Source organism: Diceros bicornis, chromosome 21 (assembly GCF_020826845.1).
Source record: "Diceros bicornis minor isolate mBicDic1 chromosome 21, mDicBic1.mat.cur, whole genome shotgun sequence".
Taxonomy (NCBI): domain Eukaryota; kingdom Metazoa; phylum Chordata; class Mammalia; order Perissodactyla; family Rhinocerotidae; genus Diceros; species Diceros bicornis.
In genome coordinates, this window is record NC_080760.1 from 39297249 (window position 1) to 39369337 (window position 72089).

Here is a 72089-nt window from a genome sequence, read left to right on the forward strand (position 1 = left end):
TTCCTCAGACAACCGACTCCAGTGCCTGACAGCGGCTGCTCTTGGGCTTGCGGGGTTCACATTTTGGGGAAACTAGGTCATCCAACAACGGCAACGCAGACCCAAGCGATTATCTTAATTCACCCAGAAACTGAAAGCAGGAGCCGAAGCACACGGGCAGCGCGGCGGGTACCCAAGCCCCTTCTCTGCACCACCTCGTAGCCCCGCCCCACAACGTATAGGGGGCGGGGCCCCAGGCTAGCGCGGCGACCCGCCCCTCCGGCCTCGCGCCAGCGGGCGGAAGTGACGCATGGCCAAAGCCATTTCCGGCGGGCAGAAACTAGGAAGAAACTTGCGGCAGCTGAGGCGCGCCTGCAGCCCGTCTCCGCTGCTCCTGTGCCCCGTGGCCCGGGCCGCGCCGAGCTGTCGGGAGCCCTGGCCATGGGGCAGCCCGGGCCTTCCGCGGTGTGAGGCGCGGGGCCTCCCGCGGGCTCCCCTGACGGGCCGAGCGCGGGCAGGCGGGAGGCGTCGTTCCAGCCGCGGTCGGGCCGCCGCCGCCCGGCAGGGCCGCCGGCGTCATGAACATAGACGTGGAGTTCCACATCCGGCACAACTACCCTTGGAGCAAGTTGCCGGCCAACGTGAGGCAGGTACGGCCGGGCCCGCCCCGCCTTCACCTGCTGGCCTCGCCCGCGGGGCCGGGGCTGTCTGCTTTCGGCTGACTCCCGCCCTACCGCGCGCCAGGGGCCCGAGAAACCCGACCGCAGCCCGGGGGTGGGGAGGGGACGGCTCTGGGGCCGCAGGGGCAGGATGGGGTCGTTGCTGAAAGGGATGGAATGGTGTCCACTGGACTCACCTGGCGCCTTTGCCCGCAGCCTCCGTTCAACAAGGCACTGGGTTAGGCGCCTGCGAAACAGATTTGAAGCACGGCCCTTGACCTCCAGATTTTCACGATGATGGGAAAGGGACCAGAAAGGAATGAATGAAGACGTTACAGGGTGGTAGCAGCGCATACGTGCCTCCGTTATAGTATATGTGGGCTCACAGAGGAGGGAGTAAGAAATTGTCCAGGGAGTGACTGGAGGCTGTGTAGAGGAGGCATTTTAATTGCGCCTTCAAGGCGAGTAAGAGTTAGACAGATAAGAGGGAATAGAGATTTCTAGGGAGAGGGAAAGTCATTTTAAAAAGCTTGGACGAGTGAAACGTGTTTTGAGACTAGCAAGCGACTTAATATCCCCGGAGTTTGGGGGTGTAGATATATTGATGCATTTGGAGGTGGAGTTTTGTGAGTGCGTGGGGATTGGTAGCAGAGGAGGCTGGAAAATCAGTCAGGGCCAGATTTTGAAGGGGCTTTCCTACTTTGCTTTGTTGGATTTTATCCTTTAGACAAGATGGGTTTATTAGAGATGTTTCAGTAAGCGAGTGACATGACGTTTTGTCTGAGTTAATTCTTGAATGCTTGGGTCATTTTTACTCAGTTTAACAAGTATTTATTGAACACTGCATGCTATGCCTTGTTCTAGGTGCAGGTAATTTGCAGCAGTCAACAAGACAAAGACCCTCCCTTCATGGAGCGTACATTTTAGTAAAGAAAGATAGACAATAAACACATAAATGAATAAAATCTTAACATGGCAGGTGGTGTTAGATCTTGTGAAGGTAGTGATACGTGCTACATCTACATATAAGTTCTCTGGTCATAGATTGACCTCCCATTCTACTTGCTTGAGAGTGAAATTCGGTTTTCTGTTGGTGCTGGGCAATTATATTTGGAAAGTTTGGGATGGTGGTGGTGATGGTATGAGGATTATTACTTTGCCTCCTCTCCCAGCTTGGGGGCTCAGTTCTAGGAAATGAATAATTTAAGCTTCTGGAAATGCATCATGTGGCAGAGAAAATGCTTTCACTTTAAGATACCAAAAAACCAGAAAGTAGATAAATTTAGGGAACTGAGATTTCTTGGTTGTCAGTGGCTGCCCATGTGGCGTTTGTCTTGACCTGGAATAACAAAGCTCTAAACCTGAAGGAGGAAGTTGCTCATATTAAGCTTGAGGGAGGGCTTTGGTGGACACTTTTGTTCTTTAGGGTTTTGTGGCATATCCAAAGACAATAGGGAGAACTGACAATCCTTTTCTTTGTTTCCGTTTTTTCTCTACTCTTCCTTTCACAAAAATAAATGTAGCGTAATGGAAGAAAGATGGATGATTCGATTATGTCCAATATGAATAATTGATCTTAATTAGTATTGGCAAAAACATTTCTAAACCTTAGTCATGACTATTAAAAATAATCACAGAACAGTGTTATAATTAGGTACAAACGTGACATTAAATTTAAAATTTTTTTCTAAGATTACTTAAAGGGATAGCTGTTTTACCTTAGGATACGCTTCCACTTGTAGGTGTTGCAAAACCCATCTTTGCGAGTTGCTTCCATGGACTTTCTCTGGCCTTGCCACTGTTTCCCTAGGTCAAGCTCCACCTTGGATTATTAACTACATCAGCTTTTTATCTGTTCTCTTGCCCTCAGAACAGGACTATCCCATCCATTCTTCACACTACACTGGGGTCAGGTTTCTCAAATGTAAACCCAAAATTCTCTCGTTGTCTGTCTTCTATAGATTACTTGTAGCTTCTTTTTGAATCGCAGGTATGAACTCTTCCGGGAAGGTTTCCCTGACCTTCTAAGTCTGGATCCATTGACCCTCAGATGTGTTGCCACAGCCCCATATTTCTCACTTATGGCACTATGTGCATTTTCTGGTTCCATTACTTTTTGCTTTTTTATTTTGAGCACCTATCTCCTAGCTGACTTTTAGTAAATATGTTTGAAGTGAACGAGTGATGGTATCCGTCTGAGATTTTTTTCCAGGAGCTAAAGCTCAGTCAGTTTAAGAGTGGAGAATATTCTATGTAGGAAAAGAATTTGTTTTTGGCGTTATAGATACTAAGTACTGTGATAGAATTTCCACTAAGTTTTGATGAGTTCAATTTGGAAATGACTCATACTTCCCAGTTCTGAAAGCTGGGGGAAGTGATTTAGTTAAAAAAAAGAAAAAACGGATTTCAAGCCAATAGTTTTTTATGGATGAGATGAAATATTTTTATGTGATGTGGGCTATACTAGATTTAAAAAAATACATTAAAAAGTTGTGGAGAGGGCCATTATTTCAGGATTTTTCTGTAGTTTACCAGTATCTTGTATTCATTGTTCAAAAACAGTTCATAGTTATTTTATTTTAATGGAAATCTTATGATGAGGTTGTATATAATCCAAGAAGGGTCAATTAAAAAAAATTCGGTGTTTGTTTTTTTGGAGGAAGGGGGTGCATATTGAGATTGGCATTTGTAGGAGCAAAAGCTTTAGGAAAAATTCTTGATGCTTGTAGCATAATCTGATGCGTAATTGGTATTTTACGGCCAGTACCTATGTGGCTCCTTTGTCTCTTAGAGTTCCTTTTATATGCAGCCCAACTTCATTTGTCAGACCTGGTCAGTATTTCTGCAGGGTCAGCACTGTCTCAGAGTAAAATGACCTTTCTTTAGTTGCCTTCTGTAGTGGCAAGTGTGTTAAAATGTGAATGGTGGGAAATTGGGGTGGAAGTGGGAGAGAAGGCAAAGATCTTTGTGAACAAAGCAGTTATAGTTGATGTATGTGGGTCGTGAAGCAGAAAATCAACTTTTAATATAGTTTTCAGTTATTTGTGTGCACACGTGTGTATTGAGCAGGACCAGTCTTAATGCCTATTGCAAAGACTTAGATGTTTAACAGATACTGTGTTCTCTAATTAGCTCACAAATAACAGACCTTTACATTTTGTGTGACTGGCTTGATTTACACTTTTCTTTGTGTGAGGAAGATTAGCCCTGAGCTAACATCTGTTGCCAATCCTCCTCTTTTTGCTGAGGAAGATTGACCCTGGGCTAACATCCGTGCCCATCTTCCTCTGCTTTATATGGGATACCGCCACAGCATGGTTTGACAAGCAGTGCATAGGTCTGCGCCCTGGATCCGAACCCGCGAACCCCAGGCTGCCAAAGCGGAGCGTCCGAACTTGACTGCTACACCACTGGGCTGGCCCTTGATTTACACTTTTTATCCTGGAGTTACCAGGAATGGAGTTTGAAAGGGAGAAAATGGTTGTAAGTTACGATAAATTAAGGAACTTATTTTGAAACAGAAGAGCAAATCCTCAAATTTGGAAGTTGCTAAGATTTTAGCAAATTGTTTACTGTGCGAGTGTCTTAGTTTGTGTATGTGTTCTGTGTTCCTTGAGAAAGACACTTTTATTTGGCATTAGCTGGAGGAAACCCTTTAAAAGTTTTACAGAGAGCCTAGTATGTTGAATCCTGTAAATATCTTTAATACTGACCCTGGCTTTGGGGCCATTGAGGATGGTAGACTAGTTTCTCTAAAACTAAACTAAAGTGAGCTTTACTCCTAGTTACGTGTAATGTTAGAATGGATGAAAATAATATAAGCACATACATTGCGGCAGTAGTGTGAGTTATGGTTTAAACCTATGCTTTAAACTTACTAATCTAGATGCAAGAAGAAAGATTTTTAGTTTTCTCGCATCATGTCCCTTTTTTCTTAAAATCCTGCTCACTGGGGTTCCAGTTACGGGCCAGTTTATTTAGATGTGAGTTTCATCTGTCTTGTGAAGATTGCCTTCAGTGAAAGTGTATGTATGGATATTTATCTTGACTTTCAAAACCTCTAAGAAGTATAATAACTGAATCCTCTGATCTTTCTATCATTAGTCTCCTTAGATTCTGATTTTATTTTATAGCATGTTGGAAAGATCACAGCTAGTAATTAGAAGGAGGATAGCAGTCATATATTAAATTAAGTTTCTGGGCACACATTAAATATAATGTTGAATATAATCAGGCAGACTTACTCTTTGCTTTCCTGAGAAACCAGCTTTGAAATTAAAACGCTAAATGAGCAGCTAGAAAGTGTTCTGCCCATTAAAAACTATTTCGGAATGCTAAAGTTATCTAAATGTTTTCTAATGAAGTCATAAAGAGATGACGTTTTTAAGAAGTAATCTTATCACTTAGAGGTACATTTGAAGTGTGCATTCTCCAGAAATCTTCATTTTTTTTTTTTGTTTTGGTGAGGAGGATTGGCCCTGACTAACATCTGTGCCCATCTTCCTCCACTTTGTATGTGGAACACCACCACAGCATGGCTTGATGAGTGGTGTGTAGGTCTGTGCCCAGGATCTGAACCTGAAAACGCCAGGCTGCCAAAGCGGAGTGCGAGAGCTTAACCACTGTGCCACCGGGCTGGCCCCTGAAATCTTAATTTTTAATAATTGGAGCCCTTAGCTATAAATAATTATCAGACAGGGATCTGTCTTTAGTTGCCCTTCTTAGATTTAATACAAGAAACAATCCATCCATCCGACACACACAAATTGGGGACAGTCAGGAAGGAAACCTTTATAAGTAGAACTTAGTTTTTTGTTAACTTAAGTGAAGTTATGCCCTCAAACTACTCTTTTATTTGGTGTTAAATCCTTTAGATGATCTCAATAAATCCTTTTAGAAAGGCAGATTGAATATAAACACACTGAATTTTTGCTCTAATATTATAGAAGGAAAGTTAGTGTAATAAAATTCAAGAAAATCTTCTTTATTCAGTTCTGGAAATTAGAGATTCCAGGATAAAATTAGGTGGTATGGTTTTGAAATTTTATGGGGAAAAATACTTTAGTTTAGAAGCTATTGTAAATCTATTTGAAAAATTTTTTTTAGAGTCTTGGAAATTCACAGAGGGAGTATGAAAAGCAGGTTGTCCTGTACAGTATCCGCAATCAGTTACGGTACAGAAATAACTTAGGTAAGTAGAGACCTTTTTACATTGAGGTGGAGATGACTGTTGCTGAATTACCATTTTCGTAAATCTATCTTCTCAATACGTATTTTGTAGTACTGAAGTTATTCCATGTACAGACTTTAAGAAACTGTACACTAACCCATCCTACCTAACAACAATTTGCGTTAGCAAGTAGATTTTTCTTTCTAATTCTGATGAAAATTATTTTTTAGAGTATTGTTTATAGATTCGTTTTACCTGTAGAATATTAATCTTGATTCCGATGTCCTCTTTTTACTGTGGGCCAGAAAATATACCAGAAAAGAAGTGCATTAGTTCTTAATAATTTTTGACTTGTCTCCATAAATTTTCCAAATAATATAACTTGAATGAAAATTCTTTCTGTAATAATTGGAACAGATTTTAAACATAGTTGGTTCTATGTTTTTTTAGACTACCACCTGCCCCCCATTTTTTTTTTTTTATTGTGAGTCAGATTAGCCCTGAGCTATCATCTGTTGCCAATCCTCCTCTTTTTGCTGAGGAAGATTGGCCCTGGGCTAACATCCGTGCCCATTTTCCTCTACTTTATATGTGGGACATCTGCCACAGCATGGGTTGTTAAGTGGTGTGTAGGTCCCCACCCGGGATCTGAACCTGCGAACCCCGGGCTGCCAAAGCAGAGTGCGTGAACTTAACCACTATGCCACCAGGCCGGCCCCTTAACTCCTTTTTTTAATGTTTGCTTTTTATTTGTCAGATTCCTTTGATTAGTCTGTTCTGTTCTCCTGCTAGTCTTTCCTCCCATGTATTACTTTTAAGCATAATATTTCAGAGATTAGTTTTCTATTTAAATGTATTCCGTGAAAGTCAGAGGTCTTTTTACATTTAAAACACAAAAACCAGCAAGTGATTTTTAAAAATAGACTTGATTTCGTAGAAAACTACCATTCAGGTTGGCTCTCTTGTAAAGTAACATAGTAAGGGACTGGATGAATTATAGCTTATGTTTTGTTCCTTTTTGGAAGACATTCCATGCTTGCTTTCTTTGCTTTTTGATTTGGTAAGAATTGTTTCTCTACTTAGCTATCCTATTATACATTTTACATATATTCTCTGAAGTCTATTGCTTATAGTATAATTGTTTCTGTGTTCCAACTTCACTTATTTTATTCGTTATCTTTCAACTTATATACTTTTCTTTTTAATTAATACTGGTTTAATAAAGTATTTCTCATTGCGTTTACAATTATATGTAAGTATAAGATACCTGAAAAAAACTGGAGAATTTCCCTCTTTCCCCCAGTTAAACATGTCAAGAAAGATGAACGCAAATACTATGAGGAACTACTCAAGTACAGTCGAGATCATCTCATGCTGTACCCTTACCACTTATCGGATATTATGGTAAAGGGCCTGAGGATAACACCATTTTCATACTATAGTGGGATTATGGAGGTGAGTTTACAGTGTATGTGAACCATTAGGATGGGATGGGACCACATGTCAAGGACGCTTTGCAGATGATGACCAGCTCTGCAGCTGTCAGCCACAGTGGACGCTGTTTCTGAGTTTACAGCGTAAAAGGGACTATTGGTTACAAGTTAACGATTTTAGCCACACTTGTACAAGTAGTTGTCATTATCAGTGTTTTCAGAGTGGAAGGTATTTTTATTCTTGAAGGAGTTGTTGACACTTTGTGCTATTGTAGCATTAATCCGTCATTTATGTTAGAGTTTGTATAAAATCTATTGCTTTTACTACATGATTAAGGTTGAAAATGTGGGTGACAGAATTGAACAGCAATCTCAGAGAAACTTAATATATTTAGCTATTCACTAACTGTAGAAAGAATAAATGATGATATAGACCCAGCAGTATATAATACCTGTGTCAGAAAAGGAGAAATGTTTTAGTAGCCCTGGCTGCTCATCTTTCTGTAATTGTTAACTTGTACATGTTAGCCTTTTTCCAAAGGCAGTCGTTAGGCCTCTGTTGAATAACTTTAAATACCAGTTATATACTATTTTTAAGTGAACTTTATGTAAAGATTGGCAGTGTTTTTCTAGTATTCATTGGCTACTTAATTATATGTGAGTGCTACTCATTGGGGCTCAATAGCCACTTTAAGAGCAGAGAGGAGCCTAGAGCTGAAGAGCTGGGAGCCTGTACTAACAGTGAGTTTAGCTCCCTTTGTGATGTGGCTGCCCTTACAAGAGCTCTCTTGGCTTATCTCCTTAAGCCCCTTCTTCATGGGCACGTTTACAGTCCTCTGTCTCCTATGTCCCTGTTTTGGAGGAAATACAAAGTAAAGCTCGAGGCCTAACAGCCCAGGTTTCTGTCAGTCTCTTTCCCTAGAACCAGAGTAGCATAATGAAGGTGGCCGCTAATCAGAAAGTAGAATAGTTGTTGTTGTCTCCATGATTAAATTTCTGCTGTGGTCCACAGATTTAGGGGCGATAGCAGAGGGAGGTTTTGTCCCATTTACCGGCTTTCAGTTACATCCCTGTGTTTGGGGCTCTCTGGTTTCTTTTCTTACACCATTGGGTATAGTTTATGTGTTGAAAATGGGTCTTATCTCCACAGTAAACAGTTGGTCTATTATTGGAGGAACAGATGGAGGTGGAAGAAGCTGGATACTGAGTTTAACTCTGCTACTGATTGGGACTCCTAGGATCACAGATGACTAAGTGGTTAAAATCTTTGTTGGTAGTGCGTGTCTTAGATGCGTGTTGATGTGGCTGTGACACATTATTTAGCCTTTGCTCAAGGTAGGAGTCTAGGATCAGATATGAAGTGTGGAGAGGCTGGAACCCTGAGCTCTGATAGAGGTATTCCTTGAATAGCTTCCACAGGGCAGAGGTTACAGGGCAACTGTCTGGGATTCATAGAGTGCTATGAAAAACCCAGACCTGAAAGTCTGATCTTCAGTTACTAGGTTGAGACCATGTAGTAAGTGCCACAATGTGGCCTGCATGCTTTAGGTTGCCAAACTCTGATCTCAGTGCTTCATGTAATAATTATTGTTATTCTGTTTGGCTGTAGTAGTGTATATTTATATACATGTTTTTATCTAAGAACATTTTGCATTCAAAATTTTTAATTTTTTTCTTTTTAAAAGGACATTATGAACAGTGAGAAAAGTTATGATTCATTGCCCAATTTTACTGCTGCTGACTGTAAGTATTTAATTATGCTGACGGAGGTGACGTTTAGAGTGTTCTTTGTGCATGCATGCTATTGTGTCAGTGTTGTAACGTGTGTTTTTAACCTGAAACACTTGAAAGATGAGAACAGCAAGCAATATTATTGATGGGAATTTTATCAGGTGATACAAGTCAAGTGTGAGATTTAGTCTAACTGTCTAAGAGGAATATTTTGGAGTGGTAGAATCAGAAAACTGGGACTAGTCTATATATTCCAGAGAAGGAAGTACTTTCTGATGCTTGGGCTGTGTTGTATACTAAACGAGGGAAGAAAACTTGTGTACAGTATTTTTGCAGCATGATACACAGTTGTTACTAAAGTGATTTGCTGGCGTTTTATTATGCTTATTTTCATGAAGCATATATTTAAAACGTTACACAGTTCTGTTGTGTAAGAAGAAACTTTCGCTGAGAGGTGCACTTTGACTTCCTGAAATTGGAAGGACTTCTGCCTTTTTAAGATATCCTCATTTAGCATTGTCGAAAGTTGTCAGCTTGAATTCATCTCTCCCAGTTTTGTTTTCTTTTATATTTTGTCTGAAGAATTCCTTTTAATTTGATATCGATTGCAAACCAGTAATCAAAAGATGAACAAAAGCCAAGGGTTTTTTCCTGAAAGACTTGTAAGTGTACTGACATTACAATGTATTAAATGTTTTTAAAGGAAAGGCTCTTTCTTTCAGGTCTAAGGCTTCTTGGCATAGGAAGAAACCAGTACATTGATCTGATGAATCAGTGTAGGTCATCAAAAGTGAGTTACTCGTTTCTCTTTTTTTCTCGTTTCTTGCTGTCCTTATAACACAGTCTGATTAATTTTTTTTCAAGTGGCAGGAATAATGAATTGTAATTTCTTTGATGAAATAAAATATGCTTAATACAGAAACAATACAAAAACAACAAGTCACTATTCTCTAGGTTATAGCTTAAGTGATTATTGAATTTAAAATATTTAAGGCATAAAACATTTAGTTGGTTTTTAAGGATTAATTTTGCTCTGCTGGTCTTTTTACTTGCTCATCTACTCCCAGGATTCACCTCACAGGTGAAATGAGTATACATTTTCCAAATTTGCATTTTCACCTCCTGGGTTTCATTTTAGGTTCTGGATTGGGATCCACATTTAATGATTAGTGTTTTGAGGTAATTTATTTTGAAATAATTTGAGAATGACTTTCTCCATTCGATATATTTAGAATACTTCAGATTTTAAAACATGAAAATTTAAAAGATATTTAGCCTGTTAGAAACAGTCTTATTATATGATCAGTAAAAAAGAAATTAATAATTTTAGTTTGATGGCAAATTCTCAAATGTTTGTACCATTGCAGAAATTTTTTAGAAGGAAAACAGCCCGTGATCTTCTACCAGTGAAGCCGGTGGAAATTGCCATCGAGGCGTGGTGGGTGGTGCAGGCGGGATATATCACAGAAGATGACATAAAGGTAGATATCTTTAAAAGTTAAAATGATTTTAAAAATAAAAATCTTGTGTTTATAATTTTTAATTATAGTTCTATAATTTTTTAAAAAAAGTAACGGTTTTTCTGAGGAAAATTAAACTTAAATTCAAAATTTAAAATTATTTTTGTAAGCTAGAATGTTGGTGGGTTTCCAAGATACTCTTTAGTAATGAGGGAGACTTGACTTGCTTCATGGACGATAATCTGGGGATTTTAATTAAACAGAAGTTTCATGTAAAGTGATGTGATGCTGCAGCTGCCGACAATATTGGCTAACACTTTCTGAGCACGTGCTGTGTGCTAGTTGTGTCAGGCGCTATTCCAGGCACTTTTTATATTGTCTCATTTGATTCTCATAGCAACCCCAGAAGTGTGTATTATTTGTACCCCATTTCACATATGAGGAAAGTTAGTACTGAGAAATGAAGTAATAGCTTAAGTCCTAGTGGTAGTAAGGGCCCAGGATTTTAACCTGGGCAGTTTGCTATGGAACCTGTGCTCTTAATCAGTGCGCTGAACTGCTGTACTGACGTGGTAGGACAATGGTGTCAAGATGAAGGGAAATGATATACGCAGCGGTCAGACCACATTTGATATAAGCTGTATACATTTTAGAAGAGATGTTGATTTAAAGGAAATGGGTGGGGTGGTGGATGCAGGGGCCTAGACACCAGGTCATATCTCTGTGTGGTTGAAGGAATGGAAGTGAGTGTGTGGACTTTTTTTTGGTTTGTGTTTTATTTTACTCCAGAGCACAGATTAAATCTAATGAGTGGAAGGCTTAGAAATTTTGCTTTAGTATAAGTACTTCCTAACAGAGCTGTCAGACTGTCCTAAGGTAGTGAACTTATCACTGAAAATACTATTGCATGGAGTTTGAATAAACTTCTGATTTGAGAGATTCAGGAAGCAAGTGGATCAGATTCCAATTCAAAGAAGATGAGTAAATATTGGTGTTTATTAATGAACACTTATGATTTATCAACAAGTATTGGTATTTATAGTTATTGTTCTCTGAGTTTTGTTGGTGGCATATTTTGGCACCCTAATTGATGGTTATGTGCATAGCTTTTTTGTTTGAATTCTAGAGTGATAAATTAAAAAATATGTAGTTCATTCAACCAATGACATATAATCATTGGTTTAAACATGAGTAGGTTTGAGGAGACTTATGAATTCGTTAATTTGGACAGAACTTAATTGAAAATATTTTGATTTTCTTAGATATGCACTTTACCTGAGAAATGCGCTGTTGATAAGATCATCGATGCAGGCCCTCAGCTCTCTGGATCACTAGATTACAATGTAGTACATAGTAAGTGGTTAGTAGAAATGGTCTTTTGTCAACATAAAAACTTGTTTTAAGCCATCAACAATTAATAGCAATTTATCAATTAGGTAAGAATAGTAATACTTCCTAAAGGCATGTTATTATTTGAAATGGGACCTTAGTCCATTGTTTTCCAGTGTGGCTATAATTAGTCACATACACTAGAAATTTATACAAATGAATCATAAGAAAAATTTTGTAGTTCTGAACATATGAGGGAAACAGATTTGAAAACTTTAATAGAATTCTTATGTTTTACTTTTTTCATATAGCATTCAGTTGTAAGAATCTTTACAGAACATCAGGAATCACTTTTTTTTAAATTACTAATGTTTAGTATTCCATCTAAAGCAAAATACTTTTGCTTCTCTAGGTTTATATAACAAAGGATTTATTTACCTGGATGTACCAATATCTGATGATAGTTGTATAGCAGGTAAGTATGTGCTAATATTTTTCAATGTTTTTTGCATGGCTGCCAGGTGCTAGGCACTGCATATCACCCTGATAAGTTAGATGCAAGTCATTCTAGGATCTTCAGTGTTAGACAAAGAAAAACATTTCTTTTCATTACTTGTAAACACATTGTGGTAGTTTTACTTAAATTCCTTATTTTCATTTTTATGTTATTTTGGTGGATACACTATATTAAAATAATAGAAATCTGAGATAAATTTCTCATAATCCTAAAATCAGTGTTTTTATAAATTTATATCACCTTTTAATCCTTGTTCAGTGCATAACAGTTTTTACATATATTTAATAATATCATAGAATTGTATATTCTCCGTTTTCACTTAGCATATCTGTGTCTTATTTTTTCACACCACTACTGTCTTTTTCCTCTTTATCTCCTCCCTTCCTCCTTCACCCACTTCCCCAAGTTAAACCAATACTAAGACGCTTGTGTATTTCCTTCTACACTTATGGATGCGTCAGTTTATTAAACTCTTCTCCTATTGCTGGTTATTTAGATTATTTCCAGTGTTTTGCTGTAGTAGTGATGTGGTTAACATCCTTGAACACAGAGTGGAGCTTTTTTTCCTAGTTAGATTTCTTACCAATTTGTAGAAGCACTTGTTATATTTAGGTTATGGGTTACAATTATATTTTCCAGCCTGTCTTTTAGCTGTTGTTCTTGTTTGTGATATCTTTTACCATACTAAGATATTTTATATTTGTATAATCAAATAGACAGTGTCAAAAAATTCCAGGGAATGACCTTACTAGTAACAATTGAGAGATGATGGGGCTTATTACAAAAACACTCCCTCATATCAGTGTTGAATCTTGACAGGCTTTCCTGCTCTAATGTGTCCTGACCTTTATTTGTGTTAGCATGTTTATGTTTCTCTGATAATGCATTTTGATCCATGTCCAGATGTGAATTCTGTTTTAAGCTTGGAAAGACAGCTAAAAAAGTAAATGAAATACTAATTCTGGTTTGTATAGTGGCTGCTAAAACAAATAAAATACTAGTCTTAAAATTTGAAAGGTTTTGACAAGGAAGTGGTTTCTGGAAGACAGAGGTGGTAGTGGTTTTCTGTCACCATTGGAAAATGTGAAAGCCTTACTCTAGTCCCTGCTCTTATCTGATAAACTGACATTGAGTCATTTGAGATGCACCTAAGAAGATTGGTCTTTGGTTAGTTCTTTTCAGTCCAGTTTGATTGACAGTTTGAGCATTGACTCACACGAGCACTAAGTTTGAAAGAAGCAGCCAGAGAAGGGCTGAATGGATGGCATCTCTGTTATGGTGTCGTGTTCTGCCATGCCTCCCTTAGTATCTGGCAATTTTTGGTGGTATAGACAGACCAGTGGTATTATAACTGCTGAATTTATCCTCCTAGTCACCATGTTTCCTTTGGTTGTTCCCCAAATTGGGATAACCCATGAAAGGAAAGCAATTCGATAACACGGAAGCTGGCAAATTCAGCCCAAAGACACCTATAGGTGATTTCAAAGGAAGCATCTCAGATGTGTTTCAGCAAAAAACAAGCATTGTGGGTAGTGGAACAAATAAATGTGGAGGAGAAAAATACTTTGAAGGGAATAATTATGAAAGGGTCTGTTGCTAAATAAAATACATTTATTCTCTCATTTGTCAAACTTTATACTTCATTTCATGTCTACTCTTTCCTTTATTGCTTCTAGATTTCTGTTATGCTTGAATGGAATACTTCTGGGATATATAAATATCTAAAAATGCTTAAACTTTTGTCATATATATTCAAACCTGTAGTCTAGAACTTATTTTCATATTTGATGTGAAATAAGGGTCTAACTTGGTTTCCTTCTATTTGGATAACTGATAACATTTGGATAAATGCTAGCACTGTTTTTTCAATAACTCGTTACTCCTGAGGTAAGCTTAACTTTTGTCATACATTAAACTCTCCTATATTGGATCTAATTCTGATACAGTAGTCCCCCTCTTATCCACGGGGGATACGTTCCAAGACCTTCAGTGGATGCCTAAAATGGCAGATAGTCCCGAACCTTATATATACTGTGTTTCTCCCTATACATACATACCTCCGAAAAAGTTTAATTAGTAAATTATGCACAGTAAGAGATTAACAACAATAGATGATAATAAAATAGAACAATTATAACAATATACTGTAATAAAAGTTATGTGAGTGAGGTCTTGCAGAGCATCTTATTGTACTGTACTGACACTTCTTATGATGATGTGAGATGATAGAAGGCCTACATGATGAGATGAAGTGAGGTGAATGACATAGTGAATTGTTCATTTAATATTTTTGGACCATGGTTGACAGCAGGTAACTGAAACTGCAGAAAGCAAAACTGCGGATGAGAGGGAGACTACTGTTTCCTTTTTTTCCACTGGTTTCTTTTTATTCTTATACCATATTGTTGTGATTACAGTGACTTAGAGTAACTTTTAATATTGATTGTGGCCAGGCCTTCCTTGTGAGTCTTTTTTTAATCACTTATTTGACTATTCCTAGGTGTTTTTTCTTTATATTTTTATTAACATTTTTTGAGTAGGCAATAATGATATAAAATTCTAAATTTACAAGAGTATGAAAATGTCTGCCTCCCACCCCTGTCCCTAGCCACCCAATTTCTCTCTCAGCAGCCACTGTTAAGTTTCTTGTGTATTCTTCCAAAAGTATACTGTATGTGTATATCCGTTTTTGTGTGGTTTTGTTTTTACACAGATGGTGTACTCTAGTTCATACTTTATTTTTTTAACTTAATGTGTATTAGAGACTATTCCGTATATCTTCATGTAGAGTTGCCTCATTCTTTTTGCCTAGATGTAAATTGTGTAGTATTTCTAACCTCTTAGTACCTTGATTTCTTCATCTCTAAAGTAGGGGTATAGTGTTGAACAACTCATGGAGTTAAGAGGATTAAATGAAATTGTATATGTAAAGTACCTGTCAGTACTCTGGCACTTAGTAAGCATTCAGTAAATGTTTGCTATTATTATTCACATGGATGATAGTGTAGGAGAAGAATTAATGATGTCAAATATGGGATTTCTAAAAAGGAAGCTTTGATCCTTAAAAGTACTTGCATGAGGGGCTGGCCTGGTGGTGCAGCGGTTAAGTGCACGTGCTCTGCTTCAGAGTACCAGGGTTCGTGGGTTCAGATCCCGGGTGCGCACTGATGCACCGCTTGTCAAGTCATGCTGTGGCAGCATCCCATATAAAGCAGAGGAAGATGGACATGGATGTTAGCCCAGGGTCAATCTTCCTCACCAAAAAAAAAAAAAAAAAAGTACTTGCATGAGTAGAAATATGGATGGCACTAAATTAGAAAATGACATGAGTCAGGTCTGTAAAGTGAATAACCTATCCTAAATGTCCATTGTGGTTTTTCACACTGTCTTCGTTTTGACCACTTGGATTTTGTCTTACTTCTCTCTGTTGGGAGTAATTTAGGTTTTGGGTGCAATTAGATGGAATTAGGGCCAGAGGACACAAGGATACCCAAATCCTGCTGTGGCCTAGGCAGTCCTCCTTCCTGGGGTATTTTCAAGGGAAATGTGCACAGGGGAGAATGGCAAAGGAAAGCGTAGTGCCTCTTGATGATCATCTCAGCAGAGCTCTGTGTCTAGGAAATTGGCTTAGAGCGTCTGGATCAGAGAGATGGAATGAAGTGAGTAGGAATGAACTTTCAGGTGAAGAGCAGTGATTGGGCTGCCTCCTGTGCTAAAGAAGGTCTTGGCCTCTTCGCACTAAGGAGGATACAGAATAGATAGCTCCAAACAGCAAATTATACCAGTGACTGCTGGTCACGCAGATGAATTTCCTGTCTTCTCAGGATGGAGCGGGGATGATGGGAGAAAGGCAGAGAGCCAGTCCTTTCTGTCCACCTGGTTTTCCTATAGCATGGCAACTCGCAGTCCTTTGCTTTTCTGCTGTAGACCAGTCACCCCTGCTACCTGCAAGGCATCAAAACCACACCCTTTGAAGGCTTCTCCATTCTGAAGTCCCCCGGTCCCCTTGCCTTTCTATCAAGTCCATGTCTTCCATCACTTCCTCTGCCTCAGTAGTGCTGAGAGGACCATGGTGACTAAATTACTCCTTGTAGGATTTATGCTCTGCCATCAGATTCCTCTGTGTAGACAAGGCTGTATATGGCCCTAGGGAGTTTTAGAAAACTTGCTATGGAGTGAATAAAATAAACCAGAAGCTGAATTCTGTCCCTAAGTTAGAGATTTCTCTTTTTGAATAGATATTTGAATTATACTTTCTAGTTTTATAAAATTGTATCACTAAGAAAAATCTGTTTTGTTTATTTTAGTTCCTCCTCTTGAAGGTTTTGTAATGAATCGAGTGCAAGGTGATTATTTTGAAACTCTACTCTATAAGATATTTGTTTCCATAGATGAGCATACTAATGTTGCAGAGGTAAGTGTGGCAACATTTTATGAAAGAATTTAACCTCAAGATTATAAAATAAGTTTGTGTAAAGTAGGTAAAATTATTTAATGATATGGTTAAAATGTTTTCAAAATCTATATATATGGGTAGATCATAGGCCATTAATATACTTAAGTCACTATTCTTAAGTATCCTGCTTATGCATATTAATTTTTTTTAGTTAATAGCTTATAATTTGGTTAAATAACTTTTTATATGACTTCATAGTAAAAGGATTATAGACTACTGATTGATCTAGAAATTTTCTGTTTTTAAATGAGACAAAATTAGAGAGTAAGGAATCTTAAGTTGTTATGGTCACTACCTGGATTCATACTACTCTGCACATCTTAGAGATATGGAAAGAATGAGGTTCTGATTTCAGAATTTATTTAATCTTTCACATATTCATAATTTAAATTATGGTTAAATTGTCTGTTACAACTGTGTAATATGCTGATAATTCTAAGAATGTGAAATAATTTTTTATTTTATTTTCCAGCTTGCAAATGTCCTTGAGATAGACTTATCCCTGGTTAAGGTATATAATTTTTATACTTTTTACTTATAATGTAAATACTGAATGGATTTTATTGTAGATTTTTGTCTTGGTAAGTTACTGAGAAACAGAAGCTGTGAGATTGTTATTAGCTGTCAGAGGGAGTGTGCACAGTAAAGTGGTGATTGTTATTAGCTGTCAGAGGGAGTGTGCACAGTAAAGTGGTGCTTACAGAGATAGAAAAGGGCAAGATAAGGGCCCTGGATTGGTATTCCACCCCACGGAGTGAAAGCCAGCACCCAGGTGTCTGTGCACAGCAGGAAGCAGCCTGATCAGTGTCTTGTAATAGGGTCAGCTAAAGCGGCAACTCTTGCTTCCCTGGGGGTGGGTCTAGGGAGGGCTGGGGCAGGGAATCAGAAGCATTCCCTCTTCTACAGGTGCGAAGACTTTAGAGGAAGAATAGGCCTACTGAAAATTGTTTTTTCTAGTTAGGGCATAAAAGTGTCAGAGAATCACTATAAGCATAGTCTATGACAGTTTTTTTATCTCTACAAATACTTTGATGTCTAATTTATTTTAAATGCTCATTTCCTTTATATTCCTTTCAGAATGCTGTTTCAATGTATTGCCGATTGGGCTTTGCCCATAAGAAGGGACAAGTAATAAATTTGGATCAACTTCACTCATCGTGGAGGAATGTTCCATCTGTAAACAGATTAAAGTAATTCGTTTATTCAGTATGAGATATTAGAGTTTCCTTTTGAAAAAAACGTTCAGTTTTGCATACAAAAATTTTACTTGTTCAACCTGTTACCTGATGTAAACCATATATATTAGTGGTTTTTAATCTTTTGTGTGTGATGAATCTTTTTTAGAATCTAATGAAAACTGAGAACTGTTTCCCCAGGGAAAAGCACATACAATATTTTACATGTAATTTTAAAGGGTTCTCAAGTTCCCTAAAGCCTATCCATGGGTCTTTGTTAAGAACCCTCACTGTATATGGGCAGAGCATTTTTGGGCTACATCTCCCCCGTTTTGGGCTTGAATATAAGACTAGATTTAGATGAGTGTTCATAATTTAAGTACTGACTTCAGTGGCTATTTTTATATAAGATCATTTATATGATTTTTAAAAAGTCAATGTATTCTTCATTAATAGGAGTACTTTAGATCCACAAAAGATGCTCCTATCATGGGATGGCGGGGAAAGTAGGAGTCCTGTGCAAGAAGCTTCTTCGGCTACTGACACTGATACAAATAGTCAAGAAGACCCAGGTTAGCAGTAACTCAGTTTACTTTAGAGTTGTCTATAGGTATGGCATGTGTCTGCACATACACTCACAGAGTGAACTGTCTAGGCTTACATTCTTTTATAGTTTTGTTTTAGATTTCACTCATTCAATATGCAGTGTTTGAGTACTTACCCGTATATTGGGCACTGTGCTAGGTCTTAAGGGTGTAAAATTGACAAGAGTATAGTACCCTTCCTCCTAAGAATTAAGTCTAGGCAGAGAGAACGCAGCGTAACCACAAAAACCACAAAAATGTGAGAAGTGTTTCAGTGCTTGTGGGGAGCAAAGAGGAAGAGCCCCTTTACTGCCTGGAGAGGTTGGGGAAGCGTTCATGGAGAAGATGATATTTAGGCCAAGAATGAATGAGAGCTTGCCAGCTGGTGAGTGAAGAAAGGCCATAGCATGGGCTATGCACAAAGGCTGGTTGCACGTGACTTTATGTTGAGGGGGGCAAGGAGCCCGGCATGGGCTCCCCTTCCTATCCCAGGTAGCTCTGTTACCTTAGCCAGGTGACTTCTCTGGAGAGGTTAGGCTGGTTAGTCTTACTGATCTGAAAGTTATCAAGTCTTGGTTTATTATTGATTGTCAAAAAATTTACTACAAAAGTGAGTGTCTTTAAAAAAACTTTTCTTTAACTTTCTATGTTGGAGATAGGACTGGGACCTCTTATGATGACAATATTATATTTAATTATATACTTTCCAGTTATTAAATAAAACTGAAATGAAATACTTTCTCATTCCAAATAAGCAAAGAATAATTTTCATTTACTTGGTTTTAAATTATGATTTTTTTTCAGCTGACACAGCCAGTGTAAGCAGCTTGAGTTTGTCCACAGGATATACAAAGCGTATTGCATTCCTATTTGACTCAACTCTTACTGCCTTCTTAATGATGGGAAATCTTTCACCAGTAAGTCAAATTCATGTTTAAATATGAAAATGTTTAAAAAAAAGATTATATACAAAATAATTCAGTACTTTTATATCTTTTTTTAGTACTAGTTTTATTCCTGAAAACACAACTGCCTCTGTTTTACATTCCTTAGAGGAGCGTAATAACTTTTTAATGAGGGCTACTTTCGTAATTGGAAGAATCAGCCCCTCACCTCACCCACCCTTAAGTTTAAATATATTGGAAAGCAAAATGTAAATATGGGATGTTATGCTTAGCATAAAAAGGGACAAGCAAAACTTATTAATAATAGACTTGTATAAGGTACTAAGGTACATTTTGGTTTTTTTGTTTTCGTTACTTTATTGCAGAACTTGAAAAGCCACGCAGTCACGATGTTTGAAGTTGGCAAACTCTCAGATGAGTCTCTGGACAGCTTTCTTATAGAACTAGAAAAGGTAAATCTAGATTGCTTATTATGGGATATCGGGGCATACGGAACCTTTTCTTGCTTGATAAAACATTAGTGATTGATTATGTAGATTTCTTTGTATATTCTTGCTCATTCCTACGTCATTCCCCACCTTAATACTGTGGCGATCATTTAGACTTAAAAGTATTGAGTAGATGAATGAATTTTGTGATCTTAAAAGTGATTTGTCTGCCTCTTCTAACTCTTAGCATAATTTGATGTAACAAAGAAATGGGGTATAGAAATCTTAGACTATGTGTAATTTTTTAAATTGCATATTTATTCTAAAATAGCCTTTAAATTTTTTATGTTTTTGGTATGATTCTCTAAGGTCTCCTCTTAAGCAGTTTTATTTGATGTTTTTGTTCCAGTTCCTTTAGATCTGGAACAGTGTTTCTGGGTGTCATGTTTATGTCCGCTCTCACTGTCCCTTTCAGCCTCTTGAAGACTCCAGCCATATTTGCTCTTAACCACCTTTTTCCCCGTGAGGACAGCTCACGTTTTCCTTAGCTCTCGATCTTGGTGGCGCTTCTGGTGTTTCTCATTCCCTGGATATTTTATTCTGTCCTCTGCTCTTCTTGATGCAAACAGTTGGTGTGCTGGATCTGTTCCTTGACTAACTTTGGAACCTTTTGTGCTTTAGTGATGAACTCTGTATATTAAATGTGCTGTGTAGAGAATTTTTGATGATTCTGTAATCCCTTTATATCTTAAAAATAAACTTACAATAACATTTTTTCCCTGCTCCTTCCTCATAGGATTTTTACTTTGCTAGTGCAGAAATGTATTTGACGTAATCCTTGTTATTAATTGCTCTCTTTTACTTTTATCTTTGTATTTCCACTATTCCCTCAATACTTGCAGCATCTTGTTAACTCCATTTCTTATTGTGTATCATCTTTTCCAATAAATTTTTTATTATATTCTAGCACATTTTAGGTTCTGTTTTCCTGATTTTTATTTTTCTTACCTCAATTAGTCTTTTATCAAGTGTAGCAAATTGGAAGATCACTTTTACTCTTCGTACATTTATATTCTTTTTTATCACATAGTTGTTCTTGAGAAAGCTTTTTAATCTGAAGTTTAGTTTTAAAATATAGTTTCTTAGCTGTTTGTTAAGAAGCCTCATCCTGACTAAACTTAATTGGTTGATCTTACTAATTTAATGCAAATATAATTTAGTTATTTCCTCCTGTAGACCTGTCCTTCCATTTTCTGTGTTGTTTCTGGGATATATGTGTTTTTACATATTAAAAAGGTGACAGGCTCAGTGTAAGAAGAGCATGCATTAAAATGTAAACCCAGTGACGGCAGGGGTTTTGTCCACTACTCTATCTTACATCTTAGACAGGTCATAGCACATAATAGGGACTCAGTGAATCCTTGTTGAATGAATTTAAGCTGTAGATTCAGCTATGTTGAATCATATACTCCATTGTCCCTTGCAACCAGTGATACAGAATTGTGAACAGGGTGATGAGAATCAGAGGCATAATTGGTGACAACTGACTAGAGTTCTTTTCTGGATGAAGCAGAATATATAGATCTTAGAGTTTTTTAAGCACCCTATTTGAATCATATATGGGACATATAATTTATATAATGATATAATTTAGCATTATTTGGTTGCTAAAATTGTTAGTTTTATATATTGTAGTAATTTCTGTCACCTTCAAAGATGTAATCAAATGGAAACTCAGCCAAGATTGAGGTTAATATTTGTTTCAGTGTTGCCTGGCAAATTTTTGATTTACTGATTTTTAATAATGTCTTAGTATCTTTACTATACGGTTGTATATTAGAATGAATGGCATGGTATTCATTTGAGTTGTATTTGCTGCAAAATTTATTTTCTCTTGGTTTAGGTTCAGAGCACTGGTGAAGGAGAAGCACAGAGATATTTTGATCATGCACTTACTCTGAGAAACACAATACTGTTTCTGCGGCATAATAAAGATCTAGTCGCACAAACTGCACAGCCAGACCAACCCAATTATGGTATGATAAATATACTTGATTTTGAAGACATGATCCTATGGAACTTCTTTCTAAGAATTTAAACAGGTCATGCTCACTTATTTAATCATCACTTATTTAGTATATTTTGTGTAGACAGCATATTGAATTTATAACTAGAGGCTTGTTTTGTGAATTTCTTTGCCTGTGAACTGTGTCTTAACCTTATTTTACTTTTTCTCCTCTCATGTGCCACTGACATTTGTAGTATTGAAATCTGTTTAGTGCCTACAAAAAGGGTTACAGTGTTAATTTGTTTAAGTAGCTCGATGGAATTTAGAACAGGCATCAGTTCTGAGGGGTGAACAAATGCCAAAATTTAGTTAATTTAGGATGCATAAAATTTCAAGAATGAAAAATTCCATTGTATAAAAATAATAAACAGGAGCTTCCTGTTCAAATGCTGCTGTAATATTTACTAAAGTGTTTTACTTTAAAAAATAAGAAAGGGAATAGAGAACCTCTTTTTAAAGAGTAAAAGAAAGAAGTAGTAGCAATTTTGATCTATTAGTGAACTCTAATGTGGCTGCTGACCACGTGTGCACTCCCAGTTTTGTCATAGGCAGGGGATTCCCAAACTTTAGTTGAACTGATGGTCTCAGAATCTCTGATTCAGTAGGTCCTGAGTTGTGGAATGGCACCCAGGAATGTGTGTTTTTAAAAAGGTACAGTGGCTTGGGCACCAGTGTAAGAGCATTTTGGCTCAAGTCCTTGGACATTCACAAGAGTTGCATCTTGGGACTTTGTGAATTCTTAGCACAACTGTAACATTTAATTTCACTCATTCTTTCATTCATCTAAAAGTTCTATTTTCTGGCCAAGGAACCAACAGTTTCATAGTCATATCCATTTTCATTCCATTTCTTTCACCGGTATCGGGCTTTCTTTTCAGCTCAATTTAAAACATTAAGGACAAAAAAAATTAAGGATGGAATCAGTTGTCACTTCACAAGAGTTGTTGCATAGGTGAGGACAGAGATGCTGGGTGAGGCTAGACATGCTCAATATCTAGAGACTCCCTTCTCAGCTTTAGCCTGTCTGCTTCCGAGTTATGCTGTAGCAGAATTATAAATGATTCCGTGCTGGGGCTCTTTTTAAGATTATTCATAAATAGTTGAAACTGAGAATATTAAATCACCAAATGCTGATAGTCTAAAGCACTTGCTGATAAACATTTGGTGATAGTAACCATTATTTGGCTATCAAATATTAGATCATGTGATCTAACAGTGTGAGTGGCACAGTCTTGAAGGTGTCTTGGAACGTAAAAGTCCTGGAATTTCTGGGACTTTTTAGTGACTTATGGAGGTATTATGGGTTAGAATATTGGAAATACTCTGTTATAGCCATCTTGAAAGATATTGTCCTTTCCTGCCCATCAGAATCTGAGACTATTAGCGCTAGTGACCAGCCAAGTTGAACTGATTTTAAGATAAAGAAATTAAAGCTTATCTTGGTTCAATCTCCTGCCCATTTAATCATTACAGCCCATATGATTAGTAAATGGAAGAGCTGGGACTTGAATCTGTCTCTTGAATTTTTTCCTTTGCTCTGTCCCTTATATTATCTTCTCTAACACTGAGCTTTTTATTGATTTATTCATAAATTATCTGTTGCTTAGTAGTCTGGACTGAACTTTGTTTTTACCATGAATAGTCTGTGTACCATCAAGTAAGTTAAATGCTAAACCTAAGCCTATTCTGTATGAAAGTAGTTAAATATAATTCTAACCTTTAAGGTAGGTTTAATAGTTGGCTGTTTCTGGCACCACTTGGATCTTTAATTGCTTAGAATAAGTGATGTGGCTCCAGAGTTAAATTGTGATCAACTCCTTCCTCCCCATAAGACCAGATCTGCGATTATTTATGACATTTCATTCTTTTAACCAGCCTTCCTTGACTGGGGCTCCTCATTGGAACCACAGAACACGGAAAATGATTTAAGTGACTATTTTTCAGTTTTTCTAATAATAGTGCATAGCTAGTACCATTCTAGATGCATAGAAAAGAAGGCATTCATTCATTCCGTACAAAGAATCACTTAGGGCATTCGGGCTTATACTCTCCATGTCAAGGAAGGTTGCTTTCTGTAGGTGCTGGATGTGATAACTTAATCTTTCTTGTTTTTAAAAAGAAATTTTGTAGTATTAGTGTTTTAAGCATCCTTTTTTTTTTTTTTATAGTTTTATTTATTTATTTTCCCCCAAAGCCTCAGTAGATAGTTGTATGTCATAGCTGCCAAAGCCTCAGTAGATAGTTGTATGTTATAGCTGCACATCCTTCTAGTTGCTGTATGTGGAACGTGGCCTCAGCATGGCCGGAGAAGCGGTGCGTCGGTGCGCGCCCGGGATCCGAACCCAGGCCGCCAGCAGCGGAGTGCACGCACCTAACCACTAAGCCACGGGGCCGGCCCTTAAGCATCTTTTTTGAGTAGAAAGAATCTTTTTATGTCACTAATAATTTGTAGTTTGACAGTATCATGTTGTCCTTGGTATTCACTGTAAAGCAGAAGCCCTGTGATACTGTTATGGATGCAAACTTGGATATATGTGAGAAGGACTAGTTTCTTAGTAATCTCTTGGTTTCAGGTAGCATGCAGCACTGCTTAAAAAATAAAAGCAATGCGTGGTCTAATTTTTTTCGTTTTGTAAGTGGGATTTTTTTTCAGATTTTTTTGTCTTTAAAAAGACATCTTTCCACTAGGATCTGTACAAGTCAGACATAAAAGCCGCTGTTTGTAATTTGGCAGTCTAGTACTGTGGAAATGTTTAGAAATCAAACCACGTTTGTAGAAAAGCAATCACAGTTGTAAAAATCTTGTTCTAATCACCCACCGTCAACCCTTTTGAGTTCCTTCCTTCCTTATCCTAGTATTCATTAAATATTTTCTCTACCTGCCGTTGACAATGTTGAGTTTTACCTGGAGGTTAAGAAATCTCACACTCTTGTGTTTCCGAAAAGGGCTCACTGCAAGGACCCACCCTTTCCCCATGTAACTTAGGATTCACGGTGTGCCCCTTGTTTACCTCTGAGAGGCCAGACACAGACCTTCCCAATTCCCTTTGCCTCATAAGTAGTAAGCTGAACTGCTTGTCCCCACTGATCAAGCAGAACAAAATGCTTGCTAACTAAACTTTGGTTAAGCTTCTCTTCTTGTGATGTTAATTTTGATCACCCGGTTAATGTGTTTTCTGGTTTCTCCATTGTATAGTTAACTATTCCCCCCCCCCCCACAACTAATAAGAGTCTGTGAGGAGACACTTTAAGAGCATGCAAATATCCTACTCCTCATCAGTGCTTTCTCCTAGATTTAGCGTCCATTGATGATTCTTGCCTGAACCATTCTTTACTCTGATAGTTGCAAATTGATCAGTTTTTTTCTAACTCCAGCACTTCTTCCTCATTTAACAGTTGGGACTAGGCATTCTCATATTATCAGTGTGGATTTATGAGTTCCTTTTTTCTCAGTGGTTTGTAATTAGTCATTACTGTCTCTTAATTATTTTTGTGCTACACTTGTCTCAGATTTTGCCAATGGGTTCCTCTCCCCTTGTCCCATGCCTCCATCTTTTTTTTTTTTTTGTCTCTATGTGTTTGTTTATTGTTGTTATTATCTGCTACTTAATGAAGGAAATCATACGGTATTTGACCTTCTCCCTCTGACTTATTTCACTTTGCATTATACCCTCAGTGTCCATCCACGTTGTCACAAATGGCTGGATTTCATCGTTTCTTATGGCTGAGTAGTATTCCATTGTATATATATACCACATCTTCTTTATCCATTCGTCCCTTGATGGGCACTTAAGTTGCTTCCAAGTCTTGGCTATTGTGAATAACGCTGCAGTGAACACAGGGATGCATGTATCTTTATGCCTTGGTGTTTTTAAGTTCTTTGGATAAATACCCAGCAGTGGAATAGCTGGATCATATGGTAGTTCTATCCTTGATTTTTTGAGGAATCTCCATACTGTTTTCCATAGTGGCTGCACCAGTTTGCACTCCCACCAGCAGTGTATGAGAGTTCCCTTCTCTCCACATCCTCTCCAACACATGTTGTTTCCTGTCTTGTTAATTATAGCCATTCTGACAGGCGTGAGGTGATATCTCATTGTAGTTTTGATTTGCATTTCCCTGATAGTTAATGATTTTGAACATCTTTTCATGTGTCTGTTGGCCATTTGTATATCTTCTTTGGAGAAATGTCTGTTCAGGTCTTTTGCCCATTTTTTAATTGGGTTGTTAGTTTTTTTGTTGTTGAGATGCATGAGTTCTTTATATATTTTGGAGATTAACCCCTTATTAGATGTATGGTTTGAAAATATCTTTTCCCAATTGTTAGGTTGTCTTTTCATTTTGTTGATGGTTTCCTTTGCTGTGCAGAAGCTTTTTAGTTTGATGTAGTCCCATTTGTTTATTTTTTCTATTGTTTCTCTTGCCTGGTCAGACACGGTGCTTGAAAATATGTTGCTAAGACTGATGTCGAAGAGCGTACTGCCTATGTTTTCTTCTGGAAATTTCATAGTTTCAGGTCTTACATTCAAGTCTTTAATCCATTTGGAGTTAATTTTTGTGTATGGTGTAAGGTAAGGGTCTACTTTCATTTTTTTACATGCGGCTATCCAGTTTTCCCAACACCGTTTGTTGAAGAGACTTTCTTTTCTCCATTGTATGTTCTTGGCTCCTTTGTCAAAGATTAGCTGTCCATAGATGTGTGGGTTTATTTCTGGGCTTTCGATTCTATTCCATTGATCTGTGTGTCTGTTTTTGTGCCAGTACCATGCTGTTCTGGTTACTATAGCTTTGTAGTATATTTTGAAATCAGGGAGTGTGATACCTCCAGCTTTGTTCTTTTTTCTCAGGATTCCTTTAGCTATTCGGGGTCTTCTGTTGTTCCATATAAATTTTAGGATTCTTTGTTCTATTTCTGTGAAAAATGTTGTTGGAACACCTCCATCTTTTTAAAAACGTTTTTTGGGGGGAGTAATTCCTTATTTTCTGTCAAAACTATCTCATCTTAACTAATCTCATCTTATCTCATTTTGTCTCATATTATCTTAAACTTACGCTCCAGCCCTGGAATCAGTCTTTTCTCTTAGGAGCTTGGTTTCTTTTACTAGTGAATAGTATTAAAGACCAAGATCCTGGCACCAGTTGTGCTCCATGCTTCTAGGCCCTTTCAGCAGGCCATATATTTTTTTAGATTCTTTTCTTTTCTTTCTTTCTTTTTTTTTTTTTTTTGGTGAGGAAGATTGGCCCTGAGCTAACATCTGTGCCAATGTTCCTCTATTTTTTTGTATCTGGGACGCTGCCACAGCATGGCTTGATGAGTGGTATGTAGGTTCGTGCCTGTGATCTGAACCTGCGAGCCCCGGGCCGCTGAAGCGGAGCGTGCGGACTTAACCACTATGCCGCCGGGCTGGCCCCTTTTAGATTCATTCTAGCTTAAAGGGGGAGAGGGGCTCACTTGATATTCTGAAGTTTCAAGTATCTCTTTTTTTAGAGAATAATAGGGTTGATATTTTCCAAAAGGATTAAGAATGGGAACACTTAAGGTCTGTTGCATGCTGAGTGAGTTCATGCTTTATGGACCCCCAGTCTAGGGCACATATTTCTGCATGAGGAATTCTTGCCCCTGTGGTAAATTCAGAACCTGGCTGTGAAGTTCTCTGTAGAGATTGGAAATTGGGGGAGGGAAGGACACAGCTTTCCCGTGCCACCTCGGCTTTCATAATATGCTGCTGCCTTTGTCGTGGCTGGGGAGGGAGAGGAAGTGGGTAAAGCAAACATTCTTAAAGGCAAATGTAGCCTGGAGAAGCACCAGGAGACAGTTATCTTTTTAGACCAGAGAGTAAAAACTTTTAGCTTTAAATCTTAAACTGTGTTAGTGGTTTCCTAGGAAATTTGACACTTTTTAATAGAGATCTTTTACCTTATAAAAACATTTTTACTCTCAAGGCAGTTATCAGTATTTCATCTTAGATATTTTTATTTCACATTGTCAGTCTTTCATTCTATGTGTATGGTTGATCATAATTCAGGTTTTCCTCTGGATCTCTTACGCTGTGAAAGCCTTCTTGGTTTGGACCCTGCAACTTGCAGCAGAGTTCTAAACAAAAATTATACACTACTTGTTTCCATGGCTCCTCTCACCAACGAAATCCGGCCTGTGAGCAGCTGCACCCCTCAGGTAAAGACCCACTTGGAGACCGCTAGAGCTGTCATTTCATTCTTCCTCATGGCGACTGGAAGAGGAGGTTTAACAGTTTAATTGTGTTAATTCTCAATCTGCAGATGCCAAATATTGAAATCATTGACTCAGAAAGCAGTTTTGTGTTTTATGCTGTTGTAAGATGTTACGTTCAATTTGTGAGGTATAATTGGTACATTTTATTTCTCTATCATCTAGTGACTTGATGCATTAGATTAAAATTTTCTTCATGAATGCAGGATATTAAAGAGAACATTTTTGGATGCTCTAAGAAGGAAGCCTCGATTGCCTTGAGGGAGAAGATAAATTTAATTAGGAAGAATGAAATGTTTTAGAAGTGGGGCTGTGACGCTAAATAAGCTGAAAAGAAAATAATGCTTGAAGGCTAGAACTCTAGTTATCTTTAAAATTTACTTGTGAAAATGACTTCTGGTCTTTTACTTTTTAAAACTGAATCAGTTGCATTTATTTGTATACTTAGCAAGGACGCTGTGGCCTCTGCAATTTTCAAAGAGTGGGGATTGTGTTGGTATTCTTCAGTGCTACGTCCTGCCTGGTTTCCTAGCCTGGTTTTCTAGATGTGCGAGGTTTATTGGTGTGGAAGAGAGGAAGGGATTCTTGTACAAGGTTGATTCTGTTGCCTGTGCTGACCTTGCTGCCTCAGTGAGCACACCCTTCCCCACGCCACCCCAATTTCATCCTCTGTTCAACAGGAGTGGTTATAGATTTGCATTTACCAACTTTTTAAAAATAATTCTTTGTGTGCCCACTCTGCCCTTCCTCCTGTTCTTTAACACAACCTCTAGGCATAGTAGGAATCCATGAACTGTCTAAGTGAATGGTAAGATGGATGGAAGGTTAGATAGTCCCTTTTTGTGAAAAATTGCATGTGAATAATGATAACAACCAACACTTTGATATGGAGCTTACTATATGCCAAGTACTGTTTTAAACCCTTTGAGCAACCTTAACAATATCCTTCTGAGATACGTGTTTTGTTGCCATATTATAAATGAGCAAAATGAGGCACAAGAGAGCTTAAGTAACCTTAAGATGTGATGTAGCTGAGGGGATGAAGCTGAGATTCAAACCTCGGTGGACTACTCCAGAGACCATTCTTGTAACTGCAGTGATAAGATGTGCTTTCTCAATGCCAGTGTAAAACTGAAACTTATTTGAATGGAGTATTTAAAATTTATCTTCTTAAGGATAATAGCCGTGAACATTTATATGAGGCATTAGCTGTTTATAAGACTAGACTTGGTCACTTGTGAAATTTGGCTTCTTTAGCTAAGTATTATAACCTTATCTTACCTGTTTTATGATTATAGCATATTGGACCAGCTATCCCAGAAGTCAGTTCTGTCTGGTTTAAACTGTACATTTACCATATCACCAGGCAAGGACCACCATCTCTTTTACTGTCCAAAGGTACAAGACTTCGGAAACTGCCAGATATATTCCAGGTATGTTGTGTGAGGTTTTTTGGTTTTTTAAAAATTATTTTTGAGGAGGGTAGAAATTGGTAAGCAGTATTATACATAACTTTCTTAATTTTTTTTCTTATTTCTAAATGCCGTGTTGTCTTTTATTCATTTCTTTTCCTAGGGTTATGATCGATTACTAATAACATCTTGGGGTCATGATCCTGGGGTAGTTCCTACATCAAATGTACTCACGATGTTGAATGATGCTTTAACACATTCGGCGGTTTTGATTCAGGTAGTTACCTTATTTGAAACAATGTGTTGGATTTTTATTTTAAAGATAATAATTTGTCTAGCTTTCTGTTGAGTTGCAATCAGACGTCAGTAATTTGAAATTTGTCAAGCTGCAATGTAAGGAATCAGAGATCTGGGTTGTCATCCTGACCTTTGTCTGGCAGTGTGGGAGTGGTAGAAACAATATAGACTTTAAAGTTAGACCTAGCTTGAATTCCAGCCTCACCTTTTGTTACCTGTGTGATCCTATTTTATTTTTCATAATAGCTTTATTGAGTTATAATTCACTTACCATACATACACCATACTATTTAAGTTGTATAATTCAGTGGTTTTTATCACCACACTCAATTTTATATCATTTTCCTGTACCTTTACTTCTAACTCTGCTTTCCACTGTTCACCCCCTTTCCCCAGCCCTAACAATGCTAATCCACTTTCTGTCTCTCTAGAATGCCTATTCTGGGCATTTCACATACGTGGAATCATGTAATGCGTAGTCTTTTGTGACTGGCTTCTTTCACTTAGCAGAATGTTTTCAAGGTTGATCATACAGCATGTATCAGTACTACATTCCATTTTATGGCCAAATAATATTCCCTTGTATGAATATAGCACATTTTGTTTATCCATTCATCAGTTGATGGATATTTGGATTGCTTCTACCTTTTGGCTATTATAAATAGTAATAATCACTGTTATAAACAGTAATGTACAAGTTTTTTTGTGGACATGTTTTCATTTCTTTTGGGTATATGCCGAGGGTCATGGAAATGCTGGGTCATATAGTAACTCTATGTTTAAACTGTTTAAGGAACTGCCACGCTGTTTTCCCAAGGGGCTGTACCATTTTACATTCCCACCAGCACTTGGTATTATCTGATTTTTTAATTATAACCACCCTAGCAAATGTGAAGTGGTGTGTGACATTTTGAAGATACTCCTCTTATACCTAGTTTCCTATCTGTAAAATGGAGTTGTAGTACCTATAGTATAACAACAACAAAATAATAATAGTAACAGCTAATGGTGAGGTATGCCGTTTATAGTCGTAGGATTGTTGAGAGAATGACACGATAAGGTGTGTGTGAGGTGTGCTGCACACTGTCTGGACGTAATAAGTTCTCAATAGAGATTTCATTGATTCATTCAGCTAACAATTGTATGTGCCCTATTCTGTGCTGATTAATGTGGATATACAAATAAGACATGATCCCTGTCTTCAAGGAACTTAAGTCTGGCGGGCGAGGTTGCTTAAGCAGTCAGTTTCAGTTTTTTGCTAAGTGCTGAGTAGAATTATATACAGTGGAAGCATTAAAGAGAAGTACCCAATCCAGCCTTGGGGCAAGGCGAAGGGCTTAGGGGAAGCTCCTTAGAGAAAATGAGACCTGGGCTGAGTATAACAGGATAATTTAGAAGACAGCGAGGTCAGGAGAGGGGTCAGCATGAATAACTCTATAGGCAGAGATTTTTTTTCTTTTTCTTCATGCCTATTTCCCTGGTGCCTAGAACAGTGCCTGGCTCAGAGTAGCTAGCTCCTTAGTGAGTGTTTGTTGAATAAGTGAATAGGAATATGAAGTGGTGGCATGTGTTGGGCCTATAAGCTGCTAGATGTTTTTGAGGGGTGAGTTGCAGTGTGATGGGCTGGTGGTCAGAGATGAGTCTGGAGAATTAGGCAGTGCTTCGAGTGTGGTGCACCTTAACTGTCCTGCTGTAGTGCTTCAACTTTCCCCTGTAGATGGATGGCAGCCAGTAAAGGGTGCTGAGCAGAGGATTAACATGGTCAGCTGTGTTTTGGGAAGATCACTCTGGACACTGTTGAGAATGGTTAGGTGCGGGGAGATACCCGAAGCAAGAAAACCAATTAGGAGTCAGTGTAGGAGTCCGGATGAGAGATGAGGACAGCCTAGATCAGGGAATGGTCATAAGAATGGAAAGGAAGAAATGGATTTCAGAATTATTACAGATATAAAATTAATAGAATTGATTTAATGTCTGAGAAGGCTGTGAGAAGAGGAAGAGAATGATTCCTAGGGTATTTGACTTGTGAAGGTGGAAGAATGGTGTTAGCACTGCTTGAGAGAATAAGGAAGGAGAGCCAGTTTATGGGGGCAGACGATGTGTTGTGTTTTGGGCATGTTGAATATAAGGTACCTGTGGGACATTTGGGTGGCAGAGATATCTAGTAGGTAACTGAAAATCCTCTGAAATTCAAATGAGAGGTCGAACAGGAGAGATTGACTTGAGTGTCAGCATCAGCACATAGATGGGAGTTGAAACCGAGAGAGAGGATGCATTAGCCAGGGAAAACATGCTGTAGGGGTGGAGGTGGGAGATAACATAATAGAATGGGTCAGACATGTTCTCGAGTCAGACTGCCTAAATTCAGGTCTCGATCCACCACTTATAGTAATCTTGGGCAAGTTAAATATCCTCCGCGAACTTCAGGGATTTCTGCAAACTGGAGATAAAAAAATTCCTGTCTTGAAGGGGTTATTGAAAAGAATGACTGAGATGATAATCTACATAAAATACGTAGTCCTCTGCTTAGCACACAGGAAGATCTCAAAAATGCTAGCTGTGGTGGTAGTGCTAGTAGAAGTAGAGTGAGAGGAGTCTTAAAGTGTTAAGGAGTTTTGCTTTTGCTAAAAAAAAAATGCCTCCTTTATTACATTTTATGGAAAAAATTCACCTTGCTGGAACGTAAGACATAACAAAATTAAGATTTTGATTAAAATCATGCTTTTATTATAACCGTTTTATTTAGGGTTTAAATCATAAATGTATCAATGGAATGGAAGTGAGCTGTCAGAAATATATTCAAGTTTTCATGTGAACCAATTAAATGAGTGTGATTTTTCTCTGAAATTATTTTTTTCTTTTGTATCATTGTATCTTGAATTTGAATAGTGTATGAGTTTCTTTTAAAGGGAAAAAATGTATAGATCCCGGTGTTAATTTAAATTTTCTATTATAATGGTACTAAATACACATAAACATAAAATTAAATTCTTCATGCTTATTATTCTTACACAACTATAAAACCAAAGCAAATTTAGGGATTAAATACAAAAAGCTTTAAAACTAACAAAATTCAGATGTGAACAACATTAATTGAATGTGATGGATGAAACTAAATTATTATTTGTACGTGGGAGTGGGGTGGTTAAAGTCATAGATATTTTTTTATTTAATTTTTAAATTGATAGTACCTTCACATGATTCAAAATAAAACACCTAGTAAAAGAGGCACAGAGAAAAGTATCACTGCCCTTCTAACACTATCTACCCAGTTCCCACTCCCCATCTTTCCTCCAAATCAGATAACCACATTTGTTAGTTTCTGCTGTACCTTCTAGAGTGTCTTTATGCATATGCAAGCAGTTACACACTGATATGCCCCATGCTTTTTTCGCTTAGCAGTTGGAGATCATTCCATTTCAGTTTGCAGAGAGCTTCCTCTTTCCTTTTTTGCAGCTGCTTTGAAAATACACATATTTATTTGACCTATTGACAGACATTTTGGTTGTTTATAATTGTATATAATTGTATATAATTATAATGTTACAGCAAGTAATTTTGAATATATGTCATTTGGTGCAGGTTTTTGAGTTTTGCATTCCTGGTCTGTGATATGCCAGGTGATAATGGGGATCCTTTCACTACTTTTCTATCAGAACTATAGCTAACGCTTGTGCAAGCACACTTGATCTCATTCACGCTTCGCTTGGCTAACACCTGATTTACCTGTTCAGTCAGCCTTCTTTTGTTTTCGTTAGTCCATACACTCAATTTGAAATACATTGCCTTATATGTATTTATAAGATTGTCTTTGCTTGCTGGAGAAAAATAGAAAATTGTTGAAACCATTTTGGTGAAGTATTAATGTAAACTCTACCGTCACATGGCACAGTATTATTTATTGTTTGAATATTTATTATTGGAAATATAGGTTTCTCATATACCTCTCAACCTATGTTTCTTCATGTTTAGGGACATGGTTTGCATGGGATAGGAGAAACTGTCCACATACCATTTCCATTTGATGAAACAGAACTACAAGGAGGTACCATACTTTTGAATTGTATGCGTTTGACTTCTTTGTCATTAATCTTTGTCAATAGTTTGGTGGAAACATAGCAGGAAATGAATTCTTAAAATTTTTAGGTTCTAGGGTCTTACCATTCTGCTTTTAAAGAGTAATGGCAAAAGGTAGTTTTCTGTCATGAACCTTTTCCTGCAAAGAACTGATAGAATAGGACTCATTTAGGTTGTGTGAAGAAATAGTCTGTCTTGGAGATGAAAAGAGTAAGCAGATATCTGCCTAGATGGAGGATGGGGTTTCTGTATGTTTAGCGTTTTAGTTTCCTTTTTATTTTTTGTTTATTTGGAGGTTGGAGGAGAAGGCAAGTCATAGGGAAGATTTTGTGCTTAGAAAGTTGATTTTTTCCCTAATGTTACATGTTGTCTTTTTTCCAGGGGATTTTTTAGGTAATTTAGAAATGGATGCTAATGAGCGTTTGTATACCACTTTACGTTTACAGAGCATTTGCATGTATTGCCTGTTGCAGCATTTGTTTTTGCTGTTAAATGTTATTTTTGCTATTAGAGAGGATTTGAGTGGATTGAAGAGTTGAAGCTAAATTAAGCTAGTTAGAATCAAGGGGGAAAGCCCTGTTTAATCTTCTCTTTTTCTAGAATTGGATGTGAGCTACAGTACAGCTGATGAAAGATGATTAGAGAATTTCTGTAAAAGCAAATTCATTCTTCCTTTTGTTTAATATAGAAGATACCTTCTCTCTGTTAAATATTAAGAAAGTATATATATTCAAAAGAAAAACTCTATCTAATTAAAACTTGCATATATTTATATAGCACTTGTGTTTCCTGCACCATGTAAAACTGCTGTTCTATAATCTTATTTTTCTGGTTCTTAGGGCCATATTGCATGGATTTTTAGAAAGCAGTTAAGGGTTCAAGTAATTTAACTTAGGTTAATTCATATAAGAACTTACTGTTCTTCCAAAATGTTAGTCACCACTGTTCTCCCCTCCCCCAAAGTGGGGAAAAGGAAGAATATTTTTATAAATATCTTTTTGCTTTTCACGTGACTTAGACTGCAAAAGCCTCGTGTTTGAAATTAAGTGCTCTTTTGACTGTTGTGAATATATGTGTACAAAATTTGGAGAAGAGAGTTTTCTCTTCCAAAAAATAGCCCCTATTCAGAAATAAGTACTTCTCTGCAACTAAACTTTGCTGTTTAATCATCTGATACTCGATACGTTCTATGGAAAAAATAATTGTTCACCAAAGATATAGGATAATGACAATAGGATCTTAAAATTTATAAAATCTCAAGAACTGATTACTAGATCTCTTGCCTTGGGAGGTTATTGTGTGAATTATAAAAAGGAGGAGTCTTCATATTTGGGTATAGAGCATCTTTCTCTTTTATAAGATCACATATTTATGAGAACTTGAGCTAATGTTTAAATAATTTATTAGGGATATAATTTCAAGTACATTGTTAGCTTTAGTTTCAATAAGAATAATTTGACTTTTCTTAAATTTTTAAAAACTGTAGTGTGTATTTAATGCATTTCCTGGTAGAAGCCCACCAACTAAGCATTTGAGGCAGAATAGAACAACGAACAGAAGGCAAGAGAATTTGCCACTGACTGGCTCTATTTGCTTACTCAGCAGGTAATTCGTTCTGATACAACACATGCCTCCTAAATTAGGCTGTAAATATGTTAGGTGTGTGCAACATCCTTTCACATTCACAGATATTTCTTCACTAGAATCAATCTTCATAGATAAAAGTATAAAAGTAGTTCTGAGAATTGTTTAATAAAAGTATATTTAAGTTTTTGGTGTTATGTTATAAAGCTATTTACTTATAATGTGATGTCATCTCTTTGTTCTTAGAGTTTACTCGTGTCAATATGGGTGTTCATAAGGCATTGCAAATATTAAGGAACAAAGTGGATTTGCAGCATTTTTGTGGATATATCACCATGTTGAATGCTTCTAGCCAACTTGCAAACAGAAAACTCAGTGATGCTTCTGATGAGAGAGGTTAGCCAATAGTTGAGTTCTTTGAATCAAGATAATTGGTATTGAGTTTATCACAATCTTAATATTTAAAAAGCAGGGAGACCTTTGGGGAGATGTTGAATAATTTAATACTTAATGTTTTTTCAGTGGAAGATGAGAAAATATTCTGTGACATCATTTGAACAAATAGCAATTGTTCAAATGGAGAAAATACTGAGTGCCTAACTAAAGTGTTGACCTGGGGTTGGAACACAGAATAGTTATTGGGTTTAGCCCTTCCCTGTTGTATCTCTGTTTATAGGCTTAAAGTTAAGTTCCTTTATGGGGTGATGGTTGTAAAAATGTTTCCAAAATAGAATTAACAGTTTTTCCCTTTTAGACTCTCTCTTTCTGTCAAAGGCCCCATTGTCTCAGTTACCCAGGCCTAAAATCATGTCTTTGTCTCGTCCTTCTCCTTTTCCCTCCTCCAAGTTCTGTGAATTAGTCTTTAGAAATGTCTCTCATATCCATTTCTTCCCTTCTCTCTTCTTTTTAAATTCCCTGTAACTACCATTCTAGTCTGAATCTTAATACTTTATTATTTTTTTTAAAGATTTTATTTATTCATTTATTTTTCCCCCCAAAACCCCAGTAGATAGTTGTATGTCATAGCTGCACATCCTTCTAGTTGCTGTATGTGGGACGTGGCCTCGGCATGGCCGGAGAAGTGGTGCGTCAGTGCACGGTGGGGATCCGAACCCAGGCCGCCAGCAGCGGAGCGCGCGCACTTAACCACTAAGCCATGGGGCCGGCCCTGAATCTTAATACTTTAAACGTGTATTATTACAGCCATTTCCTGCCTAGCCTTCCTGGCCTCATTCTCCTTCTTTTTATCTCCAACATATCCCACTTATTGACAACAGCTAATTTTCCTTAGATGCTTTTTTCAATCTTTTTAATTTAAAAATTCATTTTCAGATCACTTTCTCATGCTTACAAATTGTTTCCGCTCTGGCATAATTTTGGCTTGTATATGCCTTTGGTTGCCATGGTGCCAGCTCTTGTCCATGACTCCAGGAAACCTTTCAATTCAAGTGATTGACTTCAATTCATTGATTGACTATATTCCTTCTGCCTCTTAGCTTGAAATCCTGAGACAGTATGATTGATTACTAGCCATCCAGTGGATTGGATTGGCTCCCTTTGAGTTAGGTATCTACTCCTGATCCATTTACCTTTGGCCAGAGAGTTGGGTAACTTTCAACAGTTGACTGCCAAGTATCATGAGCATTTTCCAGAGAAGAGGAGTATAGGTTAGACAGTGATTTCTAAGCATGTCTACTGCAGCTGTCATGTTTTATTTCATTCATTCCACAAACATTTATGGAATACCTGCTTAGGTGCTGGAGATATTTAAATTAGTAAGACCTAAGGAATAAAACCCTAGAAAGGGAGACAAGCAAGTGAATCAGCCTAGTGTGTAGTGTTAAAAGACTGCAGTAGGGTCTACTTCAGTTTAAAGTGCTAAAGTAGGACAGAGAAGGCATATCTCAGCCCAGTTGAGCTATCAGAGAAGGCTTCTTAGAAAGGTAAAGTTTGAACTGAATTTTGAAAAATGAGGAGTTAACTACACTAGCGATGATTGTTGTTTATTTGGAGGGTAGCAGCCTTTCTAGCAGAGGGAAGCAGGCAGTAGAGAAGCTCCTCTTGGCCCAAAGAAAGGATTTGTTGGGCAGTAGTAGAAGATGAGAGTAGAGAAGTCGGTAAGATCTAGAAGATCTTGGAGGATCTTATATGCTGAAAGATGTGGGAAGTCAAAACAGAATTTTGCAGAGGAATGATGTAATCAGACTGCGTATGTCCATGAGGATAGAAACGGCTTTGGCAATGCTCTGAGTAAAAGTCTCAACTTGTGTTCTGACTTTGAATCCTTGTTTCTTTAGGCCAGGGTTTCACAACTTCAGCACTGTTTACATTCTGAGCTGGGTAATTCTTTGGTGTAAGGGCTGTCCTGTGCATTGTAGGATGTTTAGCATCCCTAGATATCCCCATTCATGACAACCAAACGTGTCTCCAAACGTTGCCAATGTCCCTTGAAGGGTCAAAATTATCCCCCAGTTGAGAACCAGTGCTTTAGGTAAAGACTGTTCATTGTTTTCCATTGTCATTTCTGTTGCCTGAAGTCTTCTTTTATGTTAGGAGTGATTTATTGACAACTTATGCCAGCTACTAGAATCCTAATATTGTGTATGTCCTTTAATTATAAGGAGAACCTGATTTGGCTTCTGGCTCAGATGTAAATGGGAGTACAGAGTCGTTTGAAATGGTCATTGAGGAAGCAACTATAGATTCAGCAACAAAGCAAAACTCTGGTAAAGTTGTAGAAATTTAGATTTGCAGTCTTAGACTAATTTCTGAGGTTTATTTCTTTTGTTAAGTCATTTGGATGTCATTTGTCTGCTCTTATTGTCCATAATGGACCTTTTAATAAGTATTTTCTAGGAAACATTTTTATGTATTTAGAATAATAATTAAAGTATTGTAAAAATATTACCTGAGAATAATCACTTGTTTCATTTTTCGTGTGTTAAATACTTTGGTTACATGATTCTCTCATCTTGTAGCTGTCTTGCAATACCTTTTTTTGGATAAAAGACCACTTTGAGCATCTGATGAAAGCTATGTACCTTCTCCCCAGAAGCATGTACATACTCAAAAATCGTTCTTCCCTGTTTTGGAGATTGACTGACCCCCTCTGAGTTCTCCGCTGCTAAGCCTACTGGTGGATGTCAGTGGGAGTGGGAGGAATCTATGAAAATCTCTGGACCACGGTTAAGAAACCCTGGTCAGTCATAATATATATGAATATATGTAATTAATAACTTTATATATCCTTTTGTAGTTGCCACAACAGAAGCAGATTGGGTTCCTCTTGACCTCTGCTTTGGAATTCCACTGTTTAGTTCTGAATTAAACCGGAAAGTTTGTAGAAAAATTGCTACACATGGCCTTTGCAGAAAAGAGAGGTGAGGGTTTATATTCATTGTTATTTTTTCATCTACGAGACTTTTAAGCTGTCAATAATAGTTGCTATATCTTACTTTCTTTTATTCCACACATGAACATAGTAATTGCCTTGTGTATATTTGTTGATTGAATGATTATTGCTAGTTTAAGGGTTTTGCTATATTTTTCAAAATTAAGCTTCAGTACCTTAGAAATTAGTCACATGCAAATATTTTGGGCATGTTTTAGTTAAGTATAATTATATTTACTTAGTTACCCAGATTTGGCGAGAGTATGGTAAAATGGGCATGCTTATATGAGAGTGTTTGTTTTTTTAATATGTAAATGTATATAGAAAATTTCTCTTGTGCACTTCTCTCTTAACATACACACACTGAATTATGTTCTGTTAATAGTGATGATCTCTTGTGGTAGAATTATGGCTGACTTTCTAAATTTTCTTCAATTTCCACATTTTCTAAAATGAGCATGTGTTACTTATCAGAGATTGTATGTAGGTTTATCTCATATGCCAACTCTGAACCATTGGGAGCAGCTGCTGAGAGGCAGTGTTGTAAATGTTCTGAGACTAGTGGTTAGAAAAGAATATCATTGAATGTGACTGTCATGGTGGGTGGCTTGGAGAGGTGATATTCACAGATCTTCCTGACTTCTTTAGGAGAACGAAGTTGGATAATAAGTAATTCGTTTCATTGGCTTAATGTAAATTTATCAGAAGATTAAAAGTACTCAATTGACAATTTTAACAACTATCCTCTGAAAATAACATGTGAATAAAAAAGTAAAAATGCTATATAGCTTTAAAAATTGTGATCTTTACCAGTATGATTGTTACCAATTTACATATTTGAAAAATATTTAATTTAGGTGGGTTGATGTATGTTAAATCTGTCAGACTTCTTATCAGGATGTATTTTAAAATTAATTTGGTTATTTAAAGTTTGTATTATAATTGCCATCCCTCAGAGTGCCCAAATTTTCATTTTACAAGTTTTCCTTCATTTAACACTTATATTTGTTAATAGTTTAAACTTTTTTTAACAATAACTTTTCGATTTTGGTTATATATAATATTTTATTTCAAAATGGTTTTTTTATGCACTATTAGTCCCTATTATTAAAACAGGCAGAAATTTCATTGACGAGAACGTTGAAATTGTTTTTTAAAGTTTTTATGTGATTAATCAGGATGTATATACATATATAAATGCATTTAAATTGCCAAAATTAAACTCTTGTGAGATATCAGTTCTTGTCATTATATTTGTTTTAAACTTTTCCTTCCTTTTTTTCAGCCTTCAAAACCTCTTACATTCCAGTAGAAAACTCTCTCTACAAGTCCTTAACTTTGTTCACTCATTCCAGGTAACAAAAACCGAAAAATCCATATTGTATTTCTACAGAGCTTTATAGTACACAAAACACTTCCATATTTGTTTTGAGTCTCCAGAGCAGTAAGACATGAAATAAGCATTAATTTTAATTCATAAATGAAGATGCTGAGATTCAGGAAGTTAATTAACTTGCACATGATTTCACTGGCTAGGTCTTCAGGGTCTAGAGCTTGGACTCTGTTCTGTGCCAGGGCTTCATTCAACGGGAATGTGTTAAGCATCTCCTACTGGCTATGCACCATGCTGGGTGCTGGTTCTTTGTCTGATATGCTTCCCTTAATAACTGCAGTGCTTCTCCAGTGCTGAGAGGGGGTTGTTGGTTGTGGTAGTGAAAGCCAGTGCTCTGGACCTTTTGTCTTGCCCCCCGAGGAAGGAAAGTATACTCTAGACTTGATTTGTAGATAAACTTTTAGAATGGAATATTTCTGTTGAGAATATCTGATTGAACATTATGAAATCAATATTTTAGAGTTTTGTTTCATTCATGCTTTCAATAAATACTTGAGTCTACTCTATGCCAAACCCTTTACCAGGTCCTGGGGAGACAATGATGTCAAAGACACTAATGGAGCTTAGTGTTGTATGAGATGATAGTCAAGTAAACAGTAAAATATGTAAGAAATTACAGATTTCAGTAAGTGGTTTGAAGGAGCTGAACTCCTTCAAATCTGATGGCATCCAAAGATAGACCTAATTTGAGTAGGTAGAGATGATCTATAAGCTGAAACCTAAAGGATGGAAAAGAGTATTCCAGGCAGAGCTTAGTAGGTGCAGAAGTCCTGTCAGGAGAGCACTCACTGTCCAAGGAAACAGAAGGCCAGTGTAGCTGAAGCCTCATGAGAGGGGCAGTGGCAAGAGGGGAGGTTGAAGAGGAGGGCGGGACAGGGCATATTAAAATATATTGAAGAATTTGTATTTTATGCTCACTGCAAAGAGAAACTATAAACACTTTTAAATAGGGGAATGACATTACTTCTGATTGTTTTACAAGATGAGTTACTGTTTAAGGAGTAGATTGAAAAGACAGAAGCATAGAAGCAAGATCACTTTGGAGGCTATTATAATAGCCCAAGTGAGAGAAGTTGGTAGCTGAACACCCTTTTTCATTACAAAAAAAAAATTGCGTGTATTCGTAATAAAGGTTTGTTTATTACAGGTGTATACTGTTAGACCAATAAATTATGTGTATTATAAAACATAGCCCAAAATAGAAATTTTATAAGGATGCAATAAGTAAGTATAGGACTTCTAAAATTTTCACAGTACTGTACCCCACGTTGGAGTGAGTACCCCACTTTGGAGACCACTGGCCTAGACTGTAGTGGCTATGGTGAATGAATAAAGTCAGCTGATTTGGGTGTTGGAGGTACTTGGTAGATCTTGGTGGTAAATTAAATGTGAAGAAAAGATTGAGGGTGTGGTGAGGAAGGGAAGAATCAAGAATGATTCTCCTGTTTCTTGACTAGCTTGATGTGTGGAGTGGAGAAGGGGGCTGGGGAGGAGCAGGTGGGGGACAGTTCGGGAGTTCTGTTGTGGACATGGTAAGTGTGGAGTGAATGGTGAGACCCCTAAGAGCAGAGGTCAGATAGGTGGATGTTTGAGCCTGGGGTTGTGGGGAGAGGTCTGTGCTGAATATGTGAATCTGAGAGTCTTGGGAGTGGATGGATTGTTCTGGTGCTTAATGTCGTGTGCGAGTTTTTAGAGATTATCTAAAAATTAACTTTTTCTTATCCCGTGGTCTCAGAGCCTATTATTTCTGTTTATTTCAACGCACTTATCATAGTCTGATTTGTGTTAGTCACATTTGCATCAGTTAATAATCTGTCGTTGATTATTTTGGATTTGTGAGGTAGGTCTTTGCCATCTCCCATAGTGCTCTGCATTCTGTAAACATTTCTCCGTCCAGGTCTGTATTTCTCATTAACTGTATTAAGTGGTTTGGTAAAGTGTTGAATGTAGAATTTTTCTCTTGTTTCTTGATCTTTTAGGAAGGTGCTTCAACTCTGGATGTTCCCACAGAGGCCAGTTTTTCAAGTTTGCTTTCACAGTCATCCTATGCCGATGTGGGAGTCCCACTTCCTGCCAAAAACTTAATATTTAAAGATGGCATCTTAGCAGAGTGGAGTGGACGGTCGCCTTCCTCACTTCTTGTTGCTAATCTCCATTTGCAATAATTTGATTACACCATTTGTTGCTCACACTTTCTGCCTTTTTTCTTTCGTAACGTTAGCTTTATAGTGCCAGCCACTAAAAAGCGTCCTGCTGCTGCAGTGCAATTCATGCTTAACTGATGTTAACAGTGGGGGAACATGTTCATGTTTTCTGAAGTTTTCCTCATTATTGCACCTCCTAATGCAACAAAGAGCTTTTTAGCAGCCTGCACTGTATTTTTTACCTTGAGACAATCTGCATTTCTTTTATAAAACTGAGGGTAGACTTTATAGGCTTTATGATGACTGTTATGTTTATAAGCAGTCACTATGAATATTGCAATGGTAATTTTATATGTTAGTTTATCAAACATAAATCTTGTTTAATTTTATATTTTGTTACCTACTCTTTAGGGGATCATGGGAAGAGGTGGAACTCTTCCTCTGAAAAGGCTTCTTGATACTTAAAGTAGCAAAACTATAAAACAATAAACATCCAGTGTTGAGAGATGCTATGATGGGGCATTAAGCATTCCTGTGGATGTCTGTAAATTATGTATATCAGTTGAACGTTGTTGAAGATATGTAAATCAGCATAGTTATGTATAACTTAACCTTGATTTATAAGGTCTTGACTCAGCCTATGACGATCCATTGACATCTCATCAGAAGCTTTGGGAAACATTCTATTTTTAAACAACATTTCTATGTGGACTTCTGTTGTCACTCACTTTGGGCTTTATATTTTCATAGAGTCTTTATGGAAAAATAGATTTATTTTCCACTCTCGTAGCTGTGGCTGCTGCACGTTTTGTTTAGTAGCTTTACCAATGAATTGTTACGAAATTAAATTTGATATTTTCAAACCAAGGATTGTGATTTTAGGTTGAGTTACATATTAGAGGCATTAAGGCTGTGTCTTCTGATCAAAACACTTCAGTGATAAAACTCCTTTGAAGACATATTCTTAGGCAATCTGGATCTTAAATATATGTGAATAGTTTTGGAGGAACTGATTAAGAAAAATTGAGTAATTTCAAAATGTTTCTTGAGTCATTGATTATTTTAGTATCTCAAATGTTAATTAAAATAATTGGAATCACTTTTTAGAATTTGCAAGTTACCTTTCCTGGAAAGTTTGTGCAGTGTTATAGGTTAGTTTAGCTCTTCTCATAGGATAATGGTTTGCTAGTTTAAAACTATAACCAAACTAACTGATCAGACAACATGTATCTAAAACACTTAAAGCATTAGAAAATTTGGGAATATTATAACCTAAACATTTTTGCTGATAATTTTTGTTATTTATAGAACTGATATTTGTGTATTTAACATACTTCTGGGAATATATGCCTTTCTTAAAACTGTTAACCTAACCATGCATTCAATACCATGGCCTCCCTATAGAATTGAATATTTTGGAGCAGGTCACCTGTGGCACAGTCAGTGCTGTGTTTGGGGTAAATGCAGTAATGTTTAATTTTCTACTTTGTCTTATATGAAGTAGAAACCAAGTGTATGTTATAAATGTTTGTCTATAAAAGGAAAAATATATACTAATATTAAAATAATTTCTTATGACTGTGAATCACTCATTTATTTTTCCAATAATTGATATTGTACATTCCTAGTGCTATTACATATGTGTGTAACTTTCAGTTTTTCAACCACAAGTTGTAAGTATTTCATTTGATCAGAGCTCTTTAATCTCATTTCCGTTTCCTTTGTTTGAATTAACTGTAGTTATTTTATTTATTCTTGTCTTAACAATCTAAGCTTCCTGTAATGACATGTACACTAATAAAGAATCAAATATTTGTAGTTGTGGGTGGTGAACCCAGTTGTTGGTGAATTTTAAACTTAAAATATGGGAGTGATTTGCTGTATTTCCTTTGAGAGATAGTGGAGGAAGCAGTAGAACATAATAATGATCATGAATTTTAGGGAAAGTACTGAAAAAACATACGGTCAACTGTGGTTTCTCACACGAATGAGGAAAGATTTCTGATTCCCAGCTGAAGACCTCTCATACTTTTAAGGAGGGAGATCTGCATTTTTAGAGCTGTTAGCAAAATGTGAAAGCTGCTTTTGTGCTTTGCTTTATGAATTTGGCTTTGTTTCAGTTGTACATTAACTCATGTAAAGATGCATCTCTTAAATCTTACAAGTGTTGATCCAATTCAACAAAAAGGTAAATTTAAAACATAGATTTTATTAATTGCCAAAGATTTATTTATAAAAGAATTTTTATCCAATTTTTTTGCAAATGTTTAATTTCATTTGGCTTTGTGCTACCTCTCCTTTCTTTTTACCCCCTTAATGTAACTTAAACCATGGCAAACATTCTTTAGAAACCAAGAGAAAAAAGAAATATCAAAAAGGACACAAAATTTAGCATGGTACAATTTCACTCTCAATTGGATCTAAAGAAATGCAGCTTTATGTTGCTAAAAACAGTATGATCATCTGATTTCCTTGATTTCTTTTGTTCTTTTTAAGTATGTAATAGATGATTTTGTATTTTTAGGGGGGAATATCAGTTTCTTTTACTTGATGTTTTCAATTTTCTCTGCCATTCATGTTTCTCTGTTATGTTTAGTGTTTCAACTAGTTTGTATTTAAAGATTTTAAAGTACCAAAACTGTAACTGAGTACAGTGGATTGTTTTCTGATATGATGTTAATATTATACAATGAAATGTATAAAGTGTTGTCAATTTGATTATTGACACATATAATATGTTTACAAATAAACTGTGGTGTTGATCAAGTTACTGCGAAAATGTATATAATCTTCTGTAAGTCCCTTTCTTAACTTTAAATACAGCCATGCTTTCAGTGCTGTGGCTTTGCTATATGTTTTTTCAAAACCTTTTTATTTTATTATAATTTTAGATTTATAAAAAAGTTGTAAAGATAGTCTAGAGATATTCCCTATACCCTTCCCCGAGCTTCCCCTAATGTTAATACCTTGCGTAAACTCTGGTATATTAGTCAAAACTTAGAAATTAACGTGGGTACAAACTATTTACGAAACTACAGACTTTATTTGGTTTTTCCAGGATCCAGTCTAGGATACCACATTGCATTTATCTAGTCATTAATGCCTCCTTAGTCTCCTCCAATCTCTGACAGTTTCTGTCTTTCATGACCTTGACACTATGAGGAGTACTGGTTGCTTATTTTGTAGGATATCCCTCAGTGTGGGTTTGTCTGATGTTTTCTCGTGATTAGATTTGAGGTTATGCTTTAGCAGGAAGGGTAGCACAGAGGCCTGTGCCCTTCCACTCTGTATCATGTCACGGGATAGGTGATGTCAATAGACGTTACTGGTGTGATATTCCTTTATTGGTTAAGGTATTGTCTGCTAGGTTTTTCCACTGTCAAGTTACCATTTTTCCACTTTCCATACTCTTTTTTTTTTTCTTTGGAAGTGAATCACTAAGTCTAGCCCACACTCAAGGGGAGGGGGCAGTATCTATATATATTATTTAGAATTTTTCTTGAAGATTTGTTCCTTTCTCCTATTTATTTGATCATTTATTTATATTAGTATGTGATCATGGCTACTTATTTTATACTTTGAGTTAAAATCTCAAAATTAACAACAGTTAAAATACTGTTGTTATTTATTTTGTTGTGCAAGTTGTCTCAGCTTTGGCTATTGGGAGCTCTTTGAGATTGACTCCTAAATCCTTTTGACGTGCCCTCATCTTTTTTTTTTTTAGGACAGTATTCTTACTTTCTAGCACTGCAACTGTTGTCTGGATGCCAGCCCTAGAATTAGCTCAAGGAGCTGTGGTTCCTTTTATTGGAGAATAGTATTTAGAAACCAAGATGTGAATGTTGGGTGTGCTTGCTGCTGCTGCTTCTGCACCTTTTCGCTGAAACAAGATAAGAGATATAAATATGTATACTAGCCAATATATAGGTACACATCTCTGTAATTACTTCTAGATCTATCTTTATGTATATTAAGTTAAACACTAAGTTAAACTGACTCTCATCCAGCACCACAAGGTTCATTCAAGTTTTGCCTGTTTGCTTATTTGTAACTTCTTTCTCTGAGAGTGAGAAGCCTGGCTAGCTCCTTTTATCTACAATTTATTTGCTTATTTGTTTAACCCTAGAACACTTACAGAGTGGCTTCAGAGTTATTATTAAGTTGTACTCCTGTGAGAAACAAATTGACCAACTAGAGTATAGTGTTTAAGTACTTTTTTTGTCTTCAGCCTTATAGTATCCACTCAAATTACCATTTTCCAAAGTAACTTAGTTCAGCTCCTTTTATTCCCCACTCCCTTCATTGAGGTTATGTCATACATTTGTAAAAGAGATTCATTTGTCACACTCTACATTGCATCTGGTATCTCTTGACATCCCAGTTCATTTTTTTTTTTTTGGCTGATTCACCCTGAGCTAACATCTGTTGCCAATCTTCCTCTTTTTTTTTTTGCTTGAGGGAGATTGTACCTGAGCTAACATCTGTGCCAGTCTTCCTCTATTTTGTATGTGGATCACTGCCACAGCATGGCTGACGAGTGGTGTAGGTCCACACCTGGGATCCAAACCCGCAAATCCGGGCTGCTGAAGCGGAGTGTGCCAAACTCAACCACTATGCCACGGGGCCGGCCCCCCAGTTGATTTTTTTCATATAGTAAAATTTGCTCTGTATGGGCTTTACAAAAGCATAGTCATGTGTCCACCATCTCAGTACCATACAGAACAGTTCCATCACCCAGAACATTCCCCTTTGTGCTCAACCCCCACCCCTCAAAACCACTTATCTGTTTTCCATTCCTATAATTTTGCTTTTACCATAATGTCATGTAAGTAGTGAAATTGTAGAGTTTGTAGCCTTTTGAGTTTGTCCTCTTTTGCATAGCAAAATGCATTTTAAATTCATCCATGTTGTGTGTATTGATAGCTCATTCCTTTCTATTGTTGATTACTTCATTGTATGGATGTATCAAGGTTTATTTACTATTTAACATTCATGAACAGGTTTTTAATATAAACAAAATTCATTTTGCTTGGGTAAATACCTAGGAGTGGGATTGCTGAGTTATTTGGTAAGTGTATATTACACTGTATAAGAAACTGCCAAGGGCCAGCCCCGTGGCTTAGCGGTTAAGTGTGCGTGCTCCGCTGCTGGCGGCCCGGGTTCGGATCCCTGCCGCGCCCTGACGCACCACTTCTCCGGCCACGCTGAGGCCGCGTCCCACATACAGCAACTAGAAGGATGTGCAACTATGACATACAACTATCTCCTGGGGCTTTGGGGGGAAAAAATAAATAAAAATTATAAAAAAAAAAAAAAACTGCCAAACTGTCTTCCAAAGGTACTGTGCCATTTTGCGTTCCCACCAGCAATGAAGGAGAGTTCTTCTTGCAGTGGTATCTCATTGTGGTTGAAATATTGGTTTCCCTAATGAAAAATGATGTTGAGCATTTTGCATATGCTTATTGGCCATCCATGTATCTTCTTTGGTGAATTATTTTTTCAGATCTGATCTATTTTAAAAATTGGGTTTTATTGTTGCATTTTAAGAGTTTAGTATATCTTCTGAATACAAGTCTTTTATCAGATATGTGTTTTGCAAATATTTTCTCCCAGTCTGGCTTGTCTTTTCATTCTCTTAATAGTATCTTAAGGAACAAAAGTTCTTAATTTTGGTAGTCTAGTTTATTAGTTTTTTTTCTTTAATGGATTGTGGTTTTGATGCTGTTATCTAAAAGTTCATCACCAAACCCAAGGTCTTGCAGATTTTTCCTGTTTTCTTCTGAAAGTTTTATAGTTTTGTTTTTAGGTCTTTGACCCATTTTGAACTAATTTTAATATGTGGTGTGAGATGAGTGTTGAAGTTTATTTTTGCATATGGACATGCAGTTGATAAAGCACCATTTCTTGAAAAGACTTTTCCTTCATTGAATTGCCATTACACTGTTATCACAAATCAGTTGATGAATCTATACAGACAAAGTAGATTGGTGGCTGCCTGGAGTGGAAATGGGGAGTGTCTGCAAATGGGCATAAATAAAGCATCTTTTTAGAGGGCTGGAAATGTTCTAAAATTGGATTGTGGTGATGGTTGTACAACTCTTAAGGCTACCAAAAAAGTCACTGCATTGTACACTTAAGTGAATTTTATCATATGTAAAATTATACTTCAATAAAGCTGTTTTAAAAAATCAGTTGACATTATTTGTGGGGTCTGTTTCTGGGCTCTCTATTCTGTCCCATTGCTCAGTGTGTCTGTCATTTTAATACCACACTGAAATTGCGTAGTGAGAGTCCCCCACCTTTTTTTATTTTAATTGATTTTGGCTGTTTTAGTTCTGTTGCCTTTCCATATAAGTTTTAGTATCAGCTTGTTGATATCTACACACAAGCTTGCAGGAATTTTAATCAAAATTATACTGAATCTATAGATCAAGCAGAGGAGAATTGACATCCTAACAAATATCTCTCCATTTATTTATAACTTTTGATTTTGTTTTTAGTCACTGTTCTGTAGGTTTTAGCATACATATCTGGTACATATTTTGTTAGATTTCTACTTAAGTATTTCATTTTTTTGGTCTATTGGAATTTTGATTTCAAATTGAAATTGTTTATTGCTTGTATATAGAAATATGATTGACATTTGTATGTTTTGGTTTTGCTAAGCTCACTTAGTAAATTTTTTAGTAGATTCTTTGAGATTTTCTACATAGATGATCATGTTGTCTGTGAATAAAGACATTTTATTCTTCTTTTCCTATCTGTATGCCTTTTATTTCTTTTTCTTGCATTATTTCACTGGCTGGGACACTAATGTGATATTGATTAGGAGTTGTGAGAGCAGACTTCCTAGCTTGTTCCCCCACTTAGAGAGAAAGCATTCAGTCTCTAGCTGTTAAGTATGATGTTAGCTGTATATTTTTTAATAGATGACTTTTAGGTTGAAGAAGTTCCCTTCTGTTCCTACTTTGCTGAGAGTTATTCTTTTTTTAATCATGAATGGATGTTGGATTTTGTCAAACGCTTTTACTGTATCCAATCAGATGATCATGTGGGTTTTTTAAAATTTAAACAATATGTTGAATTACATGGATTAAATTTTGAATCTAATCAGCCTTGCATTTTTGGTATGAATCCATCTTGTTCATGATGGATTATCCTTTTTACATAGTGATTTGCTAATATTGAAAATTTTTATGTCAGTATTCCTGAGGGATATTGGTCTGTAGTTTTTTTGTAATGTCTTTATCTGATTTTGATAGAATTTCTAGTGAAACTGTCTGGGCCTAAAGTTTTCTTTTTTGAAAGGTTTTGAATTACCAATTAAATTTGTTTGATAGATATATTCAGATTAGCTGTTTCTTCTTGAGTGGGTGAGTTTTGGTAGTTTGTGTCTTTCAAGGAATTTTTCATTTCATCTAAATTATTGAGATTATGGGCACTTCTTGTTCATAGTATTCCCTTACTGTCCTTTTAGTCTGTGGGATGAGAGTAAGAAAATAAAAAGATGAAGTGAGGCAAATTCCAAAGAGAAAATGGTGAGAATTGTCTAGAACAGATGAATCCAGAGAGATAGGAATCCAGTGTACATCAGTAGTGAATTCAGAAAACAGTTCAGTTACATCATCAAAGTACTTAGGGAAAATGGTGATCTATGGTTGTGAATCCAGCAAAACTATCTTTCAACAGCAAGGGTGAAAAAAGACATTTTCAAAGATAAAATAACTGAATTTATCATTAGACCCACCTCAAAACAAATTCAAATAAAGGAAATTATTCCAGAAGGAATGTTTGTGATATGAGAAGGAATGCGGAGCAAAGACATTGATTAAAATGTTGATCTTAAACGTTTTTTTCCAAATAAAAATAATAATGACGTTTAATTTGAGAGAGTAAAAAAACAGGACTAAAATCCTAAAAAAAAAAATGGCATGTGAGTCAAGGTTATGAAGAGTTAAAGCACTTTAAGCTCACTGTTTTGTTCAGAGGGTGAATAATCTTTCTTTTGGACATTCAGCACTTCTTGTACATTTACTAAGTGCAAACATGGTACTGGTTTCTAGGGATGGAACAGTGGATGGGTGGGACACATTCTGGTCGTCATGGAGCTTACATTCTAGTTAGTGGGGACAGACAGTAAGCAAAATAAGTAAATTGTGTGGCATGTTAGAAGGTAATAATTGCTATGAAAAAAAAAGTCATGGTGAGAAAGATGGGAAACACTAGGGACTGGGATTACAATTTATTAGTAACTTGTCAGAGAAGACTTCAATGAGAGGGTGACGTCTAAGCAAAGACAATGAGAATGTGGGCCATGTAGACATCTGAGGAAGAGTGTTCCAGGGAGAGGAAATAGCCCATGTGAAGGGTCTCAGAAGTGTGCCTGGCACATCCAAGGAACTTCAAGGAATTTGATGAGACTGGGGTAAAGGGAGCTATGGTGAGAGTTGGATAGATCCCGTGGTGGGGGTGGAGGGCGGATGGTATGGGATCTTATTGGCCATTGTAAGCACTTGGACTCAGGTGTGAAATCACTGAAAGGTCTTGAGCAGAAGAGCACAATATGACAATCTATTTGGTCTCTGGCTAGTGTGTTGAGGATAAACGAGAGGGGTAAGTATGGAATTTGAGATCAGTTAGGAGTATATGACAATAATCTGTGTGAGGTATTGATCTCTTAGGTGAAAATTGTTCATGGAAGTAGCTAGAAATAATTTGGATTATGCATGATAGAATATAGGAGTACCACTAAAAGAATAGAGTTTATAACTTCCAAACCAGTAGAAGGGAAAAATGGAATAAGAAAACAAGGAAAAAAGCGGAGGAGTGGGGCTGGGGGGCAGCAGGACAAACAGAAAGCAAAAACTAATATGTTGAAACAGCCCAAATTGATAAATCACAGTACACAGAAATTGACTAAACTTGCAAACTTCAAAAAACCCAACCAGATTGTTAGGTTGAATTTCACCCCCATATCCTCCAAATCTGTCAGCTTGATATTTACAGGAGGCACTCTAAAAACCTAAAGATGTGGGATGGTTAAAAGTGAAATAATGGAAAAGATATAAACGGGAACCAAGTACCAAAAGAAATGTGATATTAGCATAAGACAAAATAGACCTTAAGACAAAGGCATTATTGGGGGTAGACAGCATGTCAGGGCCCCAAATGGAGGCCGATGGCACATTCAAATTAGGTCAATTCAAGGAACATCAATTTACGAAAGGATTAACTGCTGGTGTTAATGAGTTAGACAAAAGGGATGCTCACTGCCAAAAGACAGAGGAGATAAATCAGTAAAAAAGAGAAGAAACCAAAATACCATTAGGAATTTAAAAATAACCATAGATCCAGTACAGTTTAAAAAGGTAGTAAGAATATATGACAATTTATGCTGGTAGATTTGAAAGCATTGACAAAATTAAAAAGTATAACTTAAGAAAATTCTGATTCAGGAAGAAACCAAAAGCCTGAGTAGTCCTGTAACTATTAAATTGGTAATTTAAAATCTCACAAAACACCTGATCTAGATAATTTTATAGGTATGCTCTATCAAACTTTTAAGGAATAGATAATTTCAACTTAAATTCTCCCAATAAATAAAAAAGAGAGAAGGGGCCGGCCCCGTGGCTAAGTGGTTCAAGTTCTGCATGCTCTGCTTTGGTGGTCCAGGTTTGCAGGTTCAGATCTGGGGCACGGACCTACATCACTCACCAGCCATGTTGTGGCGGTGTCCCACATACAAAACAGAGGAAGACTGGCACAGATGTTAGCTCAGGGCTAATCTTCCTCAAACGAAGAAAAAAAAAAAGGAGGAAGATTGGCAACAGATGTTAGCACAGATCTTCCTGAGCAAAAAAAAGAGGGAACATTCTCAACTCATTCTATGAAGCTATTTAATCTTGAGGGCAAACTCAGAGAATAGTACAAGAAAGGCCAGCCACAGGCTAATCCTACCCGTGAGTATAGTTGCAAAATTGTAAGCAAAATATTAGCAAACTGCACCCCCGAGAAATATGCAAAAGGTAATATAGCAAGTTGAGTTTACCCCAGGAATGCAAGGCTCATTTAAGAAATCTATTAATACAATTCATCTCACTAAAATGAAAGAAAAAAAATATCATCTCAATAGATACAGAAAATGCTTTTGATAAAATGCAACACCCAATTAAAGAAGAAAAAGAAAAGGCAATAGTATTTTTAGCAAATTAGAAGTAAGAAGAGACTTTCTTAACATGATAAGAAGTAACTACTAAAACCCTACAGCAAACATCATTCTTAATGGTGAAATGTTAGAAGCATTCTCTTTAAATTCAGCAACCTACAATCCCTACTTTTTTTTTTGGTGAGGAAGATTCGCTCTGAGCTAACATCTGTTGCCAATCTTTTTTTTTTTTTTTGCTTGAGGAAGATTAGCTCTGAGCTAACATCCGTGCCCTTCTTCCTCTGTTTTGTGTGTGGGTCGCCACCACAACATGGCTTGATGAGTGGTGTAGGTCTGCGCCCGGGATCCGGGCCCGTGAACCCCCGGCCACTGAAGCTGAGTGCACCGGACTTAACCACCATGCCACCAGGGTGGCCTCACACAATTCCTACTTTTGTTAAATCTTATGCGGGAGGTTCTAGCAGCGAAGTAAGACAAGGAAAAAAAAAAGATTTGGAAGGAATGAAAGAAATAGCCATTATCCACAGATAATATAACTTTATATAGAAAACATGAATTAGCTTTCTGTAGATTATTACAAATAATAAGAGCAACATGGATGGATGTAAAGTCAATAGATAATAGTTGCATTTCTCTTCACCAGGAATAAACAGAAAACATTCAATATTTTAAAAGAAACTATATGGCAAAAACAAAGTTCCTAGCAATGAATTTATATGAATTTATGCAGCACTTCTCTGGCAAAATTCATTTGTCTGTCAGAGTCCATTTAGAAAATAGAAGCCACACTAGTTATTTTAACAGAGAAGTAAAATAGAGGGAATTGATTCAACTGCTTTTGGAGGGCCGAAAAAGGAAAACGAAGATAACAGAGTCAGTAACTGCAGGAGGACTCGACCGCCTCTGGGTCTGAAGTAAACCAGGGAAAGAGGTTGGGGTTACAGGAACTTAGAAGCGGGAAGGAGGAGCCCTCCAGAGTCAGGAAGCTGACCTCTAAGGAGATGGCACCGCCGAGCTGATGCTGATTCTCGGGAGCTCGGAGGAGGTTCCCTGTGGACCGGGACTCGGAGGAGAGGGCACTGCCTGGCTGAGGGACAGAAGCTGGAAACGGAACTAATGCTGTCCATGGCGCAGTAGCAAATTCAGTTTCCCCTTGGTAACCCGAGTTAATTATTCAGTGACCCCCCTTCTTAACCTGTTCTTTCAATGACATGGCGAGTCCACGATGGCCAGGTGGCAGACTCAACTACCAATTCAGTGGAATCTTTGTTGTGCTCCCTGAAGGAAGCGTTCCTCCCCTGGGAGCCGAGAATCTCCAGGTGGACAGCAAAAATGCTGCAAATGGTGTATCAAGTGTGATAGGAAAGGGAGCCATGTACATTTCTCCTCCTTGATTCCTGGGCCCTTGTATTCTGAGTATGGGAGAGACAGCACCGTATATTGCTCACGGATTCAAAGCACGTAAGAGATATCTTCTATCTTCTATGAGATATCTTCTATCTTCATATCTTCTATGAGATAGAACCCCAGATGTACACATGTGTAGAGTTTCTCCGTGGAGCTCTTGAGTACTGCTGGCGGGTACCAACTGGCACAAGCTCTTTGGAAAACAATTTGATACAATCTTGTAAAGTTGAGTATTTGCATATCCTGAAATCTAGCAATTCTAGTCCTAGAAACCTCTTAGGAGGCAAGTAGCAGCAATTGTGGGTGTTATTTCTAACAGCAGAAAACGGGAGACAATCCAAAAGTCAACAGAAAGAATGAGCAAATGATGTTACATTTCCATACTGAGATAATATACCAAAGTGAAAATGAGTTATAACTATTAGCGTTCCTTTTAAACGGTAACATCCATTTGGTAGATGGATACGGTATTTCCTAGTGTCACCATGAGGATGTTAATTATAGTTTTCTTTTGATGTTTTCTCCTGCCCTCTGCCTTGTCTCTGGTTTTCTCTGAGGTTTTTTTTTTTTTTTTTTTTTTCTGTTTGTGCTCCTGGAGGTTTTCTTTTAAAGACTGGTGATCACTTATTTAAGAGTTGGTATCCTCTAAAAGATTATTGGGACAGTAGTGTGTGTGGGCAGGGCTTATTGACTGGTGAGAATCACTAAAGGAGGAAGCCACTTTTTATTAGGGTGCTCCCAACCGTCAGGCTTGGTGGGTGTTTTCTCTGTGTCCGAACAATGTTAAATGTCAGTAATAATGGTACAGGGGGGTTGCTTGTGCTGTTCTTGGCTTAAGGAAGCCTCCAGAGGAGGAGCCTTCAATTTCTTGCCCAGATATTATAAGCACAGCTGCCAAATTCTGGGAGCTGGAAGGGAGGTGGCGTCAAGCTTTCACTCAACCATTCTTTTTTTGGTCCTGGGCCTCACTCTACCTCAGCCTTTCTGACTCAGTTTCCCCTTGGTATCCTAGCTGGATGAGGAAGAGGTGGGATTGGGGGATTCAGTGCTCTTTATGGTGAACTCTGTTTTCTGCTGAATTGCCCTTTGCTCTGCAGGGCCCTCTGCCCATCCCATCCACCTACTTTCCGTCTTCATGTACTGTGGTTTGGTTACAAACCTCTCTTAGTTTTATCATTGTTTCTGTTTCTCATTCTCCTTCTAGTCTCTTTTTGGGTAGTTGCCAAGAGAAGAGAAGAAAGTTCTTTAGCCTTTTAAAATCAGAAATCTTTCCAGCCTCATTATAGTTTGTTTCTTTTTATTATGGAACATTCCAAACGTAAATAAAAGTAGAGAGAATAGTATAGTGAAGTCTCATCACCCAGCTATGACAACTGTCAATGTTTAGCCTCTCTTGTTTCATATACACAAAATGGAGATTACTTTTATATGCATACATATACATATGCATATACCTGTACATATACAAAAAGAGACTTCTTCCCCACCGCTGGATTATTTAAGGCAAAACCTGGATACTACATAATTTATTCCATAAATAATTCAGAATCACTCTTAACTCAGAATTACGGAAAGCAATAGTCTCTCTAAGCCAGAAACAGCACCAATATCTCCACCAAACCATTGTTACTGACATGTAACACTGGAATTAGTAGCTGATGAAATTAGGCAAGAGGACAAAATATAAGAGGTAGTCAACTTTAGAAGGATGGGGAAGTATTATCATTATTTTTCAGATGATATGTTTGAATACCGGGAAAATGCAAAAGAATTACCTAACATGTTAGAAGCAAAAAGAAACTTCAGTAAGTGGCTTTCTTATCTATAATCAACAACCAGTTATGTTGTTGATATGATGGAAGAGAAGAGCTTTATTTATTTATTTTTTTGTGAGGAAGAGTGGCCCTGAGCTAACATCTGTTGCCAATCTTCCTCTTTTTCGCTTGAGGAAGACTGTCCCTGGGCTAGCATCTTTGCCAGTCTTTTCTCTATTTTGTATGTAGGTTGCTGCCACAGCATGGCTTGATGAGTGGTGTAGGTCCGCGCCCGAGATCTGAACTCGTGAACCCCGGGCCGTGGAAGTGGAGCTCGTGAACTCAACCACTGTACCACTGGGCTGGCCCTGAAAAGAACTTTCTTAATAACAAAATTGTTTATATATATTTATATATATATATCTCTAAAGAAAAAAATCTTCCTTAATCCAAAAGCCTCACTACATAACTATGTGTATACAATCACCCATCCATCCGTAAATACAAGTAAATAAAGTGACATACCTGGCAAGAAGCTTAATGAGAAATCTTTAAGATAGTCTTGAAAACTTTAAAGCCCTCCTAAAGGACAGAAAACACTTGAAAATACAGAAAAATCATACCTAGTTCTTGGATAACCTCCCTCAATATTGTCATTTTAAGTCTCCCTCCCTAAATAAGTTATGAATTAAGTGCAATTTTCTTTAGAATGCCAACAAGTTTTTTTTTTTTCCTTTAAACTTGGGAACTTGACAAAATGATTCTAAAGCTCAGCCTGGAAGAAGAAACAGTGAAAAACTATAAAAGGGAAAAAAATCCTAGAAAAACTATCCTTGCAGGTATATTCAAATAATAATATTGTAACCTAGAGTAATTGAGACAGGGTGGTACTAATTCAAATACAGACAATTCAGGAATGAGGAAGAAAATGTCAACCACAATCTCACTGCTCAGGGATAAACACTGGGAGCATTTTGATTTGTTTCTTTGCAGCATTTTTTCCCACTTATTCCTTACACATGTACTTACAAAAACACAAACATGGACACAGACACCTACAACAATTTGGAACTGTACTCTACATGAAGCTTGGTCTTTTGCTTTTTCCATTTAACATCACCTAGTTAGAATTTTTTCATCTACAAAATATTCTCTGAAAATGTACTTTTAATGTCAGTGAAAAATTTCCTCATTGATATACCATCGATAGACTAATACATTGTCTTAAAAGATCTTGAAGATAAAAATTGTGGTGGTTCCTGAATGCCGGTTGAATAAAATGAAAGTTATACTTGTTTAAAATAAAGTCCATGAATGAGTGGCCCATTTTCTCAATCCAGAAATCTCCCGATAGAAGGAGAATGAACTTCAGTTCTGAATAAATCTCATGAGGCCCTTTCTTAGGCGCAAATCATCAAGTGCGTGAGAAAAAGGGCAGAGCTTTGTAAAATGCCACGTCTACTTTAAACTATTTTGTTGTTTTTGTATGTTTGGCCCATGAGAAAAAACTGTGAATAGTTTTCATTTTCGAACTAGGTGTCTACTTACTCCCAAGCAGGACCGTCAAGTAGAAATTTATTTTTCGACCATTCCTGCTGTCTTTTGAACAACAACACTGAATTCCAGAATATGAAAAGGGCACAGTTGCCCAATTAAATGTTTTTTTTTTAACTTGATCTCTCAGTGTTGTTATTAGTGGTGTTTAAAAAGTCACCGTCCAAGTCCCTGGAGTGTTGGCATCAGGACTCAGACTCAGCGCTGATGTTTATGTTGAAAGCTCAAGGGCCTGAGTGGCTTCAGTGGTTTCAGTTTCCTCTGCGGGCTTTTCTCTTCCAGGAGGTGGCAGTATTTCACTTTTTAGTCCTCCTTTCTCCTAGGAAATTCTCCACTTGCATGAGGAGAGCACAGATTTTCTTTTCAAAAGATAAACAGAATTTGTTTCTAGTCCCCCCTCGTCCCCCACCACCCCCAGTCTTAACTGGTGGTTGAGTTCGCTTGGACGACTACTTTGAGAACATCAGGACTTAGTACCATAGGTTGATTACGAATAAATTTCCAGGGAAAAGGTCTCATGCTGGGAGTGTCTGCGTGTAGGATAACACAGAAACGTTCTCAAAAAGCCACTTGAATGGATTTGAGCGACAATGACTGAGGTGGGCCATTTTGCTGACCTGCCCGGCCCCCGTGGTCCCTTCTTCCTACCTGGCTTTGTTCTGGGAATCACCCCTCCCCCACACAGCCTTGTGCTGCAGGAGCATCTGACCAGCCTGGGCATCACAGAGGGAGAACAGAAGGGTGGGTTTGGGGCGTGGAGACAACAGTTTAATAGCGTGGTGGTGGTGGGGGTATGTTACTGAGCCTTAAAGATGAACACTTACTCGATCATCTTTTATTCATGTAATAAAATGTTCCAGATGTATTGGCTTTCTCTTGCTACATAAGAAATTACCACAAAGGCAGTGGCTTAAAACAACATCCACTTATTTATTCACAGTTACCAGGGTCTGACGTCTGGACGTGGCATGACTGGGTTCTCTGCTCAGAGTGCCATAAGGCGAAAATCAGGGTGTCAGGAAGGCTGCGTTCTCATCTGGAACCCGGGGTCCTCTCCTAAGCTCACATGGCCGTGGCAGAATTCACATCCTGAGGTCCCTGTCGGATGCTACTTTCAGCTCCTACGGGCTGCCAGCTTGCCCTGACCTGTGTCCCCTCTATCTCGACAGAATCTCCTGTGTTGAATCCTTCTCACACTGGGACTCTCTCTGACTTCCCTCTGTCTGACCTCTAGACCCAGATTTAAGGGCTCATGTGCTTAGGTCAGGCCAGCCGCATAATCGCCTCCTTTTGCCTTAATTACATCTGCAAAACCCGTTCACAGCAGCACCTAAATAAGTGTTTGATGGAAGAACTGAGAGAACATACGCGACACCGGGCAGGGAATCTTGGGGCCGGCTTCGAATTCTGCCCACCACACCCCAGATACCAGTTCAGGCGCCGGAACAAGATGGGTAAGCTCCCTGCTCTGATGGAGTTTACATCCTTAACGAGGAAGTTGGATTGGGGGCTCACGATAAACGGAGAAATGAAACAACAAGGTACCTTCGGATAGTGGTAAGTGCTCATGGAGAAAGTTAACAGGGAGGTATTGGAAAGGTTGGTGGCAGGAGCCACTTTACACGGGCCCTTTAGCCAAGGGTACCCCTGAAGAGGCGACATTGAGCTGAAACCTGAAGGGTGACCCCAGCCAAGAATGCAAAGAGCTGGAGGAAGAGCTTTCCAGGCAGACAGAACAGTAGGTGCAAAGGCAGCATTTTGAGGAATAGAAAGGAAGACCCAGGTGGCATGTGTGTGTCACATCTTCTCTGTAGCTCTGTGCAGGGAGGTGACCCAGGTGAGCCTCTCTGTTCTACCACGTGGTCTGTATACAATCGAGGGCTGGTTCTGAGGACCATGGAGGAAGAAGTGGAAGGTCCCCTAAAGGCCCTTAAGCCTAGTAAGACCCTCGATTCAACTTGACCAGAGGACCTTGTGCCGGTGAGGGGAGGGGCCTGGGCTATGAGTGCCTGCTTGCCCAGACATCAGTAAATGAGTGCACATTAAGCCTGACTTGCTGGACATTTCAAAGTTCTATTTTTCCCCCACAAGAGAGACTTAGAAGAATTTAAAAGGATTTTAGCAAGTCATGAACAATGTATGAAAATAATGGAGAAAAGAGGCTTTAGCCTTCGTTCTGTACCCCATCATCACCAAGCCTGCAGGCTCTCCCAACGTACCCACAATGGCCCTGGGCTGAGCATCATGCATTGAGGGCTGCCCCTTCGTTTTGTATTTGAACTTGTGTATCAGAGTGAGGTGAAGTGGCAGTGGCATCTCTATTTGATGTTTTGTTTTTTGGATACAAATTAAAGGTGTGTTTTTTGGGAGGAGTTATGTCAAAAGGAGACGTGGAGACAAAGGTTTTGGTGCAAATAGCTTATTTGGGTGGTGACCCCAGGAAGCACCTTGGTGGTGAGGAGAAGGGAGGGAGAAAGGCCATTAAGGGGTAGGTTAATGACAGGGTTAGTGCTCTGGGCAATCGGGGCTCCTTTCCAAAGGGGACCCTCTGGGAGACTGTAGGACACACCTGAGTGATGTCCCACCGACGGGTGAGGGAGTTGGGGATTGCCTCTGACCCCCGTCCCTCACCGGTTGCGGGATGCTCCTGTGGGTGTTAGCTTCCTGGCGCTTTTGGGCTGTGCAGTAGGCTGAGCATACTTCCCGGCCAGACGACATGTTCAGGCAGAGAGACACCGGTACTTGGGACAGGAAGGCAGCAGCAAACGCGGGAGCCAAAGCTGCAGGTGACCTGTGGGGTGGGCCAAGGGAATATCGGGGGGCTCATGGCACCGGGTGTGTTGCTGGGGAAAGGCGTGTGTGGTTTTCACTTGGCCTTTGCACAGAGCCCCCCCTGGGTGGAAGCTTCATGAGAAGGAGGTGTCCTGGACGATGGCTACGAGTTGGCCCTCTTCTTGGCCTGCCCTAAGGAGGGGTCGGCTGACCCCACACCCACAGCCTAGCACCGGGTAATTGGCAACTTTCAGCAAAAGTGACAGAAATCCAGCTCCTTCCTCCTCTGCTCACTCTTCGTGCCTCTGTTTTTCTCTCCTTCCTGGGGCAAAATCTGGTTTTCCCCTAAGCTTGAGCAGAAGTCAGGAGGAGAAAAGGGCTTGGCTCAGTTTGGGACACTGCACCCACCACCGTGGCCAGAGGAATGGGGCGATCTGATTGGCCATCCTGGGTCATGAGATCCTGTGATTGACAGCTTCACGAGGCCAACGGAATCTCTGAAGGGTCATTCTGAGCAGGCAAAAAAACGATGTCCACTACAATGTCAATTTGTATGGTGCTTTAAGAAGTGCAAAGTGCCTTTATATGGGACCTGTGAGATCATGTGCTATCTGATGAGGAAACTGGGGCTTCGGGTGACTGGGCAGAGGTCATACAAACTTCAATGATGGAGGAGATTTACAAGAGTGACCAAGAATGTCAGGAGCTTGTGGGGAGTTGTGGAGCAGAACAGGGAGTGCTGTTCTGTAGATAGGAGATTCTGGTTATCCTGCAGAAATAGTTCCCTTTGATCTGGCCAGAGATGATGGGAATATCCATGCCAGCCTGGACCCTGGTCAAGGCAGTGAAGCCCCTGCAGAAGCTTGGTTTTCTAGAGAAGCTGAGGGACTGCTCCTCTTAAGGCCCCACTCCAGGTACCAGCAGTATGTCCTCTTCTGCTCCAGGGGGCTGCCAAGGCCCAGGCCTGCTGGTAGCCAACAATTCGTGGAGGTAGAGGTGGGGGAGGAGACAGCTCCCTCAGTGTGTGCTAAGTTGCCCCATACAGTTGTCCCTAAACCTCTCCGTGGTCTGAAGGTGTGAAGGTGGGGCTGCCTGGCTTACCTTCCACTCACTTCTACCATTTTTGTTTTTCCCCATTCAAGGCTGCCCTTGATGATGGGGTTAACTCGATTTCTCCTGGATAGCCACAGAGAAATAAAAAACAACTGCCACCCTTTGCTGAGCTTTTACAAAGGGCCACTATGGGTCTGGTCACAATTCCAATGCATGTGTGGGTGGATTTCCCACACCACCGAGCAATCCTTGGGACACCAGCTGGGTATCCTACAATTCAACTCAATTCTGACATTATCTACCTGGAGATAGTGTCAGGTCCCACCAATTAAGGGCTCAGTCCCACAAGACTGCCCCCTTCCCCACCCCACTTCAGATGGCAATTTCAATTCCAGGTTATCACCTGTGCTCCTGATGAACAGGCTATAGATCAGAGGTTCCAACGACCCCCTTGTTGGGTTGGATTAAGTCTGTGAGCTAGAGAGGCTCACAGAACTCAGAGAAACATTTTACTCACTAGATTACCAGTTTATTATAAAAGGGTATAACTCAGGAACAGCCAGATGGAAGAGATGCACAGGGCAAGGCATGGGGAAAGGGCGCAGAGCTTCCATGCCCTCTCTGAGCGTGCCACTCTCCCCAAATCTCCACGTTTTCACCGACCTGGAAGCTCTTGGAACCCTCTCCTTTTAGGTTTTAATGGTGGCTTCATTGCATGGGCATGATTGATTAAATCATTGGCTGTTAGTGACTGAACTCAATCTCCAGCCCCTCTCCCCTCCCTGGAGGTCTAGGGGTGAGACTGGAAGTTCCAACCCACTAATCACGTGGTTGGTTCCTCTAGTGTCCAGCCTCCATCCTTAGGTGACATAGGAGCATTCCAAAAGACACCTCATTAACATAACAAAAGACACATTAATCAGTTAGGAAATTCCAAGGGTTTTTGGAAGTCTGTGCGGGGAAACAGGGATGAAGACAAAATATATATTTCTTATTATAAGTCACAACATCACAGCCAGATACTATTCTAATCACCTTACAAATATTATTTTATTAGTGAGGGTTGGGTGTATTTTTGGGAGACGGAAGAGGCCCACAGTGTGATCTGTCCCTCATGCTTCAGCCAAGAGTTATTCTGCAAAATGCTGAAAAATTAAGTCACTGTTAGCGTCAAAGAGAGAGAGATTCATTCTCCATTCAGACAGTTCAATATAGGAGATTTTGCAATGCTTTTTGAGCATTAAGCAGAAGAGAGGCCTGTGCCGTGCAGATGTGGTGATCTAGGATGAGCCCACAGTGCAGGAGACACTGAAGATGGACATCAGACACTCCCCAAGTGTCATCCCTGTCTAGCTCGTGCCCCTCAGGTGGTCTAGCCATTGTCAACACTGGGCTCAGCCATGCAGATTGTCACAAGGATGGGAGTCATTTATGGGCTCTGTGACCTTGGGAAGCTGACTTGCCCTCTTTGAGCCTCAATTTCTACATCTACAAAGTGGGAAATACTACTTATCTCACACACAGAGGTGAAAACATAAGCCTGTCAAGTATTTTTTAGTAGCATTTGAAAAATGAAGCCCATCCCTCACTTTCCTATCCTCCCAGGTCTAGACACTGACCCTGGAGCATCAAGTTTTCTCAAGGTGGACAAAGACTAGCTCAAACCCCCCACTTTCTGGGTCACCAGAGGTGTGTTTTCTAAGTCTCTACACTGGTTGACTTTTCTCTTAATATGTTGGCTCCTCAATATACTGATCTCATGTTTTATGGGATTACAAAAACACAGCTTATGTCTAGAAATGTCCCAAGGGTCCGTTAGACACCCAGGCTGTCTCTGCTGGAGATCTAAACTGCTGCTGGGATTTCAGAGTTGCCGGGGATTCTGTTTCTTGGACCTTCTGGCAGAGACAGGGGTGACTGCGCATGTTAGAGATGACGCTGGGCCCTCCAGTCACAGAGGAGGTTGATTCTTGCCTCCAAGGAGCTCACAGTCCTGTGAGAAAATCCTCACTGGATGGAGAAAGGAGAGAGAAGTTATAGCAAAAGCAGTGTCAGTAATAATAATAGAGATTGTTTATTGAGTACTGACTGTGGCCCAAGTTCTCTGCGTGTATTACCTTAGTTAAGACATGGAGAATGATGTGAAACTATCCCCAAGAAAGAGCAATAGCAAAATGGAAAACAAGGTACCATGATATTATGGGCTGTGGAGATCAGTCAGTGCTCCATGTTCCTCCTTCCCCGCCCCAGTGCAAGCCACACAGCTGGGCTGGAGGACATGTCTTAGGGAGGAGGTCTAACTAGGGTCCCTAACCCAGACCTTTCTGTAAAGCCCAAGATGATGAGGTGAGGAGAGTGAAGAAAGAGCAGCATGGCCAAGTCTACCCTGGGGAAGCCGGTCATGGACAAGTTCACTAGCTCTGGAGGTGGCCGGAAGAGGAGGAGTTCCAGAGAGAGAAATACCTGAGCCTTTGACACCCAGCAACTCTGAGTGTCAGGAGGTGTGGTCATTTCCAAGTCTTGGAGTGGGACCATTACATGAGCAATGCCTCTGCCCTGGAGGGTAGAGGATGAGGTAGGGTTTGGGGGGAATGATGTAGAGCCCTCCTTCTCCCTCCAATCCCCTCAACGACTCTGTGTGGTGTAGTGTTATTATCCCCTCTATCCTAGAGGAGTCTCTGTTTTATTAGCTTCCTTTGCAAAGGAATTGCCAGGCACACTCACTCTTTCCTCCACCTGGAGCTCTCTCTCCCACCCCACCCCAGGATTGTGACCGCACCTCAGGTCACAAGGTGACTGTAGTGGGTTGAGTAGTGTCCTCCCCAAATTCATGTCGACCCGGAACCTCAGAATGTGATCTTATTCAGAAATAGGGTCTTTGCAGATGTGATTAGTTAAGAGGAGGTCATACTGGATTATGATGGGCCCTAAATCCAATAACTGGTGTCCTTATAAGAAGAGAAGGGGACATTCAGAGACACAGGGAAGAAGGCCATGTGACCACAGAGGCAGAGATTAGAGTTATGCTGTCACAAGCCAAGCCAAGGAATGCCAAGGATTTCTGGCCACACCAGAAGCTGAGAGAGGCATGCAGCAGATTCTCCCTCCGAGCCTCCAGATGGAACCTGCGCTGCTGATGGATCCTACACTACCTTGATTTCTGAATTCTGGCTTCATGAGCTCTGAGAGAAGACATTTCTGTTGTTTCAAGACACGCAGTTTGTGGTACTTTGTTAGGACAGCCTTAGAAAACTGAAATAGTTACTCTCTCACCAACACCTTCCCTCACGTCAAAGTGCAAGGGCCCTGGCACTCCTCTTTATCATTTGTCACCATCTAGCATGGCATAGGTTTCACTTTTTTATCTTGCTGGTGTCTGTCTCCCCACTTAGAATGTAAGCTCCGTGAGGTCGGGGGTTTCTCTCTGTTTTGTTCACCACTGCATGTGGAAAATGGCGCTCGATACATATATATGAAAGAATGAATGAATGACCTCAGTCTCTAATTTATTCCCTCTCCTCCAGATTATGTGGAGTCACTTATTCTTTTATGGAATTGCTGGAAGCAAAAAAATAATTCCAATTCCCTGCCACTCACATTGGAGTAATTTTAACTAAAGAAGGTGTTTGTTCCGTCAGAGATGTGACGTGCACCAGTAGAGATTACTCTTGTTTTACGGTGGGCTTGGCTGACTGCCAAGGTGTGACCCCTTCTTGCCATTGCTGCAGTGTTTGATGGTCGCATTCTCAGTGTGGCTGAGGAAGACGATTTGGTGACTGAGCCACAAGAAGCTGTACGGTGGGTAAATGCATCATAGGAGCCTTAGTCACAAATACAGTCTGTCTGTCTGCAAACATCTTTGCCTGGAGAAGAGAGTTGTTAATTCTTAATTCCCTATGGGAGTACGGTGAGACATATGGGAGAGATGTGTAGCCTTGTACTTGTTTATCTCTTATACGTCTTTAATTATGTTTGTGTTTTTTTGTTGTTAAAGTTAAGGTGTTCTTCTCCCACTCCCTCCAAAAAATAGCGCTATCTTTTAAGGATTTAAGCAGATGATTTCATTTTGCTTGGTAACAAAGTACCAAATAAATATATTCTGCACAGCCATTGTTTCTTTTTAAAATCCAAACGAGTGAATATCTTCAAAGCAAAAATGACCTAAAATGACTTTATATGTTTTGGTGGATTTGGGGAGTCATTTTATAAAGACTTATGCAACATATCCCATAGTGGTTGGTTTTGGAAAATAGACAGACTGCATTAGAATCAGAGTTTGAGTGACAGTCAGATATTTGGGGCAATGTATTAAGGATTCTCACATTGGCCTAAGAACAAATTTGCAAGTCATTTATTTGGGCTAATTAGCATGTAGTCTGGAATGGAGAGACTCAAATAGTAGAATCTTCCTTGCTCTCTATTTCTTTTATGTTCAAAATGATTAGTCGACAAAGAGAAAGAGAGAATAAGAGTAGAGAGCACAGACTGTGGAGTCAGGATACCTGGGTTCAAATTGTGGCTCCACCAAGGTGGGAGCCATTAGGGCTGCCCCCAGCGTCCCATTTCTCCTCTTCTGGCCCGTGGCCAGCTGTACTTCCCATCTCCTTAAAGTTAGACCCAGCCACATGACTTGCTTTGACCAACGAGATGTGAGCAGAAGTGATGCAAGTCATTTCTGCGGAGAAGTCTCTAAGAACCAGTGCACAATTTGCTCATTCCCTTCCCTCTGTCACAGTCACAGATGAGGCTGCAACAGCAGAGGACCTGTCAGCCCGGGTCCCTGGATGGGGGCACTGTGGAGCAGAGCCCCCTGCCAACTTGTGACAGATGGAATGTAGCATGAGTGAGATCCTGGTACCTCTAGATTGTTTTCAGAATTAAATGAGTTAATACTTTGAAAGAGTGTGCCTGGCATACAGCAAGTGCTTAATAAATATTAGCGCTACTATTCTATATGTGGACAGGGAGAAAGACTACTTCTCTGTGTCTAAAAGCATCCTTTCATATTATTGCGTGGGTGTTTGTGTTTATGCATTAATATTTGTCCCCAGCCTGAGTCGTAACTGAAGCTGATAAGGATGAGGGGGCACATTCTCTCCTCTCACTTGCTTTCCTGAGGTAGCTACTTGGTGAGGGTGGATGTGCCAAGAGTGTGGGACAGAATATGGCACAGTCGATGCCCAGGTGACGAGCCCCAGAACCCAAACCACCCATGCATTTGAATGGCCAGGTTGCCCGTCTCACCTTCCATTACTGGGGCCTTCTGCAGCTGTTGCTGTGGAGACTTATGGGTTGAGGCTGTGTATCCATCTGGATTTGTTATCTCTAAGAAGCAGGAACCAAATTTGGCTAAATTAAGCAGCCATGGGACTTAGAAAAAAATATTGCAAAGCTCACTGAACTTTCCAGGAAGTGGGGAGCCAAGCTTGAAGGCCAGAGGGTCAGGAGCCCCATCCTAAATCATGCTGTAGACCCGGTCTAGAGAAAACATCACTGCTAGGCACAGACGCTTCAGATGGACCCACTAATGCCGGCAGAGGTCCTGATGGAACCACTGCTATGACTGCTGCTGGAACTCAGATGCAGCTCCTGCCTCTGCCCCCACCCTCCCCAAAGGCAGTCCATGTGGGCGCTGTTCTTTCCTGTCACTGGTTTCTGTAGAGAGAAGGGGCTCTGCCTCAAATGGCCGGCAATTCCCTCCCTCCTTCTCATTCTTTCCCCCCTCCCCCACTCCCTCCCTCTTCCCTCTGTTCTTTCCAGACTTCTTAACCCAATTTACATGGCCCCTACTTTGCCAGGCTCCAGATCTAGCCCTTGGTATTCCACCACCTGCAAATTCCTGCAGACGTGTCCCACAGACATTCCGAACACACTGCCGTTTCCTGGGCACCGTGATCTTTCATTTCTGTGCCTTTGCACGTGCAATTTGAACCCTTGTCCTCCCATTACCTGGCCTACTCCTCCAGGTTCCCCACGTCCAGGGCAGGAACTCTACCTTTGGACTCTCATAACACTTACCACATTGTAGTGCAGTTACCTCTTTCCTGTCTAGTCTCCTCCCCAGATTGTGAGTCCTTGAAGGTAGGCTACGTGTCTTGTTCACCCACGTGCCCCAAGTGCTAGCACAGTTCCTGGCGCATTGCAAGACTCAATAAATACTTGGGGAATAAATGCACAACACTGAGGAAATAGAGAGGGTGCAGGCTGGCCCCTTACTTCACGCTGTTGGGAAAAGCCATTCAGAAGCCTGACTTTCCTTCTGGTGGGAGCACAGTGGGATAGTTTGGGGGGTGAAAAGCCTCTTTTGTCCTCCTTGATGTCCCTCTCATGGTCTGGGCCGCCCTCACATCACATAGCTTTTCCTTTCATCACCGGCTTTGGGTGTGTGATGACATCATATAATCACAGGTCTTCCTAGAAACTAGCATTTCAGCCCAAATTGCCTTTGGAGTGACATGGTCCTTTGTATTAGTTTCCTAGGGCTGCTGTAACAAATTGGCACAAACTGAGTGACTTAAAACAGCACAAATTTATTCTCTTGTAGTTTGGGAGGCTGAAAATCTGAAATCAAGGTGTTGGGCAGGGCCACACTCCCTCCAAAGTCTCCAGGGGAGAATTCTTCCTTCCTTCTACTAGCTCCTGGTGGCTCCAGGCGTCCTTTGGCTTGGGCTGCATCACTCCAATCTCTGCCTCCATCTTCACATCACCTTCTCCTGCCTTCTCCCTTTCCTTCTCTTATCAGGATACTTACCATTAGATTTAGGGCACACCCTGATCCAGGATGATCTTGTCTGAGGTTTTTAGTTACATCTGCAAAGACTTTTTCCAAACAAGGTCACATTCACAGGTTCTGAGTGGACATATATTTTGGGGCTCCATCACTCCACCCACTACAGTCCTCATGGTCACTCTCTGACGGGTGACCTAGAAAGGCTCGGAGTGTGGCCCAAAGCCTCCCCTCAAGCAGTGTGGGAGGAAGGTCCACCAGAGTGATCCTTGTCCTCCGTCACTGTGCCCGCGGGGATTTGCGAGGCCCTGAGCACACAGTCCATCCTCGTGTGTGTACAGATTGAGCAGGCTCGCTCCCCGCTGCAGACTGCCACCAGGTGACTTCCCTGTTCCCTGGCAGCTCTGGAGCCTCGCTGGCCTGTCACAGATCTGGTGACCAGGCCTCCACACAGTATTCCTAGCCCAGAGCCTTGGATTAAACCAACCCACGCCTGGAACAGGAGACCCTGTCTGCAGCCCGTGGTCTACCCCTCCAGCGGTCCTTCGTTGACAACAGAATGCCGATGTGTTTGTGGGGACGCGTGGGGAAGGGGTCTCAGCCTGAGTTGGCCCCTAGAGAGTCGATCATGACTGCTCTCAATTGGTTTGGTAATCTCATCCTCTTGTCCTTTAATTGGTCTAAGAGTGGCCAGGTGATCCAGTTCTGGCTGATCACATATGAGGGAGAGTCTTCTAGGGAGTGCTCCCCTTCCCAAAGGAAAGGACAAAGCCTTGTGAACAAGAGGATTTTTGTCCTTCCCCCTTCTTCCTACCTGGAACTTGGATGTAATGTCTGAAGATGCAGCAGCCATCTCATAATCATGAGTTATCAAGTGACAAAAACCAATGACAAATAACAAAATCCAAATCAAATGACAAAAGCCAACAACTAAGGATGGTAGTGCAGAAAATAGAGCCAGGGTCCCTGGTGTTATCGTCAAGCAGCTGAACCAGTGTCAGCAACTTCTGGATTCCTTGTTATGAGATAAAAATTACTCCCATTTAAGTCATTCTAAATTTGATTGCTGTTATTTGCAGCTGAAAGTATTTCTAAAAAGTACAGATTAGGAAATAAAGAATTATAGAACATAAATTCTTAAAATTAAAACAACTTAACTTAGGTCTATCATTATTTAATTTAATCAATATAATTCAATTTAAAATATAAACATATAAATTTAAATTATAATTATTTATATTAATATAATTTAATTTAACTTAAACTTAAGTTCATCATTATTCAAGGAAATAGGCCAGCCCATTTTATTACCTATTTGCTATCTAGACGCCAGCCTCTGGTAGAGCATTTCCAGCTCTTGGACATGGTTCCAGCTAGGTTATATTTGTAACATCTGACAGCAGAAGTGGTTTGTTGTAGGGTACCCAACAATGACAGTAGAAAAAATGAATGGAGCGCTTGCCATGTATAAGGCAAGTCCTGGGTGCTTTGCAGACATTAGCTCAGTTCATCCTCATAACAATCATACAGAACTGGTACCACTACTACCTCTATTTTGAAGAAGGCACACCTAGGGGCCGGCCCCATGGCTTAGTGGTTAACTGCGTGCGCTCCACTACTGGCAGCCTGGGTTTGGATCCTGGGCATGCACCGACACACTGCTTGTCCAGCCATGCTGAGGCGGCGTCCCACATACAGCAACTAGAAGGATGTGCAACTATGACATACAATTATCTACTGGGGATTTGGGGAGAAAAAGGGAAAAAAGGAGGAGGATTGGCAATAGATGTTGGCTCAGGGCCGGTCTTCCTCAGCAAAAAAAAAAAAAGAAGGCACACCTAAGTTCAGGAGGGTTAAGTTATAGAGCGTAAGAGGTGAGCCGGACAGAACTCCAGACACCTCTTAGATACCTTCAGTTTCATACCATTTGAAGTGTTATTGTTGTTTGGGAGGATGGAAGCAGAGATATAATGGAACAAATGGCCCTCGTTTGTAGATGAAAGCCCAGATTCTGTAGCCTGGCATTAAAGCCTTGCACAAGCTTCTCCCAGCTTACCTTTCCAAGGTCATCTCCCTCTGGCCTCCTTTGCACAGCCTCTGCTCCCACTGAGTGGAACTACTTGATCCTTGGGCAATCCCACGCTTTCCCACCTCCCGCCCGGCATCCTGTCAGTCCTTTCACCTGGAATTCCAGGTTCCACCTCTTAGATCCTTCATGTCCAAATTAGAACTGTTCCTCAAGGCCCATCTCTTCCAGGAAGCCTTCCTAGGTTCTTCAGCTGGCAGGGATGACAATACCCACATCCTCACACGATTGTGGCTTGTGGACATGTCACATCTCCCTTCACTGCACAGTAAGAGACTCTTGGGTGGGATGTAGTCTGTTTCATCTCGGTGTCCCCGGGCAGTGCCCAGTACAAAACACGAGCTCATAAAATGTTTGCTGGACAAAGAAAAAAATTTCTCTGAGCACCTTAGAGGAAAAGAACTAAGTGAGGTGTTAAAACTTTTTAAAAACAGCTTTATTGAGATATAATTTACATACCATACAATTTACACATTTAAAGTGTACAAGTCAATATTTGCAGAGTTATGCAACCACCACCACAATCAATTCTAGAACATTTTCAACACCCTAAAAAAACCCCCCAGATCCATTAGCCTTAAGCCCCAGCAACCCACATACCCCCCATCTCTGGGTAACCACTAATCTACTTTCTGTCTCTATGAATTTGCCTATTACAGATATTTCATATAAGTGGAATCATGCAATATGTGGTCCTTTGTTACTGGCTTCTTTGACTTAGCATCATGTTTTGAAGGTTCGTCCATGTTATAGCATGTATCAGTATTTCATTCTTTTTTATTGTTGAATTATACTCTGGCATTACTCCTTTATTTTTTTTGTGTGTGAGGAAGATCAGCCTTGAGCTAACATGTGTTGCCAATCTTCCCCTTTTTTTGCTGAGGAAGATTGGCCCTGGGCTAGCATCCGTGCCCATCTTCCTCTACTTTATATGGGACTTCGCCACAGCATGGCTCGCCAAGCGGTGCGTCGGTGCGCGACCGGGATCCGAACCTGCGAACCCCGGGCCACTGAAACAGAGAGTGAGCACTTAACCACTGTGCCACTGGGCTGGCCCCTAGCATTACTCACTTTTGTAGACATTTTAGGTTCCTGAATAACTTTTCAGATAGGGGTCACTTGCTCTGCTTAATCATTAATATTGTAAGAACAGATCTCTGTCCTGCTTGTAGTGAAGGAGTGCCTTGGACATCCTCTGTTGTGAGGAAGGAGAAAAGGAGGCAGTTGGTTTCCTAGCTTGTTCCCTCTATCTTGGTCCCCTGTTCAGCCTGGAGCCTAAGGAACAACTCTATTTAAAAGTTCAAGGCCCTGGAACCCAGACCAGCTGAGAATTGGTAGCTTCTATGACACGCGGAGCCAGGTGGCAGAGCCACAGGTATGTGTCTGTGTGTGTGTATGTGTGTGTAGGTATTGGTTAATGGGAGAGCAGGAAGCTCAGAGTTCCTGAGCTAGAAGGAGCACATCTCCTTGGGCAGGCTCTACTCTGCACATCCAGACTCATGTCTTGTTGGCCAAGAAGAATGATCCAGATGGCAAGAGAGCCAGACAGGGCATGGGAGTGAGGAAACAGATCTACACGGGGTAGTCATCTCTGTACCCCCAGGGCCAGCCCAGAGGATGCTGCTTGCTGTCTCCCTCACGCTCTTCTCCCTCCCCTCCCTTAACAAATATGGACTGAGCATCTGTTACGGGAGGCAATTGAGAAAAGCATAGTGAACAAGACAGATGGGGGGCTCTACCCTCACAGAGCTTATAGTTTTGGGGTGGAGACACACACAGTTAATTGAGTTAGTAAAAGTACGGGAAGCCATGGGAACATATAGTAAGAGCATCTAACAGTCTTCGGGTGTTTGGACTATGGGGGGCCCAGCATATGACAGCTTGGTTTTCTTCTTTGGTTTCTGTGTGGAAGAGAGCTAAGAAATGACTCAGAGATGATAGCTACATATTAATGAGGATGAAGCCACCACGTCTTCTGCTCTTGACAGTAGGTTCTGGGATGGCCTCTGATCCCTGTTACCGTCTCAACACCAACAGTCCTCCGAGGCCTGCATTGCAGAGACTCTTCATCAGCTGGACGTACAGAACGTGATGAGAGAAGACCACAGAACCTGACGAACAATGACCACAATAGTGACAACAAGAAAGAT

The 72089-nt window shown here is 39.3% G+C and overlaps 1 protein-coding gene across 2 annotated transcripts; it reads left to right on the top strand.

Moving 5' to 3' along the window:
• The first annotated feature begins 345 nt into the window (after positions 1 to 345).
• On the top strand, positions 346 to 45191 carry FAM91A1 (family with sequence similarity 91 member A1). Of its 2 annotated transcripts, XM_058564897.1 has the most exons (24): positions 347 to 629; positions 5745 to 5829; positions 7112 to 7263; positions 8927 to 8984; positions 9695 to 9762; positions 10340 to 10453; positions 11695 to 11785; positions 12174 to 12236; positions 16586 to 16692; positions 17207 to 17245; positions 17812 to 17924; positions 18366 to 18481; positions 19298 to 19410; positions 19764 to 19850; positions 21730 to 21862; positions 27921 to 28069; positions 29422 to 29556; positions 29699 to 29812; positions 33805 to 33877; positions 35740 to 35889; positions 38115 to 38219; positions 38750 to 38873; positions 40170 to 40239; positions 42257 to 45191. In XM_058564897.1, the coding sequence occupies exons 1-24, from the start codon at positions 558 to 560 to the stop codon at positions 42440 to 42442; spliced, it is 2517 nt and encodes an 838-aa protein (XP_058420880.1). In that variant the 5' UTR covers positions 347 to 557; the 3' UTR covers positions 42443 to 45191. The 2 variants fall into 2 exon arrangements, with proteins under 2 accessions (XP_058420882.1, XP_058420880.1); XM_058564899.1 differs by lacking the exon at positions 38115 to 38219 and having other exon boundaries at positions 346 to 629.
• The last annotated feature ends 26898 nt before the right edge of the window (positions 45192 to 72089 follow it).

Excerpts from the sequence above, each read along its gene's own strand:
- FAM91A1 (XM_058564897.1), top strand. The coding sequence starts at position 558 with ATGAACATAGACGTGGAGTTCCACATCCGGCACAACTACCCTTGGAGC. Across the intron at positions 630-5,744 it reads TGCCGGCCAACGTGAGGCAG|AGTCTTGGAAATTCACAGAG; the intron begins GTACGGCCGGGC and ends AATTTTTTTTAG. Across the intron at positions 38,874-40,169 it reads GGCCTTTGCAGAAAAGAGAG|CCTTCAAAACCTCTTACATT; the intron begins GTGAGGGTTTAT and ends CCTTTTTTTCAG.